Raw genomic sequence first — 72,089 nt, 5'->3', positions numbered from 1 at the left:
AAAGGAAAATACCCCAGACGTCTAACAAGTTAGAGGGTTTGATGGCCTGGCCATAAGCATGTCTCCAGGAGAAATTCCCATTGGGTTTTACACTTTTCCCCTCCAGGGAACAAGTCACAATACCTTTTCCCAAGTCTCATGCCCTTATCTTTCTATTCTGACTGCAACGGTTTTTCACTAATAGATAGATATCACATTTAAAGCAAATATTTAAAGCATGGATTTAAACAAAAGATATTTTGTCACTGTTAGGAGGATCCACATTATGAATCTTCTCAGGGCAAGTTTTCTTCCCCTCCTGCCAATCCAGTATCATGTCTCCCTCCCCATCCTCAAACAAATCAATTTTCAGAAATAAATTTAGGCATAAATCAAAGTATGCCTGTAGCTTGTCATTTCAACCAATAAAGTAACAAGCATTTGTTAAATGTTTCCTATGTTCTAAGTGTTTGGAGGCACAAAAGAAGCACAAGGAATCTCTCTGGATCCATTTAAAACCTATTCTGTCACACTGAAAATGTCTCAAAGGTGCCAAAGGAAAAAGAGAGACAGAACTTCAGGAACGCTTTTTCCTTTATGAGCCTTTGAAGTTCATGTTTAATATTACAGAAGAGTTTTTGAAACCTAGATTCTTAAAGGGGGAAAAAACAGATTGGCCTGAGGTTTGAAAGAGAGGTTGTAACAGCCACTATGGGGCATTCTTCAGGAAAAACAGTGCTTCTGGTGTTTATGAGTTATTCATGAGAAAGGCAGCATCTAGCTGGCTGCCACCGTGGGTGTTCAGGCTAAACTTTCATCCTGGCTGGAAGGCAAGAGCTATAAAGCCAAGTGAGGGCTGCCATGTGTTTCTAGGGGGCAGTTCTAAATTGCAAGAATGCAGAGAAACAGACAGAGGACAGCAGACATCAGAGACAGAGAAGGCTTTGCTGTCTTGTCCACAGAAGAAAATGACATATGTCAGAGGCAGAGCTGCTCAAGTCCTCATTAGTGGAGGTAGGAGGCCAGGGGAGCCCTCATTTTGAGAAGATAATCACAGGAATCGTCTTCTCTACTATAATTTTTGTTGTTTGTTTTTTTGTTGTTTGTTTTGTTTTTTTGCGGTATGCGGGCCTCTCACTGCCATGGCCTGTCCCGCTGCGCGGCACAGGCTCCAGACGTACAGGCTCAGCGGCCATGGCTCACGGGCCCAGCCGCCCCGCGGCATGTGGGATCCTCCAGGACCGGGGCACGAACCCGCGTTGCCTAGCATCGGCAGGTGGACTCTCAACCACTGCGCCACCAGGGAAGCCCTCTACTATAATTTTTAAATCCAAAGGTCAGAATGGTACCACCTCAAGGCTCTGACACAAATAAAACATTCAGAGTTAGTTCGAGACCCAAGAGTATTAAGTAGATGAGGTTTAAAGGTAAGTGGTGCACTGAAATAGAACACAGGCATCCCTTGCTTTGCACAGTCCCAAGATGTACAAATTTCAGCTACTACAGTTTAGTTAAATAACACCAGTCGTTCAATAAAACAATTCAAATTTCAGTTACCACCGTATATTAACCTGAGTAATCACATAAGATACATTGCTAACCTTCAGTCTACAAATCATGACATAAGTAACAGATGGGCATCACGATCAGTGACTGCTCACATCACTTCTTTCCAAGGCCGTCAGCAACTGGCCACTGCGCATTTGTTATTTCTTACACAGAGAGTAAAGGGTACAGTTGTGTTAGCTCCTTGTCTCCCGGAGATGAACTCATGATATATTTAACAAAAAAGGTTAAAGTGCAGCAAAGAAACAAAAAGTGGTAACGCTGGAAGTGAAACTGGATGCAACTAGAGGATCTGAAAAATGGCAAAAGAAAAGCAAAGTAGGATGAGATCTAGGCTTTCATGAAACTATGGTCTAAACTGTGTTGACAAAATTCAATGAATATAAAAACAAGGTAAAGTTGCTTCTAAATATTGTAGCAGCAACAGAAAACCAATTACGGCTGAAATGGAGCACTTACTTCTACTATGGATTGAAGGCTGCAATAAAAAAATAATCTAAATCAGGTCAGCTAGCATTCAGGCCAAAGTGTTAAAGTTAGCTGCCATATTGAAAGAAAACATTAATTACAGGAAGACCAAAAAAGAACCTTTTACTGCCAGTAAAAGTTTCCATCATTTCAGATGTTGGCATGAATTGATTAATGTTAACCTATCTGATGAAGTGGTTAGCACAAATAAGGGTGCTGCTGTGAAATTTGAACCCAGGTTGTAAGGATTAGTTAAAGCAGGTAGTTATGATGCTCTTCAATATGAAAGTGACTGTGACAAAAGCATGAAGATGTCCCAGAGGAAGTGACACTGGCAAAAAAAACTCAGGTTAAGAGAACTCTCAGATATTTCATGACATTGAAAGTGCAAAGGATAAAGTGTTGAAAGCTGATTCAGGCTTAGAAAGGATTACAACAGTTTGCCAAGGCATAAAGAACCGACACATGCTACAACACGGATGAAACTTGAAATAAGTGAAAGAAGCCAGTCACAGAAGACTACTCAATACATATTATATAATTCCATTAACATGAACTCTCCAGAACAGGTAACTCTATAAGTACACAAAGTAGATTAATGTTTGCTTAGGGATGGGGGGAAGGTGGAGTGGGAGGGTGACAGCTACAGGTTATGCGGTTTTAGCCATCTGTTTAAAGATATCAGAGAGCTGTCAAAATAAACCAGGATTTTAAGGGGGCCAAGATTCCAAAGAAAAGGGAAGCTTGCTAAAGTGAGTCCAATATTCTGTTTACCTCTTGTTTTCCTCAGGGAAATGACGGTTCTTAGGGTGGTAGACGCTGTAGGGGGTGAGGGTGGGAGGGCAGGAGGGAGGGTGAGAGTGGTGAGAAGCCAGGCAGAGAATGGATGCTAGAGGCAGAGATGCCAGTAATCTCATGGACATGGGGAGGGAAAATAAAATAGGGGCCTGCCAACACAGCCAGGACTTAAATTGCCAAGATTCCTGAAGAAGTGAGGCCTAGGGAAGACAGCCTCGTCTTCACTGATTTCCCCTCAAGGCTAATAAAACTGGCCATCCTTTTAAGCAAGACCAAACAAGAAAAAAGAGGAAAGGTACAGCTTACCAATAACAGAAATAAAAATGGAAACCTCACTACAGAGTTTGCAAACATCAGAGATGCCAATGGAATTATAGAACAACTTTAGGCCAATAAATTTGACAGTTTAGATAAAATGGACAAACTCCTAGAAAAATAAAACTTATCAAAACTGATATAGGAAAAAACATAAAATCTGAATAATGTTTTAACCATTAAAGAGACTGAATCTATCATTTAAAAATCTTTCCGCAGAGGAATCTCCATATCTAGTTGGTTTCACTGATGAATTCTTCCATTTAAGGAAGAAGAAACAGCAATACTAAGAAAACCTCTCTCAGAGAAGACAATCTACAAATTAATGAATTTATCAAATTTACCAGTAAACAAGGTCAATATATAACAAAAATAAAATACCAAGAATAAACCATAAGAAAATGAGATTTGAAAAATGATATAATAGTAACTCTCATCTCCCCCCTCCCCAATATAGCTCAGATTTAATTTCTTTAAATAATTATCTGATGATAAATTTAACACCTTGGAGGAAGTCACAAAGCCTATATTTAAATAACTGGACTCCTGTTTATCCAACAAACATGAATACATGCATGTCTTCCTTTTAGACAGGCCTTCAAGGAAACCCAACATTCCAGGTGCCACAATAGTTCCAGGTATATCTGCCTGAGTTCTGGGAGAGAAGAAAGGAAGGTAAATCATACAGCTGGTACAATCCACAAGCTCACCTTCAGTTTATTTTCAAGGAGAACTCTTGTTTCCAAGGGACACTGATTCTATAAGGAGACTTCTTGGGCCTGGTTGGAGAACCTCTAAGAAATGTAGACAAAAGGGTAAGGGCCAGAGGTCAAGAAGCCTGGCTGGTGAGCCTCTGAATTTGATGGAGAGCCTGCTCTCAAGACTGTTAACAGTCCCCTCCCACCACTGCATCAGTGACTGTTTGGAAAAATGATTATAACAAGTATAACAAAGTGTTATTAATGCTCTTAATAGGTAATGAGCATACAAATATCAATCCAAAAGACCTTTAAGACCCAAAATACAAGTGGGCAACAATCCTGAACAGAGTTTACAGAAAAAAATATTAATACAAATGTTCAATAACCATCTGAAAAGTGTTTGCCTGGGGTAGAAATCAAAATTAAAATGAGTTATCTGTCTTGCCAAACATATTAGCAGAGATTTTTTTAAATAATAATTTTTACACACAAAAAGAGAGATGGGCACCCTCGTATCTACTGGTTGGTATGTTAATATGTCTTCAAAACTGTGGAAGCCTAACAGTAAAAAAAAGAAATCCAAACAACACTATTCTAGTCTAAATGCTATAAAGCAACAAATGCTGTGGGGATGGGGGTTGATATGTCCTAGCCCACCCCATGTCTAAGTAAGTTGAAATAGCTCTTACTTGAAATAAGTATTGCCCTCCAGCTATAGCAAATAGGAAGACTACTATCTTCCTTTATGCTGTTGACCTGGCTGTTCAATCATGAATCAAGGAATGACCTTAAAAGAGAGCAAATCTACTGGAAAACTATGTTAGAAAACAGAGTTTGGTAGAACATATTTCAGCATTCAGATTGACAATGTACTCTCAGTATACTTCTACCTCTCTAACACACACACACACACACACACACACACACACACACACACACAAATATTTACCCACCCACCCCCACTCACACATTCACACTCACACACACATTCACTCATACTCACATATTACATGCACACATAGTTTCTGAAACTGTTTCTTCCCTTTATTTTCTAAACTTTTCAAAACATACCTCCTCTCAATCCTCTAACTTCTTTTTTTTTGTGGGATCTTCGTTCCTCCACCAGGGATTAAACCCGGGCCACCACAGTGAAAGCGCCAAGAGTCCTAACCACTGGACCACCTGGGAATTCCCTCAATCCTCTAACTTCTTTTCGGCCACTTTCCCCTCTCTGCCAGCTAGTCTTCCTCTGTCTGCCCCTTAAATACCCGCAAAGGTTTGTATCCTTGCCTTTCTTCTCGTTAAGGTTTACACCTTCTTGCTGAGTGGTCTCAAGATTCTACTATTGCTTCAAGAACTATCTCTATCCCAACAACTTCCAAATCCATATCTCCAAACCTGCATGAACTTTCTTCACAAACTACTAGGTCTATATAGTTCTTGTATTGCCTTCAAATGTACACATCTAGAATGGAATTTTCCTTTCTTATTCCACCTCGTCTACTTTTTATCCTATATTTATTCATTCATTCATTGATCCAACAAATAGTTACCAAGTGTCAGCGATTATTGACCACTCTTTTTTCCAAGCTAGACACTTGAGAATCCACCTTCATTATTCTCAGCCCTCTCCTGCTCAGGTCAACCATGTATTCTAACTCAAGATAGGTCTCTTAGATTTAGCCCTTTTCTTCATCTCCACCAACACTTTAGCCCCAGTCCTCCTCATCTCTTACCAGGATGCCTGCAGCAACCTCCTATATGTTTTCCCTGCTGGTGAAGTCAGTCCATTTTCCACACAGTTGGCAGAATTATATTCCTAAAAAACAAAAAAATCAGGTCATGCCACTCCCTGTTCTTAAAAGGCTTCATAGCCCATAGCAATGGGGTCTGTGGACCAGATGCATGGGAATCAGCTGGGGAGCTCATTAAGCTATTGCTTTCTGAGCCCCAGAGTGACTGCATCCATCTCCTTGGAGAGGAGGCCTAAGGATCCCCATTTTTAACAAGCTCCCCAGGTGATTCTTGTGCCCGCTAAAGGTAGAGACAAGTTCCTTAGGCAGCAATACAAGGTCCTCCACCCTCTGGGCCCGGCTGATCTGAGTTCCTCCCTCTCTATACTGTGCACTCTACATATCAGTCACACTGAACTTGTTGCTCTTGCCTAGACACTTCAGGCTCTCCCAGACGTCCACACCTTTCTCTATATGCCACTCCTCTGCCTCCTTCACCTAGAAAAGCCTGGTTTATCTTTCTCTGTGACTCCTTCCCTGGCCACCACTCTCTGTTCCATCAGAATTATCTCTTCCTCATTTGTTCTTCCTAGCCTTTTCCTCACACCTTCATCGTGGCCAGGCACTAGTCCTGCTGAATCATAATTTATCTGTTTATGTGGTGGTCTCCAAAATAGCCTATGACCTAATGGTATTATCTGGCAAATTTAAAAATCTTTATAAATGCCTAATGGACTGATTGATTAATTAATTAACTTCATGCACTAGGTCCATTAGTTTATTTTGCCTGGTATTCATTATGTCAGGCTCATGGGATTCAGCTCTGCCTACAATCTACAGTACTATTAGAAAAAAACTAAAGTTTTTTCATGATCGGGAAAAACCACCATTACCATGTAAACCAGGCATGCCTCTGGAATTCAAAGGTTCTAACCCTATAACAAGTTAGATCACCAGAAAACTCCCTATTTTAGCCACCCACATTCCTCATAGAATTATAATTTGATGTAATGCTGTACTGTCACTGGGATGGTTAATTTTCTGGGTCAACTTGACTGGGCCTTGGGGGTGCCCAGACATTTGGACAAACATTATTCTGGGTGTGTCTGTGAGGGTGTTTCTGGATGAGATTAACATCTGAATTGGAAGACTGAGTAAAGCAGATTGCCCTCCTCAATGTGGGTGGGTCTCATCCAATCAATTGAAGAACTTAGAACAAGAAGACTGAGTAAGAGGGAATCCCTCCTGCCTGAGTATTTAAGTTGGGACACTTGCCTTTTCCTGCCTTTGGACTCAGACTGAAACATCAGCTCTTCTTGGGTCTAGAGCCTGCCTGCTTTCAGACTGGAATTTATACCATCAGCTTTCTTGATTCTCAGGCCTTTGTACTCAGGCTGAAACTACACGTTGGCTTTCCTGGGTCTCCAGCTTGCCACATGCAGATCTTGAGACCTCTCAGCCTCCATAATCACATGAACAAATTCCTTATACTAAATGTTTGTTTGTTTATATACACATCCTATTGGTTCTGTTTTTCTGGAAAGCCCTAATACAGTCACCAAGTGGTCATTTTGAAAAATGTTTCTATATTCTCCCCCGTTGAAAACCTTGTCTATTATGTTAAGTGCTCCACTGAAACGGTTAAACACAACGTGAGTGTGCTGCTGATGCCCAAATGTATGTCACTTCCCTGAGCTCCACACTCATGTATCCCATTGTCCACTTCACATCTTAACTGAGTTGTCTCATAAATAACTCAAATTGAACATGTCCAAAACAGAACTCCTATTTTTGCTCCCCAAACCAGCTTATGCCCAGTCTTCATTATCTCAAAAGATGGACCCTCATTGATCCATGTGCTCAGGCCAAAAACTTAAAGCAATCTCAATCCTCTCTTTCATTTCCTTCGTGCAGCTAATCAGCAAGTCTTGTTGATTCTACTTGAATCTGAATATTTAATACCACTTCCACCAGCTTCCTCCTGGACCAGCCACCATCATCTCTCATCCAGACTTTTCCCACAGCCTCCCAATTGGTCTCTGCTTCCAATCTTGCCTCCTGCAATGTTCTATTCTCCATACAGTAGCCAGTGGGAACTAGAATTAGACACTTTAAAAGATGGCATAACTCCCTGTTCAAAACTTCCTAACAGTTCCCCAATCACACTTGAGGAAAAAATCCAAATCTCTACCAAGCCATACATGACTACTTTCTCTAGCTTCATCTCCTACCAGTCCCCTGCCACTTGCCCCACCACTGCTATTTCCCCCACCCCACTATGTGCAAGTCTTCTCCAGTATCACTGGTCGTTTCTCAAATATATCAAGTTTTTTTTCCTACCTATGGGACTTGGAGCCTGCTGTTCCCTCTCCTGAAATGTTCTTTGCAGAGCTCACTCCCTCTCCTCATTCAGGTATCTGTTCAGATGTCACCTTCTCAGACGGACCTTTCTTCCCCTGCCTTCCTAGCACGATCTACCACATTAATTCACTTTATTTGCCTTCGGAGCATTCACCCACTACCTGATGGTACTTTATTTACTAACTTGTTTGTTGACTCTCTCTCTTCAATAAACTATAAACCTCATAAGGTCAGAGAATTTGTTTTTCTTGTATATCTTCATATCCATGGTGTCTAGAACACATATGTACACAATAAATAAAAAAATAAATGGGTGGATTCTTCTTAGTATGTAGTACCAAAAAACATTCAGTATTTGCAAACTGATATGTATCCTCTTATGAGACACAGAAATCATATGATTCATCATGTTTCCCTTTTTCTTAACTTCCAGGAAGCCCAATTCTTAATTTTGTACTCAAACCCAACAACTTATCTTAAATTGGGTTTCCTTTTTAATGATCTCTCCATTACATGAATCTTGATCTTTTATCATTATTGCAACGTTTTATAGAGCTATCTTTTATTATAAACCATCTCGATTCCTTTGTGTAGGCAGACTATAAAAATCAATATGTACTTGTCCTCTGTTGTTTTTTTGATTCATGTGTGTTAATACTATCTCTCTAACATGACTAAGTTTCTTGAAAGCCGACCTATATATAACTGCCCTTCATATGCCCTCAAGCACCTATCAAGGGGTAGAACTTATATTTGATCAATAACATTCTTTTTTTTAATTTTTATTGGAGTATAGTTGATTTGTGTACAACAAAGTGAATCTGTTTCAATAACATTCATAAGGTACTGACTTCTTCACTCATTGATTGATCAACAGCAAAACAACACTTTGGTTACAAGTGAATAAGCTAGGGTCTAGAGAAAACTGCCATTTCCCTTTCAGAAAGTGGACAAAAATTTGTTAGAAGTGAGAGAGCAGGAGTTATGTTATATAAAAGAGAACTTGACTTGGTAAGCTGGACTGGGAGGATATTACAGGCGCAGCTAAGCCTGACACAAAGTTTAGTGGCAGAAAACCTAGAAGAGGTGAAACGTTTTCCAAGAAAATGCCCTGGTAAACCTGGTGGAGGGGAAGTGAAGTAAGGGAAGGAAAGAAATTTGAGGATGCCTGTAGGTGGGTCTTGACGAAAGGTGAAGGTATTGATCCAAATCTTGCTAGAGAAATAATGAAGACCCCTGGGCAGAATGGATGGGGTTGAGGGGAGGCGGGATAAATTTGGGATTAAAGGGATGGGAACAGTGAAGGCTTTGTCATTAGCACTGCTTGAGAACTACCTGGAGATGGGAACCCTAGAGACATCCCTGTGGGATGTCTGATGTCTAGACTGAGGTTAGAGAGACAAGACAGGAAAAAGAGAGAGAGGGAGATGTAAAGTTCTGATAGAAATCTGGCAGGACTGCCCCTTCACCATTAATTCTTGATGTTCAGCAAAAAGCCCAGCGCTAAACATGAAGGCCAGCGGGCAGGAGTAGATGCTGGCATGGTGAATGCAGCAACTGTCCCCACTGGCATCTTTCCAGCCGCCGGGCACTCCACATCTTCACAAAACTCTTTGGGAGCAGCTGCAGTGCTAGACAAGGTTTTAAGTTTCTAGGTATTTCTGTGTAGGTATTTCCCCACCCCCCACAACATGCCTCCAGAATCTACAACTTGCATTCCTCACACCAGGAGAGGGCCCAAGACCCTCCCCATTAAATAGGACAGAAAAAAAAAAAAAAAGAAAAGCAGACATCCCACATCCACAGCCTCTGTTTCAGCACCCAGAGCCTTCTACTGGATACTCTGCTCAAACTTTAATGTCTACATCGAGGCCCAGAAATAGCAGGGACAAAATGTGAAGTTTCATCTGAAAATTGTGCCAAATAACTGCATGTTAATCAGAGTAACTTATATAATATGCCAGAGTTTTGTGGGGGTTTTAATGCTCTCAAGATACAGTTATCCGATGCTGAGACACTTACCTATTCCAGAGCAGGAAACAGATGGTAGCTAGTTTCAACATGTGAGGGAGAGCACTTTTGCTCAGAGGACTTTTTGCCCTAACATTGGACCAGACCTAGAACCACTGGCATATTCAAAATCCCTTGTGAGTATTCATTAAATGATGCATTATTAACCCCACCAAGAAATCAGGCTACCCTGATGCAAAAGCTGAGAGGTCACTCATAAATCTAATTGGTATATACAGGCCAAATGGAATAAATTCACAATAACTCTTAGGAGAAATGGTCCACTAGCAGCTTCCACTCCTCCCGTATCTACAGCGGCACAGCCAGACCCATACAAGATCCACTCCATCATCAATGCGTGTGTTCACTTAACACTTACTATCTTCCAAGCACTATGTTTACATCATCATCTCATGTAAGCCTTCCAAGAACCCTGCAAGGTAAGTACCACTATCACCCCATTTCACAGATGAGGAAACTCATCAAGAGTAAGCCCTCAACCAGTTGGTGGAGCTGGTATTTGGACCCATGTGTTCTTACTCAAGAGCTCCCATTCTTAGCATTTAAAGCTACACTGTCTCCCAAGTGATGGCACAGGGTCAATAAGGAGAGATGCCAAAATGAGGTACATCGTCCCTCACAACTGCCTCTAAAGAGAAAGAAACGGCTGCAGCTGAATAGGGGAAGTGGAGTTCACGTCAGACGCAGAGGAGATGGGACCTCTTAAAGCTCTGAATACAAGTGGATTTGTTTGTTAAATTAAACTACAGTATCAGCTGATAAAGTTTTGCATCAATCGTTTTCACTTAAAGCAGTTTATAACATTTGAAGTTTCCTCCTAAAAAACAAATATTGGAGCTTAAGAAAACACCTTCCAAATGATTTCTGGGGAAATGAAACATTTGAAACATTTACCAATTGATCTCAATGCAGAGATACTTTTAAAAACAAAAACTCTAAGCTCTGGGTCTCAGCTCCCTACAGAACACACAAACACACACACACAAACACACACACACACAACCATATTCCTCACACACACCTACTACACAAACAATGCACTTAACACCACAAGCAAACATACACACACACGACACACACTTATCACCAATAAATACACCATAAATACACACACATATATATAATACATATATACCCAACACACAAACCACACATCCACCACATATATGCACATATACTACAAGGCACCCATGCCACAGAAATCACACACACACACTCCACACACTAGCAGTAAAGTGGCATGTGCTACTTGTGTTTGTGATCTCCTTTCTGCATCCATTTATGGTGTAACTGCACCTTTCATTTTCAATTTGAAGTGTACAGCTCTGTAGGGACAATTGTTTTAAATTTGAGAATACCTGAATTAAATAACAATTTTAATTAATTTTATAGTCAAAAATGCAGTTCAGGGACTTACCTGGCAGTCCAGTGGTTAAGACTCCATGCTTCCACTGCAGGGGGCACGGGTTGGATCCCTGGTCTGGGAACTAAGATCCTGCATGCTGCGTGGTGCAACCGGAAAAAAAAAAAATGCAGTTTACACTAGCAGAAAAAAAAAGTATGGGGCTTCAATTATGCTCTTAAGCCTACTGAGTCACTGTAATTTTAAAATTTTGAATCTGCCATTAGTGGGAGAAAGGAAATCTATTTTGTAATCTGGCACATTCTTATGATGAGTCTCTTACTGTGACTCATGCCATAGGTGCCCTGTGCAAATGTAAAAGAAAATAACCAGATTAATATGTGAGAAGAATTTCAATGATGGGAGAGAGGCTGTTGGGGTGAATCAAGCCTTTCCCACCCTTCACTGACTCGGAGCTCCTCAGAGTGCACACATCAGACTAAAACAATCTCACAGAGTTGAGAACTTCATAGCACACCAGCAGAACAAAAGAGAGGATTTTTCAACTTGCCCTGACCTATACTACTCCCTTTGTCCACTGAAGAACACTCTCTTAAATCTAACAGACTATCCTCTATTTCTTTTATTCTCCTAATTAAAAACCTGATGGCTAAATGCAAGTGGCCTCAACTGCCTTCAAGCATAGCCCTGGGGTGAGGGGCAGGGGTGTGAACGGTGGAGAGAGAAAAGAAGGAAGTCAAGCCATGTACGCACTGTTATATTTAAAGTAGATAACTAACAAGGACCTACTGTATAGCACAGGGAACTCTGCTCATTATTCTGTAATAACTTAAATGGGAAAAGAATTTGAAAAAGAATAGATACCTATACATGTATAACTGAATCACTTTGCCATACACCTGAAACTAACACACTATTGTTAATCAACTATACTCCAGGTACTTCCCTGGTGGTCCAGTGGTAGAGAACCCGCCTTCCAGGGAACCCTGGTTCCCTGACCAGGGTTCGATCCCTGGTCAGGGAACTAAGATCCCACATGTCGCAGGGCAACTAAGCCCACAGGCCACAACTACTGAGCTCGTGTGCCTCAACTAGAGAAAGAAAACCCGCACACCACAACTAGAGAGAAGGTCGCGCGCCGCAATGAGAGATCCCACATGCCTCAGTGAAGAGCCCACGTGCCGCAACTAACACACAGAGCACAGCCAAAAAATAAAATAAAATAAATAAAATGGTTTTTTTAATTCTTTAAAAAAAAACGCCTTTAAAAAAAACCCTATACTCCAATATAAAATAAAACTTAGAAGAAAGAGTCAAGGAAGTGAATTAATGGGAGATGAGGCTCAGTGGGTTCTTCTATGAGTGGGTTTCTCAGAGGAGGGGTGGGAGTGAAGGAAGTGGGAAGAGCATAGGGCTGAGGAAAGTGGGTGATGCACATAACTTAGAAGTGTGTGCCTAATTCTCAATGTTAACATGTGCCAAATAAGCTTACACTAAATACATTTTGTACATTGACTTAATGAGTTTGGTTTACTTTGCAATTTGGGGTTATCTATGATCATGTAATTATCTCACCCTATTATTTATTGCATTGTGTTTAAGTTTCAGGTTTCAGGGGGCAAAACCGTTGAGAACTTTTTTTTTTTGGCCGCACCGAGCGGCATGTGGAATCTTAGTTCCCTACCAGGGATAGAACCATGTCCCTTGCAGTGGAAGCACAGTCTTAAATAACCACTGTATCGCCAGGGAAGTCCCAGAGAACTTTTTCTTTAATTTACTATTGCAGAAGAAATGAGGAATACGTTTTTATATAACTGTTGGTTACAATTCGCCTCTAAGGAAGGTCTTGGAAGTTTACTGTGAATCATTACGACACTGAACAATTCATTGTTTCTCTTCCTAAAAACCACTTTAAAATAATATAATTTATATAAACAATATAATTTATCTAAACAATAGTTCATAAGTGCCAGAGACAATAATTAAACAAAGGGTTTATTGTGTGCTACAGAAAAGGAACTAACAGGATTTTTTTAGGACTAAAAAAGTTCTTATTTTCTCCCTGGGTGTCAGGAGCTGGAGGATAGTTCTTGATTCAAGGCAAATGCATCTGTCTTGGAGACTTTTCATGAACCTTCAAAATCTAGCTAACAAGCACTTTACTGCTAAGTTGACTTCTGTTATTAAGTGGGAAAAGTGTATTTCTGTTATCATAATTTTCTTTCTTTCTGAAGATTTATGTGTTTTTCTAACAACCCAGTTGACATAATTTGAAAATAACACATTTTCAAGGTACAGATAATTTCCATGCTCTGTAATCCATTACAGAGCATTAAACTTGGAGAACAATTTCCTTCATTTAAAAAAATTCACATATCCTGAATAGAAAAACAGAAAATGAGAAATCAATCCTCTTACAAATATAGAAATGTTTTAGGATGAAGTCAGGAATATCCAATATTACAACTATTATTTAATATTGCCTTGAATATTCTGGCAAATGGGAGTGGGAAGGAGGCAATAAAAAGCAACAAGTATAACTATCAGAAAGAAGAAAGAATTATCACATGATACTCTATCTAGAAACTTTGGGAAATCAATCAGAACTAATCAGACTATTCACTAAGGGGCTAGTTATGAAACAAATTACTAACTTTCCTTTATATTAGCAATAGACCAAAAATGTGATGAAAAATATAAATCGCACTCCAAGTGCAACAGGATCTCATTATACATAAAGAATAACCACTAGGAATAAACTTCAGAAGAAATGTGGAGGATATAGATTGAAAGAAAGTTACAAAACTATGCTGTAAGTCATAAAGGAAGATTTGAATCAAATTGTTTCCAGGGAAGTGCAAGGGCTGTAAGAGCGAAGTCAACCCAGGCCCACTGAGACCCCATTCAAGACCAAAACCAGTGACTTAGTGACACCCAAACCTAGAAAACTAGGCTTCCTGCAGGATTCTAGTCATCAGTCATTGGATAATGGGGAAGACACTATGTCAAAGGCATCACCAGGTTCATCTGTCACCATGATTTAGTGGTAATGAGATTTCACACACACACAAATACAATCAAGTGGAGTTGGACTATCTCCACGGATTGCCAGGTTTCCTGGGGGTAGGACTGTGTTACTCTATATTAGCAAAAGTAATGCTTGCCACTGTAAAGAAAAATAAGCCCATTTTCTCAATAGCCAAACAAAGTGAAAACTACTTTCTTGCTTATTTAGAAGTCCAATCAGCCTGGGATAAGGAAAAAGGAGAGACGCCAAGTTGATGAAGGCCCTTGCCATCTTCAATACATGGCTTTTTGGGTTGCCCTGAACATCAAAGTCCCACTAGCAGATGGGAGAAAATGGAGAATATCATTTATGAGCCAGCTCTGAATGAGGTGCCCTTCACTTCTGCTCACATTCCGTAGCTACAACTCAGTCTCATGGCCAACCTAACTGCAAGGGAGCCCAGGAAGGGGGCTCACACTGCTCCCCTACCCCAACTAAAAGAACAGACAATTGGGTTTATTCAATAGGCAAAGAAAGAGCTGCCCAATTGCTGATATCTTCTTCATATAACTGGAGCTTCTCCTTTAAACAGTTAATTTTTAAATTTTACACATATTGATGCATAACAATTTTTGTTTCAACAGAGGAGGCAATAATGAAACTTTTCCTATGGCTCAGGAGCTTGATGATGTATATCAGCTCTCTTCCTGGGACTGCGGTCAGGAACTCTTGAGGAATTACTGATACTTTCCCTCTATACTAAAATGCTCTAGATCACTATCTTTTTTTTTTAAACTCTTGGGTCTTTTGAAGTGTCTTTTCTGAATCCTTCCTCCGAACAGCATGGCACCTGTCACTTCTTGCTGCTGTCATCACACAGGTTTCAGTTCATTTCCCCTCTAATGTCCTACTTCTACTAAGGATTTATAATAAGGTAAAAAAATTGAGTGTGAAGTAAAAGCAAAAAGTTGGCTCAGATTGAGGTCCACTCCTGAGTAAAGATTGTGAATTTCTATCACCCGGACCTGCTAGCCTTGACTTTTGTTATCCAGTATCTTTTCGAAATTTTTTCTTCCAAGTTTTTACTGCTTTTAGCAGTTACAAAAAACCAAGTATGCTGGTTTAGGATATGATCCTAGAAAAGAAAACAAAATTATGCCTCAAAGAGAATCACTTTACAAATAGTTCTAACTGTGAAAAATATTAAATAATAAAAAATAACAAAACTAGAATAACTAACAAGGAAAGAGGTCTGCAATATATTGTTAGGTAGAAAAAAAAAAACCAAGCTACAAAACAGCATTTATAGTGTAACCCCATTTTTGTAAAAAAAAAAAAAAAAAAGGGCATATTTTTGTACATGCATAGAAAAACCTTAAGGAATGGGGAGTCATTTTCTCTAAGGTGTGGGATTGGTGACAAATTTTACTTACAATGCCATTCATTTATGTGTTTGACTATTTTATAAGAAGCAGATTTTTTGTAAGCATAAAAAACAGTAAAGATGTTAAAATAAAATTCACTCTGTCTTCTCAGAGTATAAGCTCCTGGAAGACATAGATGACAGATGAGCACTCCTCTATATACTGCCTACTGCCACAAATAAGGGGATTCTTAATAAACACTAATATAAACACTGATCTTTATAGACTAAAAATACAAACTAGAGTCTTGAGCTCAGAGTTGATCTCATAGACCAGGCAGGTTCCAGGAAAGTGCTGATGACTTTCCCCTTGGGATACTTCTGCCTGGAAACCTGCTGGAGACCATATTAAGCAGAGTTTCAAGAGCCCATCAAAGGAGCTTATGCTAACCAGAGCCACACTCTAACCTATACTAGAATCATGATGAAAATGTACTTAGCTGGGGAAAAAACTCTGGATAACTATACTGTGTTATAAAGGTTTTCCAGACTCTACTTCACAAAACATTGATCATTTAGTGTGTGAAACCAACATGCACATAGCAGACTTTTGCCTCTTGGTGTATACTGAGGGGATCCCACAAGACACCTTCTGCCCAGCATTTTCTCTCTACCCTGCATGAAACTCTATAAGACATGCACAAGAATTAAGGCATGAACTCCAGAATACTCCAGTTTAAATGAAAATACATTTGCTAGGAAAGTAATGTATCAGTAAGCTATTACCCCAAAAATGCTGCTTAATAGATTGACCCCAAACCAAGGAGCATGCACCAAGAAGCATTTATTCTCGTGTTCATAAATCTTCAGGTGTGATGGGACAGCTCAGCCTCATGCTGTGGGTGTGTGTGTTGGTTGGGGCAGCTATGCTCCACATGCCATGATTCTTCTGGGAATAGTTTTCATACTTAGCCAGTCTTAAAAAGGAGGACACTAAGGAAATAGGACAGGAGGAAGGGGGGAAATGGGGTCTAAAAATACATAGCACTCTGGACATTGCCTATGAGGGAGGAAAGGCTGAGGGAGGTGCCACAGGAGAGGTTTCTGGAAGAGAACATAATAAAACAGAACACCCTCATGAATGAAATTCACTGATGAAAATTCAGAAATGAAGAAAAACAAGACAGCAGGAAGACATAGATACATGAGTGTAAAAGAAAATCACAGAGAAAGACAAGTTTTAAGAAACCTGTACATAGAAGTAAAACTGTTCAAGCACAATGTGTTTCTCCATTTGAAACTAGCATTTCTTGTATGGCCATCCCTGATTCATAATCTGAAAGAGGCTGCAAACCGCTATGAGAATCTCTCTGTAAGAATCCTTTCTACAAGAAAAACAAGTGTGCAAGTGTGTGTGTATGTGTACAGGTTTTTTTAATATAATTTTATTATTTTTTATACAGCAGGTTCTCATTAGTTATCTGTTCTATACATATTAGTGTATACATGTCAATCCCAATCTCCCAATTCATCCCACCACAACCACCACACCCCCGCTTACCATATCAGTGTCCATATGTTTGTTCTCTACATCTGTGTCTCTATTTCTGCCTTGCAAATGGATTCATCTGTACCATTTTTCTAGATTCCACATATATGCGTTAATATACGATATTCGTTTTTCTCTTTCTGACTTACTTCACTCTGTATGACAGTCCCTACAACCATCCACGTCTCTACAAATGACCCAATTTCATTCCTTTTTATGGCTGAGTAATATTCCATTGTATATACGTAACACATCTTTATCCACTCGTCTATTGATGGGCATTTAAGTTGCTTCCATGACCTGTCTATTGTAAATAGTGCTGCAATGAACATTGGGGTGCATGTGTCTTTTTGAATTATGGTTTTCTCTGGGTATATACCTAGTAGTGGGATTGCTGGGTCATATGGTAGTTCTATTTTTAGTTTTTTAAGGAACCTCCACACTGTTCTCCATAGTGGCTGTATCAATTTACATTCCCACCAACAGTGCAAGAGGGTTCCCTTTTCTCCACACTCTCTAAAGCATTTGTTGTTTGTAATTTTCTGATGATGCCCATTCTAACTGGTGTGAGTTTTGATTGTAGCTTTGATTTGCATTTCTCTAATAATTAGTGATGTTGAGCAGCTTTTCATGTGCCTCTTGGCCATCTGTATGTCTTCTTTGCAGAAGTATCTATTCAGGTATTCTGCCCATTTTTTCATTGAGTTGTTTATTTTTTTGATATTGAGCTGTTTAAGTATTTTGGAGATTAATCTGTTTTTAACATCTTTATTGGAATATAATTGCTTTACAATGGTGTGTTAGTTTCTGCTTCATAATAAAGTGAATCAGCTATACATATACATATATCCCCATATCTCCTCCGTCTTGCATCTCCCTCCCTCTCTCCCTCCTTCCCTATCCCACCCCTCTAGGTGGTCACAAAGCACGGAGCTGATATCCCTGTGCTATGCGGCTGCTTCCCACTAGCTACCTATTTTACATTGGTAGTACATATAAGGCCATGCCACTCTCTCACTTCGTCCCAGCTTACCCTTCCCGCTCCCCGTGTCCTCAAGTCCATTCTCTATGTCTGTGTCTTTATTCTTAACCTGCCCATAGGTTCTTCAGAACCAATTTTTTTACACATGTGTTAGCATACAGTGTTCATTTTTCTCTTTCTAACTTACTTCACTCTGTATGACTGACTCTAAGTCCATCCACCTCACTACAAATAACTCAATTTCGTTTCTTTTTATGGCTGAGTAATATTCCATTGTATATATATGCCACATCTTTATTCATTCATCTGTCGATGGACACTTAGGTTGCTTCCATGTCTTGCCTATTGTAAATAGAGCTACAATGAACATTGTGGTACATGACTCTTTTTGAATTATGGTTTTCTCAGGGTATATGCCCAGTAGTGGGATTGCTGGGTCATATGGTAGTTTGAATTTTAGTTTTCTAAGGAACCTCCATAATGTTCTCCATAGTGGCTCTCTCAGTTTACATTCCCATCAACAGTGCAAGAGGGTTCCCTTTTCTCCACACCCTCTCCAGCATTTATTGTTTGTAGATTTTTTGTTGATGGCCATTCTGACTGGTGTGAGGTGATACCTCATTGTACTTTTGATTTGCATTTCTCTAATGATTAGTGATGTTAAGCATCCTTTCATGTGTTTGTTGGCAATCTGTATATCTTCTTTAGAGAAATGTCTATTTTATGTCTTCTGCTCATTTTTGGATTGGGTCGTTTTCTTGATATTGAGCTGCATGAGCTGCTTGTAAATTCTGGAGATCAATCCTTTATCAGTTGCTTCATTTGCAAATATTTTCTCCCATTCTGAGGGTTGTCTTTTTGTCTTGTTTATGGTTTCCTTTGCTGTGCAAAAGCTTTTAAGTTTCATTAGGTCCCATTTGTTTATTTTTGTTTTTATTTCCATTTCTCTAGGAGGTGGGTCAAAAAGGATCTTGCTGTGATTTATGTCTTAGAGTGTTCTGCCTATGTTTTCCTCTAAGAGTTTTATAGTGTCTGGCCTTACATGTAGGTCTTTAACCCATTTTGAGTTTATTTTTGTGTGTGGTGTTAGGGAGTGTTCTAATTTCATTCTTTTACATGTAGCTGTCCAGTTTTCCCAGCACCACTTATTGAAGAGACTCTCTTTTCTCCACTGTATATCCTTGCCTCCTTTGTCATAGATTAGTTGATTATAGGTGTGTGGATTTATCTCTGGGCTTTCGATCCTGTTCCATTGATCTATATTTCTGTTTTTGCGCCAGTACCATATTGTCTTGATTACTGTAGCTTTGTAGTATAGTCTGAAGTCAGGAAGTCTGATTCCTCCAGCTCCGTTTTTTTCCCTCAAGATTACTTTGGCTATTTGGGGTCTTTTGTGTCTCCATACAAATTTTAAGATTTTTTGTTCTAGTTCTATAAAAAATGTCATTGGTAATTTGATAGGGATTGCATCATTGAAACTGTAGATTGCTTTGTGTAGTATAGTCATTATCACAATATTGATTCTTCCAATCCAAGAACATGGTATATCTCTCCATGTGTTTGTGTCATCTTTGATTTCTTTCATCAGTGTCTTACAGTTTTCTGAGTACAGGTCTTTTACCTCCTTAGGTAGGTTTATTCCTAGGTATTTTATTCTTTTTGTTGCAATGGTGAATGGGAGTGTTGCCTTAACTTCACTTTCTGATCTTTTGTTGTTAGTGTATTGGAATGCAAGAGATTTCTGTGTGTTAATTTTGTCTCCTGCAACTTTACCAAATGCATTGATGAGCTCTGGTAGTTTTCTGGTGGCATCTTTAGGATTATCTATGTATAGAACTATGTCATCTGCAAACAGTGACTTATTTTACTTCTTTTCCAATTTGTACTCCTTTTATTTCTTTTTCTTCTCTGATTGCCATGGCTAGGACTTCCAAATCTATGTTGAATAATAGTGGCAAGGGTGGACATCCTTGTCTTGTTTCTGAGTTTAGAGGAAATGCTTCCAGTTTTTCACCATTGAGAGTGATGTTTGCTGTGGGTTTGTCGAATACGGCCTTTATTATGTTGAGGTAGGATCCCTCTATGCCCACTTTCCAGAGAGTTTTTATCATAAATCCGTGTTGAATTTTGTCAAAAGATTTTTCTGCATCTATCGAGATGATCATATGGTTTTTATTCTTCAGTTTGTTAATATGGTGTATCACATTGATTGATTTGCATATACTGAAGAATCTTTGCATCCCTTGGATAAATCCCACTTGATCATGGTGTATGATCCTTTTAATGTGTTGTTGGATTATGTTTGCTAGTACTTTGTTGAGGATTTTTGCATCTATATTCATCAATGATATTGGTCTGTAATTTTATTTTTTTGTAGTATGTTTGTCTGGATTTTGTATCAGGGTGATGGTTGCCTCATAGAATGAGATTGGAAGCGATCCTTCCTCTGCAATTTTTTGGAAGAGTTTGAGAAGGATGGTTATTAGCTCTTCTCTAAATGTTTGACAGAATTCCCCTGTGAAGCCATCTGGTCCTGGACTTTTGTCTGTTGGAAGATTTTTAATCAGCATTTCAATTTCATTACTTGTGACTGGTCTGTTCATATTTTCTATTTCTTCCTGGTTCAGTCTTGGAAGGTTATACCATTCTAAGAATTTGTCCATTTCTTCCAGGTTGTCCATTTTATTGGCATAGTGTTGCTTGTAGTAGTCTCTTATGATGCTTTGTATTTCTGTGGTGCCCATTGTAACTTCTTTTTCATTTCTAATTTTATTGAATTGAGTCCTCTCCCTCTTCTTCTTGATGAGTCTGGCTAAAGGTTTATCAATTTGGTTTATCTTCTCAAAGAACCAGCTTTTCACTGTATTGATCTTTGCTATTGTTTTCTTTGTTTCTATTTCATTTATTTCTGCTCTGATCTTTAGGATTTCTTTCCTTCTACTAACTTCAGGTTTTCTTTGTTCTTCTTTCTGTAGTTCCTTTAAATGTAAAGTTAGATTGTTTATTTGAGATTTTTCTTGTTTCTTGAGGTAGAATTGTATTGCTATAAATTTCCATCTTGAACTGTTTTTGCTGTATCCCATACGTTTTGGATCATAGTGCTTTTGTTGTCATTTGTCTCTAGGTATTTTTTAATTTCCTCTTTGGTTTCTTCAGTGATCTCTTGGTTGTTTAGCAACGTATTGTTTAGCCGCCATGTGTTTGTGTTTTTTACATTTTTTCCCTGTAATTGATTTCTAATCCTATAGCATTGTTGTCGGAAAAGATTTTTGATATGATTTCAATTTTCTTAAATTTATGGAGGCTTCATATGTGACCCAAGATGTGATCTATCCTGTAGAATGTTCCATGTGCACTTGAGAAGAAAGTGTAATCTGCTCTTTTCAGATGGAATGTCCTATAAATATCAATTAAATCTATCTGGTCTATTGTGTCATTTAAAGCTTGTGTTTCCTTATTAATTTTCTGTCTGATCTGTCCATTGGTGTAAGAGAAGTGTTAAAGCCCCCCACTATTATTGTGTCATTGTCAATTTCCTCTTTTATAGCTGTTAGCATTTGCCTTATGTATTGAAGTGCTCCTATGTTGGGTGCATATATATTTACAATTGTTATATCTTCTTCATGATCATTATGTAGTATCCCTCCTTGTCTCTTTTAACATTCTTTATTTTAAAGTCTATTTTATCTGATATGAGTATTGCTACTCCAGCTTACTTTTGATTTCCATTTGCGTGGAGTATATTTTTCCATCCCCTCACTTTCAGTCTGTATGTGTCCCTAGGTCTGAAGTGGATCTCTGGTAGACAGCATATATATGGGTCTTGTTTTTGTATCCATTCAGTGAGCCTGTGTCTTTCAGCTGGAGCATTTAATCCATTCACATTTAAGGTAATTATTGATATGTATGTTCTTATTACCATTTTCTTAACTGTTTTGGGTTTGTTTTTGTAGGTCCTTTTCTTCTCTTGTGTTTCCCACTTCGAGAAGTTCCTTTAGCATTTGTTGTAGAGCTGGTTTGGTGGTGTTGAATTCTTTTAGCTTTTGCTTGTTTGTAAAGCTTTTGATTTCTCCATTGAATCTGAATGAGATCCTTGCCAGATAGAGTATCTTGGTTGCAGTTTCTTCCCTTTCATCACTTTAAATATATCATGCCACTCCCTTCTGGCTTGTAGAGTTTCTGCTGAGAAATCAAATGTTAACATTATGGGAGTTCCCTTGTATGTTATTTGTCATTTTTCCCTTGTTGCTCTTAAAAATTTTTGCCTTTAATTTTTGTTAATTTGATTACTATGTGTCTCAGCATGTTTCTCCTTGGGTTTATCCTGCCTGGGACTCTCTGCACTTCCTAGATTTGGGTGGCTATTTCCTTTCCCATGTCAGGGAAATTTTCGACTATAATCTCTTCAAATATTTTCTTGGGTCCTTTCTCTCTCTCTTCTCCTTCTGGGACCCCTATATTGTGAATGACGGTGCATTTAATGTTGTCCCAGAGGTCTCTTAGGCTGTCTTCATTTCTTTTCATTCTTTTTTCTTTATTCTGTTCCACAGCAGTGAATTCCACCATTCTGTCTTCCAGGTCACTTATCCGTTCTTCTGCCTCAGTTATTCTGCTACTGATTCCTTCTAATGTATTTTTCATTTCAATTATTGTACTGTTCATCTCTGTTCTTTAATTCTTCTAGATCTTTGTTAAACATTTCTTGCATCTTCTTGATCTTTGCCTCCATTCTTTTTCCAAGGTCATGGATCATCTTCACTCTCATTATTCGGAATTCTTTTTCTGGAAGGTTGCCTATCTCCAATTCATTTAATTGTTTCTCTGGGGTTTATCTTGTTCCTTGACCTGGTACATAGTCTTTTGCCTTTTCATTTTGTCTATCTTTCTGTGAATGTGGTTTTTGTTCCACAGGCTGCAGGACTGTAGTTATTCTTGCTTCTGCTTTCTGCCCTCTAGTGGATGAGACTATCTAAGAGGCCTGTGCAAGCTTCCTGATGGGAGGGACTGGTGGTGGATAGAGCTGGGTGTTGCTCTGTTTGGCAGCGATCAGTAAAACTTTAATCTGCTTGTCTGCTGATGGGTGGGGCTGAGTTTATTCCCTGTTGGTTGTTTGGCCTGAGGCAACCCCCCACCCCCCCACCCCACCCCGTACTGGAGGCTACAGGCTCTTTAGTGGGGCTAATGGCGGACTCCAGGAGGGCCCACGCCAAGGAGTGCTTCCCATAACTTCTGCTGCTGGTGTCCTTGTCCCCATGGTGAGCTACAGCCAGGCCCCGCCTCTGCAAGAGACCCTCCAACACTAGCAGGTAGGTCTAGTTCAGTCTCCTATGGGAGACTGAACATACTACTTTGTATGCACCCCCCCAAGAGTGGAGTCTCTATTTCCCCCAGTCCTGTCGAAGTCCTGCAATCAAATCCCACTAGCTTTCAAAGTCTGATTCCCTGGGAATTCCTCCTCCCATTGCCAGACCCCCAGGTTGTGAAGCCTGATGTGGGGCTCAGAACCTTCATTCCAGAGGGTAGATTTCTGTGGTATAATTGTTCTCCGGTTTGTGACTCACCCACCCAGTGGTTACGGGATTTGATTTTATTGTGATTGTGCCCCCTCTTACCATCTCATTGTGGCTTCTCCTTTGTCTTTGGACGTGGGGTATCTTTTGGTGAGTTCCAGTGTCTTCCTGTTGATGACTGTTCAGCAGTTAGCTGTGATTCCAGTGCTCTCACAAGGGGGAGTGAGCGCATGTGCTTCTACTGTGCCATCTTGAACCAACCTCTAAGTGGCAAGATGTGCAGGTTTTTTTAAACAAAGCAGATCAGAAACTTCCTAGAATTTGATCCTTGAATATAAGGATACAAGACTGAAAACAGTACAAGCTCACTCATCATTCTGGTTGCCCTGAGGAGGCTATGTCATGACTACTGCTTCCCAGGTTCTTAAGAGTTGCTCCATGTTCCTGACCCCTCTGAAGGTCCCCTCTTCCACATTTCCTTCAGCTCTGTGAACCATCCTTTAATCCTATCAATAAATATATATTTTGCTTAGATGAGTATTAAATCGATTTCAAATTTTAAATCAAATAATTGAAATCAAAGAATTGTAACAGGTACTGGTCCCTTTCCTATGTTTATCCTCCAAGGAGACAAGATAGAGAAGGAGAGCTAAAGATGTCTTGAAGCAAATAACAAGGAATGCCATCACTCAAGAATCTAGTATCCAAAATCATTACATGAAAATCACTATGACTATGGCAACTCTTCAATGTGCATTCATTGACTTTATAATATATTAGCACTTTGATGTAAATCAAACTGTATTGGCTTATTCGGCCTTGACTCCTTTTTACATATAGATTGTGTTATCTCATAAAATTCATCAGAGCTGACTAACAGAGTAAATTTACTTTTTCCTCTAAAATTCCTATTGAAATCATACTATAAAAGAAAGCCTTCCATGTTTTATCTCCCACCACCACCATCATTCTATAAACATACACACACACTCATAGTATCCACTAGAGCCCCAGCTCCTGTCATCAGAATCTGTTCTGATGATCCAATATGGTTAACACGGTTAATATGCCTCCCATTAAATGATAAATTAAAAACCATCAAAGTCAAAAGCCTAATGAGATTTTTAAATAAAATCTGACTAGTTGGAGAGAAAGTTCATCTGGAAGAGTAACTGTATAAGAGCCAATAAAATGTTGGGTATTTTTGGCTGTGCCACCCGGCACGTGGGATCTTAGTTCCCCAACCAGGGATTGAACTTGCGCCCCCTACATTGGAAGCCCGGAGTCTTAACAACTGGACCGCCAGGGGAGTCCCTTTTGTTTTGGGGGTTTGTTTTGTTTTGGGTTTTTTTTTAAGAGTCAATAAAATGTTGAAGAAGAACACTGGTCAAACAAGCCATGACCATAGAGAAAGTCAAGGTAGGTGGCAGCAAAATAGTGCATAGAGCTCCAAGAGGGAGAGCCCTAGGGAGAGGCATGCCTATTTCTCATCACTCTGAGACAAACACCAGCACTTCCATATTATCTGCACCCAGAACACGTTCAGACAAACTCTGAGCACCAAACTGTTTCCAAGGCCATATGACCATATGGGATCACTGAGCATCACGTAACTCATTTATGTGCTACATGACTGAGATTCAACGTCTCAGTAATTCAGAGAAGAGCTTCAGTCAAAAAAAATAAATAAAAGAGGAAATAAAGGAAGAGGTGAATCCACATATACTGGGGTCAGTGATGTTTTCACATCTGCAGAGAACTTAGAGAAACTTTTTAAATCCAGCAGTAAAGAGAAGTAGATTCTACACAGACACTAGGTCCAAAGGATCAGAAAGAGGAAGTGTAAAGAACAAGCCTTAACTACAAGCCACAATCCTTCCAACCTCAGCAAGATCTAGGAGGGGTAATGATGGGCAACAAAGAATGGAGGTGTGATGAGTAGGGAAGGGACAAAGATTCCATGGTTAAGGAAATAAAGCTGGATACTGTGTCAGTTTGCCTCAGCTTCACAGAAGCCTCATACAAGCTTAGCTACATGAAATGGTAGTAGGGAAGAGAACGGAGGAGAAGTGGGGAGGAAAAGGAGAAGAAAAAGATGGAAGAATAAAGAAATTCTACAAAATAATATTAATGAAAATTGTGGTATGAGTTTAGTAACAAACAGCTCAATAGTAGTGGAACAGGGAGTCCATAATAGACTCACGTATGTATTAAAATTTAGCTCACCATAAATGTGGCATTTCAAGTGAATAAGAAATGAAGGCTTGGGCTTCCCTGGTGGCGCAGTGGTTGAGAGTCCGCCTGCCGATGCAGGGGACACGGGTTCGTGCCCCGGTCCGGGAAGATCCCACATGCCACAGAGCGGCTGGGCCCGTGGGCCATGGCTGCTGAGCCTGCGTGTCTGGAGCCTGTGCTACTCAACGGGAGAGGCCACAACAGTGAGAGGCCCACATACCACACACACAAAAAAGCCATTTGCCTATTTATGCAGCCAAAATTTATTGAGTACCTAATATATGCCAAACATTGTTCTAGACATTAGAAATAGACCAAACACATTTTTTAAATTTTTTTTTCATTTTGGTGGTTTTTTGCATTATAAATGTAATACACGATTGTTGCAAAAAATGAAACAACACAAAGATGTATCAAAATTTTCTTTGTTGTCAAATATGGGATCAACTATTTTAAATGTTCCATGAACATATGGGGGGAGTATATCTTCTCTATTCAAAGGATGTGAGTCTTTCTCCTCTATACATGAGTGCACACCTGGGTGCTCACGAGTACACGCACGTGCACAAACACACACGTTTACTTACTGTAGCATTCAATTCCTTTATGTCCTTACTTATTCTTTGCCTCCTGGAGATGTCCAATTTTGATATATACATACTAAAATCTCTCACTATAATTATTTTATATATCTCACCAGTCAATGAAAATTAAGATTAAACATCCATACAACAGGCAAGAGCTAAAGTCCTTTGTTAAGCACCAAATGAAATCAGAAAAACATTAAACGAATTCTGTCAATAGAACTGTCTATAGCTAAGTACACTGTGAATTAAGTTACAAGAGTTTTTCTTCAGAAAAATGCTCTTTCTGTTGATGTCAAATTGAATTCCTCAAGCACAAGAACTACATATCAGATCAATTTACCTCTTCCCAGTCTGCAAGTCAAAATTATTTCCCTTGGCTCACTGTTAATGTGGGCTTTTGTACAGTTGAAAATGACTGTGCAATTAGGTAATTCTGTTAAGAAGACAAAAATTAGGTTTTTCTCTCAAGAAACAGAAACCATATGAATACAGTGATGAGAAACTAAAAAGCAATTCAGAAACAATTTTAATTATGGTACAAAGTCCAAAGTATCTGCCTGCATCATTCATCTTCAAAGGTCTTTTGCTTTTCACTTTGATAACTCCTCCTCAGATTTTAAAGGAGTAGATAAGGTGAAAAACACAATTATATTATGTGTATAGAGTAGCCCCATCCAGGAAAAAATGAGCCACAGAAGGAGAAAAGATGCCCTGTTGACTGTCCTTGCTATTAGTCACATTGGTTTAAAACCTCACAGGTTTTGTAGGGATAGAATACACGGAAAACAGGAGGAAAGGACCTAGAAGGTGGATACCATGCTAATGATAGGTGTTTACAATTATACAAAATGTTTACTTTCCTTAGTCACCACAAATGAGTTGGAGTGTTAATCTGTACCTGGCCAAGTGACTGAAAGTTTAATCTTGAAGTTGACTGTTGCTCCAAACAATTGTGAAGTGAACTCACCTAAAATTGTCACGTATCAGATTATTTTTCCACTTTAAAAACATAATAGTTTATTAATTAATATAGAAACTACCCTGCTAGCTCCTATCTTTGGAGGAGGGGCTAAATTATTTCCTTTCTCAAAATTCTTTTGAATTAAAAGTGACTTCTTTTGTCAAGAATGTTTTACTTGGTCCTAAGATATATTTGGCATCTACCAAAATGAATCTTTTCTTAACCTGCTCACCTAAGCCGGCTGCCACTGAGCAAGGGAGGTGGAAAGGGCAGGAGAGCAGAGAGAACCTGCATGTTGTATAGTTCCTTACATCAGAAAAGAAACCAAGAATTCCAATGAATAGATTAGACCAAATCTATAAGAAAGTTTCCTTAGAAGACAACTATTTGCCATAATCATCACAGTTATTTAGTGATCATATACCAAGTGTTTAACTGTCATTATTTTACAGCAATTCTACAAGGTAGGCCTATTGTGTCTCTGTTTTACAGGTGAGAAATCTGAGGGTCAGAGAAGTTAAACAACTTGCCAGTGTCACAGAGCTGCTAAGTGGTAGATCTGGTATCTGAACCCAGAGACTAGGATGTGGGTTGTTTTGGTTAACATGAGAGACTAAGAAAAATCAGTACTGGTCATTGAGGATAGAAAAGGCACAGGTATTTTGCCAAGAGGTGATGTTAAAATCACTTTCAGACTGGCAGCCCTGGAGCACCGAGGATATTATGGGGCCCCTTCCTCACTGTCCAGCATCTGATCATCCAAGTCCAGCCCTAGTGGGTTGCCCAGCAAGCTGCACTCACACCCCGTAGTCCAGCATGATGCCCTGGTCCATCCAGGTGGAGCAGCAGCCAGCAGGTGTAGTCTTCGTTGTCCAGATCTTGCAAAGCCCGGGTCCCTGTGATGAGCAAGCAGCTCCTGCTCTCTGAGAAGGCCTCTCTGAGCCCTCCATGACTCCAAACCCCAGGGAGGTCCCCACACCACCACCACCACCCCGGCAACTCCTGCCCCAGGTAGTCCCCAACACCAAACCCTGGCGAGGGGGAGAGTGGGCCTCAAAGTCTCCAGCAGGAGCCTGGGGGGAGGGCTTGGGGCTTACCCTCCACTAACCCCAGCCATCTGGGACCCAGGACTCCCTCCTGGTCACGGTCTCCTCTGTTCCCCACCTCCTCTGGCTTGAGCCCCTATGGGCAGCCTCTGGCCTACACCAACAAGCCAAGGATGCCTCAGAGCCCCAGGGGCATCCTCATGGTGAGAATCCTGGCTCGGCTCCTTCCCCAACTCAGTGCAGAGACGTGGCTCTGCTATCTCAGACCATCTCCATGGGAGGAGAGCGGAGGGAGGAAGTGGGCAAGAGCTTCACATGGGCTGAGGCACAGCCCGGGGCCCCTACCCCACCCACTCTCCTCTGCCCCCTCCTGAGGGGCTTGGTCCACATCTGCCTGGTACCTACTTCCCAGCAGGCCTGTCCATTCCACCTCATCACTGGGGGGAAGAAAAGGAAATTTAAATCCAGGGGGCCAGGCCCTGTACTGGACACTTTAGATACTTTACTTCACTTACTTCTCACTGTTTTAACACCTGATTTTACCAAAGGAAACTTAGACTCCAAAAAGCCAGCCAGAGCAGGGAGGATCCAAACAGCCAAACATGCTGGGTCTCTCTACTCTGCCCTTTCCACCTCCCCTTGCTCAGTAGCAGCAGAGGTTTTACTGGAGTAAGTCATTTTTCAGCTATACTTTCACCTTTCTCTGTTCACATGGTTAGAAGGCAAGGATGGAGATGGGAAGCACATGCTTTTATGAGGGGGACTGAGGGTAGAAGTCAGGTTGTTCAAATGAGATGCCCCAGCCTTCAGACTCATTGCCTTCAGCTCAGCCAGGCTTGGTCATTCTCAACTTGCCTTCTAACATACTTTGACTGAAAGTTAAGGCTCAGTAACCGGTTTAAGGGAGATGTTCTGTGTGAATACGCAAGGAGGCACCTGGATATAAGGGAAGAGTTCTAGCTTCTAATTCCCTATTCTCCACCCACTACCTTGGTCTGGGACAGAATCACTCTGAGTTTTTTTTTTTTGTTTTGTCTTGTTTTGTTTCATGGCTGCGCTGCAAGGCTTGCAAGATCTTAGTTCCTCCCGACCAGAGATTAAACCCAGGCCACGGCGGTGAAAGCACAGAGTCCTAACCACTGGACTGCCAGGGAATTCCCAGAACCACTCAAGCAAATTGAAACTAAATTCCTCAAGCAAAGTGAAACTGAACCTACCTACCTTATGGCACTGCTGCCAAGGTTGGTGACTGTCACAGAGGGAGCCTCAGTGCTATTTATTTAGTGCCTCCCTCTATACCCAGCAGACCTTATTTCCAGGCCCCAGAGGAGGGGGAAAAATCTTATCTTGAAGAGACCAGTTTCTATTTCTCAGGGCAAACCCAGCTTGAGAATTCCTTTTGTCCCCAAAGACATGCCTGTCCTCAATGCTCTCCCACACGCCTGGGCAGCCTAACGCGCCCTATGCCTGTCTCCCTTTCACCAATGAGCTGTCATCTCTTTCTCAAAAAGTAGACTCCACTCTGGTATTCCCCCCACCACCAGTAACTGGAAAACAAGCTCTGCCTTTACAGAACAGTATGCTCAGCAGGTCAGCCTGGCAAACTGGAGTTTCAAAAAGATGAAAGGATTCCTGGAGGATTTTTCGGTGTTTTGGAGAGTGCCTCTGGGCAGATCACACACTGTGATAAGTTCTTTCCAAATTGTGACAATTCAATCATGCCTTCTGCAAAGGACTGACTTTTTACACTTAACGTGGGTGGTAGCTGCCCTCACTCATTTCCCCAAAAATTTTGAAGTGAGGTTGGGACAGCGATACAGAGGCAAATGCATGGTTTTCTGAACACTGCTTCCATTCTGTGGCACCTGTGAACTGGCAGACAGGCACAGGCAAGAGGTGAGGGGCCTCTGCTGACGGTTATGCTGGAGTTAGAAATGTTTGTGCACATTGAGCCCAGGAAGGCAGCGGCTTCCAAACCCCACCCCCACCAACTGTCAGAGGAAGAAAAACAAACAGCTGGAGGGGGAGTGGAGGTCTCTCACTCTAGTCTCCCTAATTTACATGGCTTGCTGCCAGCAGTTGTATTCTTTTCCCTTGAAATTTCTTCTCTCTAATCATAGATTCTCATTATCAGAGAAGTGGGACATTGGGAGGGGAGGAAAGAGATGCTTACTTCATATTTTAAAATTTCCCCATCAGATAATGCTTTAAACCTTGTAACAGGGGCTTCCCTGGTGGCGCAGTGGTTAAGAATGTGCCTGGCAATGCAGGGGACACGGGTTCGAGCCCTGGTCCAGGAAGATCCCACATGCTGCGGAGCAACTAAGCCCGTGCACCACAACTACTGAGCCCACGTGCCACAACTACTGAGCCTGCATGCCACAACTACTGAAGCCCACACACCTAGAGCCCGAGATCCACAACAAGAGAAGCCATCACAATGAGAAGCTCACGCACCTCAACGAAGAGTAGCCCCTGCTCACCGCAACTAGAGAAAGCCGCATGCAGCAACAAAGACCCAATGCAGCCAAAAAGTAAATAATAAGTAAATTAATTAATTATTTTTAAAAAATCTTCTAACGGGACATTCACCAAAAAAAAAAAAAAAAATGAATCTAGACACAAACCTTACACCTGTCACAAAAATTAAATCAAACTGGATCATAGACCTAAATATAAGATACAAAACTAAAACTCCAGGAAGATAACTTGGGAGAAAATCTAGGTGACAATGGGTTTGGTGATGACTTTACAACATGAGTTGGGGCAGAGGGAGTGGGAGGGAGGGAATGAATAATAAGTTGCACTTCATTAAAATTAAAAATCCTTTAACTGGGGACAAAATATTTTGTTGTACAAATAGAATTGAAATGCAAATTCCTATCTGAAGGAGAGAATACTGAGGTTTAAAATCACAGTAAAGTATAAAAGACTAACGGCAGATCCTTGCCTAGGTCATATTGTTTCGTTGCTTTCATACAGGTAAGGAGAAAGGAGATGAGAGCACCCGAATACAACTACTCATTTATAAGAAAATACAAAGAAAAACTACATGTGACATGTACAAGGAACAAAGTCTTATTCTAGGGATAAACATGCCACTTCCACTTTAGCATCTTGAACATATGCCTTCTCAATGGACACAAGGAAATCTGATGGCTGTCTTAAAATTAGATTAAATATTTCCTTGTTATCAACAGCCAAGGCAGTCTCCATAAGTCTCAGATCCAATCCAGCAATCAATTCATAGCAGTAAACATTTTCATTATTTAAAAAGTTCAATCATGAAAGTAACTAACAAATGCAAGAACTACTTTTCTGAAAAATATCACTTTATAATATAAGCAAACATTCAGCAAATGCAATCAAGAAAAAAGGAAGAAACACAAAATGCAAGATATGGGAAATGGAAAGAAAACAATAGAAATCAAAATCTCCCCCCCAAAAAAGATGACGTATATAATCTTTGCTTTCAACTCTCAAAAATTACTAAGGGGATCCAGGTGGCATCAGGGAGAGTAACCCTTCTCCAAAATCTCCTCCTCCCTTCCCTAGTTCTCCCGACCACTCAAAAAAGCTCCCACTTTGGGGCTTCCCTGGTGGTGCAGTGGTTGGGAGTCCGCCTGCCGATGTAGGTGACACGGGTTCGTGACCCGGTCCGGAAGGATCCCACATGCCACGGAGCGGCTGGGCCCGTGAGCCATGGCCACTGAGTCTGCACGTCCAGAGCCCATGCTCCGCAACAAGAGAGGCCACAACAGTGAGAGGTCCGCGTACCGCAAAAAAAAAAAAAAAAAGGCTCCCACTTTCCAAATGACTCAAGGTCTTCTCCAAATGTTCACCTCCTGTATCTTCTTTCTCGTCCTCCCTTTTCACTATGTAGTTTGGTTTAGCTCCTCTGACTTCTTTTTGTTGCCTCTCCACTTCTTTCATTACTTGAATTCTCTACCACAAAGGATATCTGAAGCCAAAGTCCTGACCATTCTCCTCCTCATTTTTAGGTCCTATTTGCTCCTCCACTTCTCCTGATCTTTGTCTGAAGTCTGGCTTCCAGGCCACAAAGCACTCACACATGAACTAACCTATAAACACGTTATCTCCCATTCCCACCCCATCAAAAATGTTTCCTGGAGTCCAAGTCAACACTGAAAAAGTAGCCCTCAGGAACCAAGAGGGTTCATCCCCAGAACTCAAGGATGGTTCAATATTTGGAAACCTAATATAACATGCCACATCAACGTAACACAAGGGAAATCATGGGACTTCAATGGCTGCTAAAAGACATTTGTAAATACAAATAGGAAGTTGCTGTGTACAACAATTTTGAACAAAATGTAGTTGATATCTCTGTGAAAGAAACAGAGAATGAGGTTGTAGGCAAACAGAGAAAATCTAGTCTTCTAAATCTAGTGATAGGGAAATCATCCAGAACATGAATTACCTTCATCTGTGTCATTCTCAGGCCCAACTGAACCTGTTAAAGGCTTGGAATTTGGCCTTGCAGGATGTCTTTCCATCTATCGAGGACTGGAGAAGTGATATGACTTGTTAAAATTACTAGCCATTTTTGGCTTTACCAGTTATTAATATAAATTAACTGAATGTTGATTGCATTCCCTTGTGACCTATTACTTTTTTAAAGTAAAGCTTGGTTTTTCTCACATTCCCAAAAACATATTCACTGTAGCTAATTAGAAATATTCACAACATAATGAAATTTATGTTACCCACATTCTCACCATCCAGAAAAAAACACTAATTAACATTTTAGTATATATTCTCCCACCATGAGTTTGGGAATATAAGCATCCTTGGTGTTTAATAAAGACTTAACTTTGTCACTGGTGTTAAAACAATCACTTCTGTGTCCCAAATGACTCAATGGGATATCAGAGGCTACTAGACTAAAGAATTTTAATAGACTCTTGAGGTAAGAGTTTAAACATTTGTCTGCCCGCAAAACACAGTATTATTAGATGTTCTCGCATTTATAGCAGAGTGAATTTCTGTATGTGGTTTGGAAAAATGCCCTAGCAGATGGTTCAAAATAATCAGGGTCAAAGGGATATACATACACATACACACATACATACACACACACACACACACACACACACACACACACACACACACACACACACACACACACACACACACACACACCAGCTGAGAACCTCAGGGTCAAAGGGATATACATACACATACACACATACATACACACACACACACACACACACACACACACACACACACACACACACACACACACACACCAGCTGAGAACCTCTGCCCTAAGAAATCGATAGATAATTGATTTGTATGAAAATGTACGTATGGTGAGACTCCATAGCTTTCACCTCTCAGAACCTGTGACTCCTTCAAAATGTCAGGAGCCCTGGTTTGTAAAGTTCTTTCCAACTCTAATATTCTGGTACTATCTGAGGTTGGGGCACTTATTCTGCCTGTTTAGAAGAGAGAAGCATTGAAAGAGCTGGAGGACAGAGGTGAAGCTAGGTTCTTTTATCAGAAAGAGATTTTGGGGGAACCTGGCCCATGAAAAATGCACACACAGCCCTTCACTTTCTCTGTGGATCACCATCTCGCTTTGACAGTGCTTCCTCTAATATCGAACCATCAGAGAATTAACAATTAAGTCAATGTAAAAACGATGTCACTTTTCAAAGATATGCCCAGCAGAAATGTCTGTTCCCAGTGCTGCTTCCAGGTATACTTGTGATGGGAACAAGAGTTACTAACCTTGGGGTCAACTTAAGAAATGGGAGGAAACGAGATAGCATATTTTTCAATGCCTACCATGCACTTGACATGTCCAAGACCCTCCACTGTTAAGTGCCAGAATCAGACCTCACCCATGGCTCTAGCCAATTTTAGAGTCTCTTTAATCTCCAAGCCAAATGACCTCCTCTATCAATCATGTATGTTTCATATTCTTACCTACACCCTGGTTTTCTGTCAAACTTCTATCTTAATTAGGAGATCAGTTAAATACACATAAACCTTATTTTAAAAACCCCTCTATATTTTATTTTAAAACACTGATTCTAAAATATAAAAGAGTTACATAAAACTTCTTCCCCCCCACACACAAAAAAGGACAAATTAAGACTTTATTGTGCAAATGCTGCCATCTGGTGGCCAAAGATAATAATCCCCCTAAAAATAGATCATAGAAAAGGTATAGAAAACCCCAATAGCCTTTATCACCTTGTTTGTTAGCAAAGATTGATAATCTGGAACGTTATGTGGGAAAATAAGAACATTTTTATGTTCCACTAATTCTGATCCATAACAGATACTATGCTCACAGAAATGCAAATCAAAACTACAATGAGGTATCACCTCACACCAGTCAGAATGGCCATCATCAAAAAATCTACAAACAATAAATGCTGGAGAGGGTGTGGAGAAAAGTAACCCTCTTGCACTGTTGGTGGGAATGTAAACTGATACAGCCACTATGGAGAACATTATGGAGGTTCCTTTAAACACTACAAATAGAACTACCATATGACCCAGCAATCCTACTACTGGGCATATACCCTGAGAAACCTATAATTCAAAAAGAGTCATGTACCAAAATGTTCATTGTAGCTCTATTTACAATAGCCAGGACATGGAAGCAACCTAAGTATCCATCAACAGATGAATGGATAAAGAAGATGTGGCACATATATACAATGGAATATTACTCAGCCATAAAAAGAAATGAAATTGAGTTATTTGTAGTGAGGTGGATGGACCTAGATTCTGTCATACAGAGTGAAGTAAGTCAGAAAGAGAAAAACAAATACCGTATGCTAACACATATATATGGAATCTAAGAAAAAAAAAAGGTCATGAAGAACCTAGGGGTAAGATGGGAATAAAGACACAGACCTACTAGAGCATGGACTTGAGGATATGGGTAGGGGGACAAAGTGACAAAGTGAGAGAGTGGCATGGACATATATACACTACCAAACGTAAAATAGATAGCTAGTGGGAAGCAGCCACATAGCACAGGGAGATCAGCTAGGTGGTTTGTGACCACCTAGAGGGGTGGGATAGGGAGGGTGGGAGGGAGGGAGACGCAAGAGGGAAGAGATATGGGAACATATGTATATGTATAACCGCTTCACTTTGTTATAAAGCGGAAACTAACACACCATTGTAAAGCAATTATACGCCAACAAAGATAGTTTTTTAAAAAAGAAATTAGAAACTAAAAAGTAAAACTAACAAAAAACATTTGTTATTATAAATAACAATGGAATTTAGTATGCTATTATACCCTCAGACCTACTGCAGGACATGCTGTTCTTTGCTGTTCCACTTGTGGCATGATTCATAGTTTTTCTAACAGGTACAGATCCCTATGCCTGATACTGTGAGGAAATGTTATACTTGAGCTCCACTCTTATCTCTCTCTCAAGCATTTTTTGGAATTGTCTAAAATGTAAATACATACTGTCAACCTCCAGCATGATACCAGGCACATAATAGAAACCCAATGAATGTTTCACTGTGAGTGGAGAAAAAAAAATTTTTTATTGGGATCCTATTATGTTCCAGGTACACTGAATTTTATTGGGTACATGTCAGAGAACCAAAGAAATAGCATCTGTTCTAGAGAACCTCATGGTCTGGTGAGAAACAGGGTCCCCACCCTGTAAGGTTGCACATTTGTGACCTACATGAGCCCCAGACTCAGGGGTGAGTGTGGGCTAAAAGCTTCCACCTGCAGAGGGTGCCTTTTACTCATTCACATGAAACATACACTAATAGCTTCTCAGGTGGGATATTCAGATAGGGATGCCTATTGGGGCCTTTCTCCAAAATCTTGGGTCTCTTCCCTAATGCCTGACAAGCTGGAGGGATCATGTTTTAGTATTTTATCTATTTCCTCCCCTTGCTCTGTCATGAACATTTTATAGCTGATTCACTGTGTTATACAGCAGAAACTAACACAACACTGTAAAGCAATTATACTCCAATAAAGATGTGGAAGGAAGGAAGGAAGGGAGGGAGGGAGGGTGGGAGGAAGGAAAAGAAGGAAGGAATCAACACACACACAAAAAAGAATCCATCTGCTCAACTGGCTTTTAAGGCAACTCCCAAAGACCCTTCCTCTGCCCTGGCCCTGGCCTTCTACCCCCGAAAGAGCAGCCAATGAAAGAGCAGCAGAGCTGGTGGTCTACTAGTGAGCCAGGACATGGAGGTGCCTCAGGACCCTGGCAACTCTAGCCAGTGTTGTAAGAGTGCATCCTACAGCTTCTGGATAAGTTTCTGCAAAAGGTCCTTAGCGAGAAACTATTCAATTTGAATATGATAGTTTTTCCTGCAATCAAGGCAAACAGTACAGGCTGGGGGTCGGGGCAGTGGGTTGCGTCAACTTTCAACCTGTAGCTACCAGAAGCCCAGGATTGTCTGCCTCCGTTTTAGTCTTAGATCCCATGTCAATGACATAGGGCTAAGGGAGCTACCAGCATTTTGGAATGATGTGTGCAGTCCATGTGGTGGTAAATATCTTGTTTTGCAAATTGCTCTTCCCTGTTCTGTGTAATTCTAGCGGGGCCATCAGTCCTGTGTCCCTCCACCCATCTCACCTCTAGATGGTCCTGTTCCTCAAAATGGCTGGAGTACGACTCCTCCTAAAAGATACAGTGATTAGTCCAGAGATGAGTATGTGACCTAAGCAGAAGACTCAGGGTCCTTTCTATACCTGGGCAGGAATGTCAAGGAAAAGGACTGTCCTCTCTCTCTCTGAGGCCCATGGCTATTTTTGTTGCCCCCTGGAGAGAGTCAACACAGGAAAGCAGAACTATGAGATGGAAAGGGAAAGTTCTAATAAAGTCACTTAAACCCCTAGATTCAGCTATGCCCTTTGCTCCCCACCATGGGTCCAGAATCAGCATAAACTGGGGCAGATGAAGACTTCTTTTAAAACTTACTTAACAGTTAAGGGCATGGATGTAAAGAATCTCTGTATTTTAGAAAGCTCATCTGCCAATTTTGATCTTAGAAAAAAAGGAGACCTTAGGGACACAGCAATAGAAGCTAACCAGCTGGAGCCTGAAGCAAGTTATAAGTCCGTCTTACTACTGGGAGGGACTTTAAGTATTATCTAGTCCAAAGCCCTGGTTTTAAATATGAGAAACCAAGACTGGAAGGGAAAATGAACTTGCTGGAGAGAATACTCACTAAGGCCTCACAGGTCAGATGGGGTTAGTTTAGCAGAGAAGACTAGGATTGATGAGTGCTGTACCTGGGCCTTTCACATTCATACTTGTTTAATCCTCACAGTCAATCGGGGATTACACATTTTAGCTCAATTTCACAGATGATAAAATTGAGGCCAGAGGTTAAATGACTACTCCAGTGTCACACAGCTAACACGTGACAGAGCTGAGCTTCAAATACAAACCTAAGCCTTTTTTAAAAAATTTATTTATTTATTTTTGGCTGCATTGGGTCTTCATTGCTGTGAGCGGGCTTTCTCTAGTTGCCACAAGCGGGAGCTTCGCTTCGCTGCAGTGCATGGGCTTCTCATTGTGGTGGCTTCTCTTGTTGCGGAGCACGGGCTCTAGGCACATGGGCTTCATCAGTTGTGGCTTGCAGGCTCTAGAGCGCAAGGCCTAAGTCCTTTTATTCCTACTCTACCTTTAGATTAAAAAAATATTCAAGACAAGAAACAAGTGGGATTTGGCACTGACGCCATTCCTTATTCTTAAATTAGATGTCAGTACCCTGAGCGCATCTGGGAAGAGTCAAGAAGACTTCCAATACAGGCCAAGATCTGGTTTAAATTGCTAAACGAACCCTTTAAACCTCCAAGTCCCAGTAGCCTTCTAAAAAATGACAAAGTTGAAATAGATGGTCTCAAAATAAATTGCAAAATGGAACAGGCAAAAGGAATTGAGTAGTGAGTGGCCCAGAATCCTAAAACTCCTTTCCCACTGCTCCATGCCCAGCCTGTTTCCTTCCCTGAGATCTGGGTAGAGAGCACTGCCAAGAGAGGAGCTCTCAGGAATTTGAGGATGTCACTGATTTGATGAGTCATTTGACAATTGCTTACATATTGCTCACCTACCAGCCCCTCCCTGAGTCAGAAGCATCAGAACCCTACTCATTAGGAGACTCTAAGACCCAAAGCTCATTCCTTGGTGGTAGCTTGTTTGTTGGAAAAAAAAAAAAAAGTTAACAGATTAAGATATAAATAATAGATTACTCCATTTCAGAGAGGCTAATGGACTTTGAGGGCCCTTTCCTCTAGCTCCAACTTATGATTTGTTCAAAGCCTATTCTTCATGCTACCATGTAAGACATTCACTAGATCAGTTTCAGGTTCCAGTTCAGCTCTGATTGTCACATCTTACCTACCTTCTCTTTCAGCAAGAGAAGAACTCAATTGTAAATGTACCTTCTTGACTAGAGTTTAAAGTATCCATCCATATTCAACTGCTTTATTTTAATAAAACTGCTGTCTTGCTTGGCTATGATAGGGCCAAGATAAAAGAGGATAGCCCTAATGGAGAAAACACTATGACCTGGCATCACAAATGTGATTTACAAGCTTTTGGTCTATTTTTTCATGCCAGTATGCCCTGTACCTTGAGAAGACTTCACCCAATTGCAATGCAGTGATAAATCTGGGTTAAACAGGCATAGAAAGGTAATTTTTTCTAGTGATAATGTCAACAATAGTCCACCTGGGGGAGGGGATGACATGGGGCCTATATACCTCAATATTTTGCATCCTTTTTCTGGCCCCTCCAAGTCATTATTTATGTTTGTTCTTCTAAAAGAGCTATTATTCAAGCTCACTGAGTAGCCTGGCTGAACAAAGAATTTAGAGGTGGCCACCTCACTTCCAAATTTTCCTTCATTATCTCTCACATATTATACTGTCTGTGATACAGTCTCTCCTTGGTTGCAGTTTATCAAATATTCTCATCTTGATTTTAATATTGATATGCTAAACTATAAAACATTATTGATTAGGTGGAAAATTAAATTGAATCCTTCTGCAATATCTATTTCTTAAAAGTCACTGGGCACTTTATCTGAAATTTAGTTAAATGTTCTGTAATTCTCAAGTGCACTGGCTGGGGCCTCAGTAAAACCTCTGCCTTAGTTTAACAGTACAAGCTGCTACAAGCTGTACTGGGTCTTCAGTCTTGAGATACAATCATGGTGCAGCTGATCTATTTGTGCAGATGATCAGTACAGTTTTCCCCTAGACATTCATTTTGGTAAAGTAGATTCAATGCCATTTATTCATTCATTCATTCATTTAGCCGTGTGGCATGTGGGATCTTAGTTCCCCAACCAGGGATCGAACCCGCACCCCCTGCATTGGAAGTGTGCAGTCTTAACCACTGGACCACCAGGGAAGTCCCAATTCAATGCCTTTTAGATAGCTTATGATGACTGTCAGCCAAGGTTCCCAAAGCCCTCAGACCTACTGAGGATTTCCCTGTTTCCCAAGACTCCTGCCTGAGTGTGGTGGCTAAACTGCAGTCAGCAGTTCCTGGGTCCGGATTCCAACTCCAGCCAGAGGCCCCCAGGATGTGTATGTACTAAAGGGCTGAGAAAGGAGCACTGAGACCAAAGGAGAGCATCCCAGAAACATCCTGGAGATGGGATCTGGCCCCTTGTCTTCCACAGTGATCGCAGACACCTCCTGAAATCCCAGACACGTGATGAACCTTTTCACCAGAGCAGAGGTTTGTAAGTTAAGGTCCACAGACCACTAGGGAGTCTACGGAAGCACTTCAGGGACTTTATAAACTCCCTATTAATGTATATAAAATGTGTATATATACATTATCCTGGGGAGAAGGCTTGATGGCTTTCATCATTTCTTTTTTTCAGCCGTGCCGCGCAGCTTGCAAGATCTTAGTTCCCTAACCAGGGATTGAACCCGGGCCACCACAGTGAAAGCACCAAGTCCTAACCACTGGACCACCAGGGACTTCCCTATCATATATATTTTTTTAATCTAGTCTATGGAAGAGCTCTGTGGAAGTCTCCAAGTTGGCATTACTGGGACAGAGAGAGGCAGTTAGGCCAATTCTGTCACAGATGAGCCCTGAATCTCTGATATCTAGCCATATCCAATGTATGTGATGAAACTCCAGGAAATGTCAATGAACCTGCAGAGACTCTTAATGACCATCCCAAGTATGGCCTGGTCCCTGAAGGGACTATTCATCCCTGGATATCAAAGAGACAAACCCAGGAGAGGAAAAAACATATATGCTCTGAGTCTATGGCTAGCTACATTCATCAGGATCCCAAGCCAAGCCTCTGAAACTGACCCCGGGGCAGGAAGAGGGGAATGGGAGACATTGAAAAGGAGCAGAGGGAAGGAAGACCCATAACTGGCCCAGAAAGCCAACCAGAAAATACAGTATGTGCCCTGGCAGGACACAGCCTACTCTGGAAGCTTCAGAAATGCAAGGTGTTTTAAGCCAAGGGCTGATTTATACTCTGGTTCTCAAAATTTAGTATGAATAAAGATCATCCTGAATGTTTGTTATATAGTGCTGATTCCTAGACCCATGGAATTGTGATTCAATAGTTCTGGGGTAGAACCCAGGTATTTATATTTTTTAAAAGGAAACTAGTAATTCTGGTCTCAGGAGTCCATGGAGTATACCTTTAGAAAGAGAGTTTCTCTGGGTTCTAAGGCATCAGATGTGGAGAACAGGATAGATCAAGTGAACCCTCTTTCCCAATCCCTAACATTCCCCCCACCAAAATAAAAGCAGAGGCTTCCAGTTACCATTTATCGAGCCCTTCTCTGTGCCAGACACTATGCTAAATCTTTTACATGGATTATTCTATTTAATGCTTATAACCCTGAAGTTCAGGGAAAATAAGTAACTTGCCTAAGATCCCTCAGCTCTGAGTACCTGAGCCAGGACTGGAACCCAGATCTGAATCCAGAGTCTGTTCTTAACCAACAAGCCCATGATTCTAGAAAGAGTCATAGTAATGACACCAAAGGAAAACCTATGAAGCCACATCCCCTCCACAGGGTCGAGGGAGAAGGCCATGGGCCACAGGGTAAGGAGGCAACCACTGCAGGAAAGGAAGCAGACAATTGGGCAGGCTCAAAGGTCCAGAGTTGAGCCAGTCAGAAGGAACTATTTATTGGATAAGGAACTATTTATGGATCAGCTGGGCTGATAAGATAAGGACTACATTCCTGGAATGCAGAAGGAACAGAGGACAGAGACGAAAAATATTGGACAAAAGGGCTTTAAAGGAAATGACCAGCCTCAGAGAAATCAACGAAAGCCATGGAAACTTGGTCAGCACAGGCCCAAGGCCCCTGCAGGTCTATGACCTCTGCTGGTTAGTACTGCATTTTACTGTTCAGCTGAGGGCGAAAATAATGAGTTCAATGCACCAGAACCAAGACCAACTTTGGAGCCCAGGATCTTTTACAGATTCTTAGATCTTCATCCTTTAAAGGGGCATAACAATAGTAGCTACCCCAGAGTTACATACAGTAAGACGTAAATGAGATCTTTTGGATAGAGTACTTAACATAATACCAGAAACAAAGGAGCTGGATAAGTGTTAGCTGCTATAATCACTAATTACTACTAATTATGACTATACCCATGCTCACCAAAAAAACCACTGTGGCATCTTGTTTATTTGTGAACGACACAGGTCAAATGTGGTCTCTGTGGATTAAGGTTTTTCTCTCTTCAGAGAGAAGTTATTGTTAAGATGTTCTTTTTTTTTTTTTTTTTTACAAACAAGAGCAAAAAATGTCACACCACCAAACAGATCAACAACTGATCAAAAATAATGTTTTAGACTTCCTTTCACCTTTAGTTTTGATGTTATCCAAAAAGTAACTTAATCCAACTGTTCCATCCAAATTTGTTCTGAGGGAAAAGTGAAGCAATGGGGTTCTGTGCAACTTTTCATTCAACAACTATCTTTTTGTGCATCAGAGCTGACTTTGCGACTATTAGCTGAACTCCTGATAGTTTTCAATTACCTAAGAGAGATACCCCAAACAAATGAACTTTATCTTCAGACAACAGATTTAAGCAAGACACCAAGAAGACTTGACAGCTGAACTGTGATGAACATATGGCTGAGTATTTCCATACCATCCAGGAACTCCTGATATTAGAAGAAAACTCTATCCTTCTACCCCCTCACCTAGCCTGTTTGCTCAGAGTGAAGGAGAACTGATGAGACAGACTTCCTGGGGAAAGGAGCAATTGGGTGGTTTGGGACAGAAAGCAATGAAGGGGACAGAAGAAACTAGGTCTCCCTATGAATGAGGGAAAGAGAGAGAATATTACAGACCAGATTAATATCAGAGAACAAGACCAATCAATGCCTTTGGGATAAATAAGAGACCATTCTGGCTGCTCTGATGAAAGGGTACCACCTGCCTCTGAGGAGGGAGGATAATGTAAGAAACAGAAATATATAAGCAGCCCTCTGCCTCTATATCCTGTGTTTGATCAGTTTGAACATGGCTTTGCTCCCATTAGTCAGACCTGATGTGGCTCCTGGAGATGGTGGGCCAGGCCTATCCCAGCCACCCTCACCAGAGAACATATCCATGACAAACCCTAATTGCTAATGCCTGAACTATTCAAGTCACCCTATATTGTGGCCACTCAGGAATAGAACAAGCTTTGGGGAAAAAAAAAAAAATTGCATGTTTTAATTCAAGAAATAAACATTCACACACAATCCAGAACAGGTGTCAGGAATTTGCTCTAAACAATCAGCCACACCTGCTGCAGAAGTTCAGGCTCCACAGAATCACTTTGGCCAGTGCTTCCTGAGATGCGCTTTCAGCTGAGGAATGGAAGGCAGCAGCTGCTGGCACTCATGACAACAGAGGGGCAGCTTCAAGAGCTCACACATCCCATCTTGGACAGTCACTCTGCCAGCCTCTTGTACCATCTCAATCACAGCTGCAAGCAAGGAAATAGAGTTTAGAGCCCAGATAAAAAAAGAAAGAAAGAAAAGGAAGGAAGGAAGGAAGAGGAAGGAGGAGGGGGAGGGCGGGGGGGGGGAGGGAGGGAGGGCGGGAGGGAGGGAGGGAGGAAGGAAGGAAGGAAGGAAGGAAGGAAGGAAGGAAGGAAGGAAGGAAGGAAGGAAGGAAGAAAATCTGACTCCCAAATATGTCAGGTATCCTTAAAGCTAGTAAACTTGAGGTTACATTCACTATTGGGAAAATGGGCTCAGTCAGGTTCTAAATCTGAGCAACTTATTTCTGAGATGATTACATTCCTTCAGGATACACTCTAAGCAACCCATGTTACTAAGTCAAAGGCTTATTATCACAGGGCTTTACCCCTAGTTAGCCCTTGGTCAATGGGAGCTGTCATCATTAACATCCCAGCATGATGAAGTTCCACAGTATACACACTGGGAAATGCTTCCTGCTGTATACACAGCCTTCCCCTGTTAAGTAACCACTCTTGACGGAAGGCAGCCCCCAAGTTCCTCCTAGCTGCTGGCAGAAGGAAGAAATAACTGTCTAGAGCCTTCAGACCCATGAACTCCAATAATTCTCAGGAAAACCTCTGAACTCCCCCATTGTTAAAATAAACAATCTTTTTTAGACCCTGACATAACAGCATTCTAAGTCCCCCAAGAAGGCTGCTCACAGCAAAGTGGCAATCCTACTACAATCCAAATAACCCAGTTTCTTTTAATGGGGCTCTCTGTACAGGCAACACAAAGTTGTACATGGGTTTTTGAAGCCAAATTATTCCAGAAAACAAATGAATCAAGTATAAGAACAACTGAGAAGGGCCCTGGTGGAGCAGTGGTTAAGAATCCGCCTGCCAATGCAGGGGTCATGGGTTCAATCCCTGATCTGGGAAGATCCCACATGCTGCCGAGCAACTAAGCCCATGCGCCACAACTACTGAGCCCGCGTGCCACAACTACTGAAGCCTGCGCGCCTAGAGCCCATGCTCTGCAACAAGAGAAGCCACCGCAATGAGAAGGCTGCGCACTGCAATGAAGTGTAGTCCCCTCTCGTCCCAACTAGAGAAAGCCCGTGCACAGCAACAAAGACCCAACACAGCCAAAAATTAATTAATTAATTAATTTTAAAAAAGAACAACTGAGAAAATGAAACAAATGTAAAAACCAAAGAACACTGTTTACCTTGTGATTCAAGGAAGTATTCCGTATTGAAAGAATTCCAGTGTTTTTTGTTTTTAAGGCAAGGAGAATCAAAATCCTGGCTGATCACATGAAGGTGTACATGGCTAGTTGAGAGGAAACAAAGATTGACCATTAAAACCAGCTTAATCAAAATGACAAAAAGTATGGGTATGTAGATTATTGATAGTGTTTCCATTTAACTCCACTCATTCATTCACTTAAGACTATTTAAAGCAACCTAAATGTCCACTGACAGATGAATGGATAAAGAAGATGTGGTACATATACACAATGGAATATTACTCAGCCATTAAAAGGAACGAAATGAGGTCATTTGTAGAGACATGGATGGACCTAGAGACTATCATACGGAGTGAAGTAAGTCAGAAGGAGAAGAACCAATATATATTAATGTATATTTGAGGAATCTAAAAAAATGGTATAGATGATCTTATTTGCAAAGCAGAAATAGAGACACAGATGTAGAGAACAAATGCATGGACACCAAGAGTGGAAAGGGGATGGGATGAATTGGGAGACTGGGACTGACATGTAGACACTACTATGTATGGAATAGATAAACCAGTGAGAGCCTGCTGTATAGTGCAGGGAACTCTACTCAATGCTCTGAGGTAACCTAGAGGGGAGGGAAAACCAGAAGGGAGGGGATATGTGTATACATATGGCTGATTCATTTCACTGTACAGCAGAAACTAGCACAACATTGTGAAGCAACTATACCCTAAATAAAAAAAATTTTTTTAAAGACTATTTACTTCTCATTAAGTACCTACCCGGGCCAAGCACTGTACTAGCACTAGGAATTTGGCAGTGAACAAAATGGGAAAGGCCTATGCCCTTACAGAAATTATATTCTAATGAGGGGAGAGAAATAATAAATAAGTAAACAGATAAACAAGTAAAATTCAAAATGTTAACATTGTTAAGAAAAAAATAAAACAGGGAAATGGGATAGAGAGTGCCTGAGGGTACAGGCTGCCTCTTTAAGTAGCTAGGGTGTCCAGGGAAGGCCTCTCCCAGGCAGTGATTTGAGCTGAGAAAGCAGTCATGAAAGCAAAGATCTGAATGAGTGTTTCAAGGAGTGGGGAGACCAAGTTTGAAGGCCCTGAAAAAGGGCTTGGTGCAACCAAGGAGCAGAAAGGAAATATGGCTGGAATGGCTAGAATGGCTGGAAACAGGAGCAGGGACTTAGGTAGGAGCCAGATCATAAAGGGTCTTATAGATTGGCAGAGGGTTTGCATTTTATTCTGAGTACACTGGGGAACCACTGAAGGATTTTAAGCAGGGGTGTCCTGTTATCTGATTGACACTTTAAAAGATCACTCTGGCTACTGTGTGGAGAAAGGACTGTAGAAAGGGTAAAGATGGATACAGAGAGACCAGTTAGGAGGCTGCTGCAGCAGTCCAGGCCAGAAATAATCATGTTTTAGACAGGAGCTATAGCAGTCAAGATGACAAGAAGCAATCCAATTTTGAATATATTCTGGAATAGAACCAATGGGACCAACTAATGGATTGGATGTGGGTTTGGGGAGGTGCCACTTGCTGAGATGAAGAAGCTTCAGGAAAAGCAGGTTTGAGGAAGAAAACCAAGAGTTTGCTTTTGGACTTGTTAAACCAAGTAGGATGACTTTTTGTATAGCTTTGACTCTTAGAATCAGTAATATTTCACATTCTCCCAATAAATCATCAAAACCAACCAGTGCCGTGTGGGAATTTAAAATGGAAAATAAGCAGTAACAAATAAACCTAACTGTATTACAGATGAAAAGGGAACCACACTGAAGGGGGTCAGGAAGAAAATAACTACCTAATTAAGTTTGGAAAACAGTATTTTGACTGGATTCTGTAAAGATAAAAAGAATGTTATTCAAAGACTGTACTCTAGTGAGTAAAATGTCTTTCTCACCTGGGTGCGGACTAGCAATTCTGCAACTATTTTATGTGTATACTAGGACTGAACAAATAAGTGAACTAATTGTAGATAAAGAGAGCCAAATTTCTCACTGTTGGAGAAAAAAGTCACAAAAAAGGAAACGGGGGGGCTTCCCTGGTGGCACAGTGGTTGAGAGTCCGCCTGCCGATGCAGGGGACACGGGTTCGTGCCCCGGTCCGGGAGGATCCCACATGCCGCGGAGCAGCTGGGCCCGTGAGCCATGGCCGCTGAGCCTGCATGTCCGGAGCCTGTGCTCCACAATGTGAGAAGACAAGGATGAACCTGTGGAGTTGGACCGGAATCAGAAGTATCAGAAGTATCAGCATGAGCTCATGGCTTTCCATACACATGTACAGGTAGGTAAACAGAGAAATAAACAGAGAGGTGCATGTACCTGTGTGGGTTAGGATTCATGCATGTATTTCCTGGCTCCATCTGCTAAGAAGACCTAGAAGCAAAGACACTCTGGAACCAACCACTTCTCTCTACAGAAACCTCATGCCCTAGTCTTGGCTTAGGAATGTCATTATACACTAAAAGGAACTAGGGCTCTTTGGAAAAGTGGTTCATTCCAGGGCTAGAACAGGAAAAATATAAGATAAGCCTTGAACATCTTGGTGCAGAAAATAAGGAAGAGCTCAAAAAATGTTTGGGGCATATCAAAGTGATACAGGAGCCAATCTAAAGGAATTTCCAATGACCAAAGCTGGAACAATTTGAGCAATAAACAGAGATAGATTAAATTAAATCCTATAGACTAAAATAAATATACATGAGTCCATACGTGTATTGAATAAATACATAATGGGGGAGAAGGGACAGCTCTTCCACACAGAGGAATTCCAATTAATAAATTAGAAGGAATGAGGGAAACATAAAATTACCATTAGGCAAACACCATAATAATAACTGTTGCAGGCAAGATCCACCAATAGATGCTAAAATCACTGGGCAAAAGTTTGAGGAGAAAATATATAGCAGCATATAGTCTTAAACATCTCCCCCAAAGATATTCATCAATTACAAGGGAAAAACAGTAACTTTGAGTAGAGAAACCTGGCAGACACCACCTCAACAAAGTGATCAAGGTGAGTATCATGAGCAACAAACCATCTCGACATCATGCACTCCTTGATATGATGCACTAAGAAGGACACATATCATTTCTGTAGTATATTGGCAAAAAAAAAAAAAGTCATAACCTCAATCTAGTCATGAAAAAAACATCAGACAAACTCAAATTGAGAGACATCCTGTAAAACAACTAGCCGGTACTCAACAAAAGTGTCAAGGTCATGAAAACCAGAAAAGGAGGAGGAACTGTCACACATCAGGGAGACTAAGGAGAGACAACAAATAAATGCAATGTGGGATCCTGGAACAGAAAAAAATGGAAAGAAAAGTGGCTGAAATTCAAATAAGGCCTAGAGTTTAATTAGTGGTGATATTATGGAAGATCTTTGTACTACTTCAAATTTCCAGTTTTATATTTTCTAAATTGAAAATATATTACATTTACAATAGAAAAAATATTTAATTTATTACCTTTTCCTTCCTATGTTTAATTTATTCAAAATGATACCATAAAGAGTGATCATAAAAGGATATGTAACTGGAAACTTTACTTACTGGCCATTTTGCTTCCCACCCACACCAGCCACGGCTCTTGCCTTTAGCATTCTTCCTTAGCACAACAGCAGATGCAGAAAATGGACATGTGGACACAGGGTGGGAAGCAGGGGGTGGGATGAATTGGGAGATTAGGATTGACATAAATACACTACCATGCGTAAAATACATAACTAGTGGGAACCTGCTGTATAGCACAGGGAGCTCAGCTCGGTGCTCTGTGGTGACCTCAATGGGTGGGATGGGGTGGGGGAGGGAGGTCCAAGAGGGAGGGGATATGTGTTTACATATAATCGATTCACTTCGTTGTACAGCAGAAACTGACACAGCATTGTAAAGCAACTATACCCCAATATACCAATTTAAAAAAAATTTTTTAAAGGTATAGGGCTTCCCTGGTGGCGCAGTGGTTGAGAATCTGCCTGCCAATGCAGGGGACACGGGTTCGAGCCCTGGTATGGGAGGATCCCACATGCCGCGGAGCAACTAGGCCCGTGAGCCACAACTACTGAGCCTGCGCGTCTGGAGCCTGTGCTCCGCAACAAGAGAGGCCGTGATAGTGAGAGGCCCGCGCTCCGGGATGAAGAGTGGCCCCCGTTTGCCACAACAAGAGGAAGCCCTCGCACAGAAACGAAGACCCAACACAGCAAAAATAAAGACATTAATTAATAAACTCCTACCCCCAACATCTTCTTTAAAAAAAAAAAAAAGGTATGGACACCATGATTACTATGTGAAAAGGGCTTTGTGATCAAGGGCTATTAGTCATGAGCTCTGCAGCATTAGGGAAACAGGATTATGGGTGACTTTTTGCCCTAAATTTTTGAATAAGGTTTTAACAATTAAAAAATATTTTTTTAATGAGATACAACATAACTTCCACCCTGTGACCTAGCAATTCCACTTCTGGGTATTTATACAAGAGAAAAAAAATGAAGTATATCCATGATATACACAACAACATGCATGAATCTCAAAATCCATTATGCTGACCAAAAAAAGACAAAAAATACATTTTATGATTCCATTTATATGAAGTTCTAGAACAGACAAAACTAATCTATGCTGAAAGAAAGGAGAACACTTGGGGATTAAGGGGAGGATTGCAAGAAAGGAGCACAAGGGAACTTCCTGGGAGATGATAGAAACATTCTGTATCTTGATCACAGTGATAGTTACATGGCATATACATCAAGACTGATCAAACTATAGATCTTATTGTGCATTTTATTGTATGTAAGTTATATCTCAATTTAAAATAAAGAGTATTGATGGGGAAAAAATGTGGCACAAAAATTTCACTTGTTAAAGTGACCAGTAATCTAAGCCATAATTACCCACCTAATAAAATGTGAAGACTGTTAGGTGGTTAAATAAAATAACCAAAAGAAATTCTGACACATGCTACAATATGGATGAACCTTGAAGACATTATCCTAAGTGAAATAATCCAGCCACAAAACAACAGATACTGCATAATTCCACCTATACAAGGTACCTAGGTAAGTCAAATTCATAGAAACAGAAAGTAAAATCGTGGTTGCCAAGGGCTAGGGGGAGGAAGGAATGAGAGGTAGTTCAGGAAGATGAAAAAAGTTCTTGAAATAGATGGTGGTGATAGTTGCACAACAATGTGAATGTACTTAATGCCATTGAACTGTACACTTAAAAATAGTTAAAATAGTAAATTTTATGTTATGTATATTTTACCACCAAAAAAAAAAAAAACAGCATAAGATAAAGACTCAGAAACCCAATCACTCTGCTTATCTTGTTGCTCAGCTCAAAAGAAATGGAGATCTGCCTTGCTTTCATTCCTTGAAAAGAATCAATCATTCCTTTCTGAATCCTTCTGGGTATGAGCCAGAGGAAAACAGGCTCTACACTTTTTTCTCATTTTATTTTCAATCTTAGATCTACTAGGCTGTCATGAAAGAATTCAGTGATGCTTGCCTCCTTCAAAGCAATGGTCCCTAATCATTTAGGGGTTATAGATGCTTCTGAAAAATCTGATAAAAGCCACTAACCACCATTCTTCACCCGAAGGCAATGAAGCCGCTTCATCTAGTTCATAAGTTAGGCTCTCAGAGTTTACACTTTGAGAAGAACAAAGAACTGTATGTTATCGAATTATAAGCAGAAGTAGGAACTCAAGGCTTACAAGCAAGTCAGGCAGGAGGGTTGAAGTTTCAGCCCACCTGCCTTGGAAACACCCCACCCTACTCCCCTGGACCTCAGGGCTATGAGCACAGTCAGCAGACCCAGGCTGAATCCATCTGTCCACCTAGATAGAACCAGGACACACCAGCACTCCCCACAAGGCTTACCTCATGCTGGGAATGGCATGGTAGCCCAATCGGAAGCGGAGTTTACTAGACCCAGCAAAGTCTGCAATCACTTTTTCCCCCACAGTGTGCATGTGTCTGAGGAGCTCAAGGTGTTCTCCGGTCACAGCCTTCAGACTGGAAATGGAGGCCCATGGTAAGACCAGCCAGTGGTGACGAGCCTTGGGGTATTTATCCTTAATCACCACCACCTGCTCATCTTTGTAAACCTAGCAGAGGGGCACAAGAAAAGGAAATGGACATCTACAGTGCATCTTGTGTGTGCCAGATACAGTCACATTCATTAACTCACTTAGTTCCCACCACAATCTTGTGCAGAAGGTCTTAGTATCCCAATTTTGACCGATGAAAGCACAGAGACTCAGATAAGTTGAGTGTCTTGCGCCAGGTCACATAGTTATCAGTACTAAGTGGGAAGTCTAGAATTCCAACACAGATCTAGTTGACTCCAGTCTGAGTTTTCAGTCACCACACTACACAGAACACACAGAAGAGGCACAGTACAAAATAGTTCCTGAGGATCTGATGTAAAACCCCTGCAGGCAGGAATTCAAATGCACCCTTCTCACTCTAACACAGCAGACCACATGATACATACAAGTGTGCTCCAAGAAGCCCTATCAGATTACCCCTTGTCACCCCAGGATGTAATTTAAGAACTCAGACTCCTCCCAGGATGACGCCTGACTATTAATCCCAGGGCAGCCCAGTAACTACAGTCACTATATATTATCTGACACTCTGTTGAAAGAGACCACACTAAGGTTAACACAACTTCCCTTATAATAGTACCCAGAAGTTTAGAAAGAACAAGGCAGAAGGGATATTCATTTGAAAAACTTGGCTTCTCTCCAAAGAACTCCAGTTGCTAACTTACTGACAATGAGAAAAGCCACTTGATCTCACAAAAGAGCGAAATAAAATGAATCTCACTCAGAAGGACTAATCTCCTTTGATTTCATTTGTAGTTATGAACTCTGTGGAGTGATCATTTAAAACGTGAAATGTATTTCAATGCCAAAATTTTATTGACCTGCATTTTGGGGTCCTCCATTGAAATCTTCAAGCCTTGACTCCAGTGGCCCACTGATTCCTAGAGCAAAAAGAGGCAATGTAAATTGCAAATGCGATAGTTAAATTTGTCAGTAGTTAATACTGGAAGTCAGCGAAGTCCAACCAAACTTGGAAATAAGGTCAGTCTTTAAGAATTAAACTATATCTCTTTACCTCAATCTTTTCCTTTATGAACCATAAGCCATTCCCATTTTCTTCCCATATTCAGAGTTGCATGTCTAGACAGAAGTTGGAAACACCAGAGTGTGAATTGCATCTTCTCTGCCCTCTCCCACTCCATCTACAGCCTAAGTTTCCACTTTGACATCAGGATGTGAATCACATGATCTATGAAGAATGTTCCAATCTTAACCTTCTGTAGATATACACTGACCCATTTTAGCAGCTCAGTGTTAAGCACACTGCCATTTATCACCCTACCTTCAAGGGGCTTACCTCAGGAATTCAAGAGAAAAGTACATAAAGGGATATTCACCCAACTGACTGGTGACACAAACAAGTGACTCTTTCATCATGGTTAATAACCCCTTAGGCATGTCTGGGCTTTACTGCATACAAAACAATTAAGTAGTCATTACACCTCATTTAATCTCCACATCATCTATCAAGCACATTACCCTCACCTTTTTGGTGGATGCATCTTTCTCCTTCTTTGGGGGCACAGAGCACTGGCTAGGGTTGTTCCCAGGTTCTAGTCTTGTACTGGGCTCAGCTTCCGGGGCAGCATCCCTTTCTACAGAATCACTGTTGCCTGACCTCTTTCTCTTCCTGTGTGTTTCCAGGCCAGGGTTCTTTGTCTCTTCCTCAAACTCTATGATATATGGATAAAGTTCATTCACCAGGTGGAGGACCTGGCCAGGCTGCAGCTTCACCTCTTTGTCTTTCCCAATTATGAGTGAGTCAACGCTGGTGGGATTGACCCCTACCTATGGAATAATCAGAAAATAATTATAATAATAGCAATAACACCATTAGCAATATAGCTACTCCTATGTTCACTACTTACTATGTGCCAGGCACTGTGCTTAATATTCACTTCTGTTACTCTGCCATTTCCACATGTGACAGAGAAGCCTTTATTGGCTGGCACAGACATTCTAAAGTCAACAGTGTAAGAAAATCATCAAGTATAACATGGAAATCCAAGTTACAAATAGACATACCTGCTTTACCTTGACATATCCTTTGTTACACTCTGCTTTCAACTGTACTGAAAGAGATTGAAAAAAGTTAAACCCAAATGCCATGAAAAACCAGGCACTTGCTCCTGTTCTCCCTACAAGACAATGAAGCCTCACTCCAGGAGGCAATGTGACAAGGGTTTTCTCAAAGGCCTAAGAGCAAAATCATCCATTATTCAGGTGGCTAGGGCTCCAGGACCTTCCATAAAATGCCCAACAGTGTACATACTCCCTTAGCTATTGCTAATATCTTTATAAGGCAGCTTCACTGAATCCCCACAAGTCTCCCTATTCCAGAGCCCTTGGCCCACTCAGGATCACAGATTCTGCAGTCAGGAAAGGGGACCCATTTCTCTCACAAGCTCTTATATCTCAGGATTAAATCAAGACTTCCACTATTGTATGAAACCATCAGATTCCTTCAACAGAGAAAAAGGTAAAAGATACGTTCCTGGAAAACTGAAGTTTAGCTGGCCTTGGGTAGGAGGAGTAGAAAGAATATTCTAGAAAAAGGATTGCAGGGACAGAACAGTCTGAGCATGTGTGGGAAGAAGTAACACTAAACACTTGTGTTCAGATACGTGAACAAAAAGCTTCTGGACATGCTGACATACACATCCCTACAGCTGCTGCTGTGACAAGGCAGACAGAGAGCAAGAAGCAGTGTCTGCTTCTGTACGTTTGGCTTAGCCAGCTCAAGCATGGATTTTTTTCTTTTTCCCATTTAGATTACCTCATGTGGGAAAAACCATAATCAGTGCTGCAGACTCCAAGCCTTAGGAACCCCTACTATGGCAAACACACTGCAGGGGGAGGCCTGGTAGCAGTGAGCATGTCTGGAGTTTACAGGTAAAAAATGAGGTACATGGTTAAGATTTTTCCTAAGGACTTTCATTTCATTAAATCCCACAAAAGACATTTCAAGAGCTAGATGTCATAGTCTTTTAAAGATACCACCCTGTGTGTGTGGCGAAATGTAAAGGATGAAACCATCCCATCACTTCTCAGACACGGTTCCAACCTGGAAATCCCAGAATTCAATTGTCTCACTGCCCAAAGAGGAATCTCCCTGGGCAAAGCAGAGAGCAGAACTCAGTTCCACCACCCCACAGTACAGGATAGAACCTGCCTGCTCCCAACACTGAATATTAACCTATTTCAGAGGGTGGAGTCAGGAGTGCATGGGGCCCTAGCACTGGCTAAAAGAGCTCAGTTCCTGAGTTTTGTTTATGGCACACAAAAGGTTTTCTATCAGTAGCATCCAGGAAATGTATATCTTTGATTATCACTATCTGAGGGAACCAAACATGGTAATCTCCACAATCCTATGACCAGTTACCTTGCTGCCGAGAACATTTCTTGTCAGTGATCTTGGTCTCGGGGCCGCGCCCAACCATGACTGCTTCCAAATGTGGAAGTTTGATTCGCTGGTGCCGATTGTCCTGTCTCACCAACCAGCACACCCACATCATTACTCTGAGAGACAAAACACAAGAGAATTGCTGTAAAAACTAGCACAGGTCCTCCAGGGCCACACCCCAGCACCACCATACATGCCATTTACCAGCTGTTCATCTTGAGGCAAGTGACTTCACCTCCCTAGTCTCAATTTCCTCACCTGTAAAATGTGATAATGACAGGCCTCATAAAGGTGTTGTGAGGATTAAATAAAACAATATGGGTAAAATATTTACTTCTGTGCCTCAGTCATGCTATGTAATCAAATATTAGTTATGTTTATTGATATACTCTATGTGCTGGACATTAAGCTACCTGCTGAGGATCAAAGAATGATGAAACATTGTCCCTGGCGTTCAGGGGCCTGGAGTACAACGGGGCAGACTCATATACCAATTATTACAACATAATGTAATATCTACTATAAGAAGGGAGTAGCCAAATATGGCCTTAGCCTAGGGAAAGGAAAGACTAACTCTTGTAGGGAGCATCAAAAAAGGCTTCATGAGGAAGGGATATTCACGCTCAGTTTTAAAGGATGAGAAGCTTGCCTGGCAGAGAACTAAGGACATAAGAACAGAGGATGTTCTCCATAGGCATCAAGGTTTCCATTCCTTAACTGTCAAAACATACTGATGTTAGAACAACACATTTTACTGCCATCTGCCAGAAGATAGTCATAATAAATATACAAACCTACAATTTCTAAAGTGTGACTGCAGCACCTTTGTGCAATACACACCTGCACAACACTACTGGAGGGTCTGATATTCTTTTGTAAAACAACTTTTATGGTCATGTAGGATATCAGTAGAAGAGAAAGAGAAGAAATTCGGGAGAGGGATGAGGCCTGAACAAAGAAGATGGAGAGGAAAAAGAGCCAGGAGAAATTGTGATGGTAGACTTATTGCTGACTGCATATGGGGAATGACAAGGGAGTGAAGAGAGACACCAACCAAGATTTCTAATTTGGAAATACTCATTACCCAAAATGAGGAATACATTGGAGACATAATTTAGGGATAAACGATAAGTGAAGAAGGGATGATTTCAGATTGAAACACAATTAGATTAAGTTGCCTGCGGAAGATCCTAGAGTCACACTAGGATATAAAACTGAAAGTGTTTCAGGGAACAGAAAGAATCAGGGTCTTATAAAGGTAAATGCCACAAGGTTGTTAAAGTTGTAAGAATTATGACCAGCTCTGACACAAAAAGGAAGTATTTGTCCTTAATTGAATGTATATATATGAGCGGCATCAACATGTCACAGAAGTTAGGGTAAAAAGAGAGGATGAGATCACCTAGGGCAGAACAGGGAACTGTGGGAGGGACAGACTAGATCTTTGGGACACCTCCCTAGACTCTAGAAGCCTACTAATGCTCAAGCCTCTAATACCCTCTCTTTGTGAAACGCCCCTTGCAGGCAAGGCAACACTCAATCAGCTGCTCTGCACAAGCTTTGTATCCAAAGCGGAGAGAAAAGAAACCAGATTTTTCAAAATCAGTTTCATTAGCATCTGCAAAGACAGAATAATGCAAAGCAGAGTGAGCAAATGAGTGCTGAAGACACGCAGTCACAGAAATAGGATCAGTCAGGAAAGGCTTTGGAAACTGCCCAGTAGAAAAAGCCAAGAGCCAAGGGGACTGATAAGAAAGAAAAGGAGTGGGAGTGGACATTCCACTTCAAAAAGCACAAGTGACGGTACAGATTTCAGCAATGACAAGCCATGGGTGAGAGGTGAGAAGCAGACCTTAGTTGGCCAACCCAGAGGAGCTGCCCCAGAGAGTCACCCAAAGAAGGCAAAAGTGTTGAAAGAACACTAGGCCAAAATGTTGAGATTTAACAATCCATAGGAGACAACTGCCAGGGTCTGAGCTGCAGAGTGAGGTGAAATGATGCTGTGTATAGGCAGGCTGGAGTGGAGAAATCTAGAGTCAGAGATGAGTCATTTAATAAATTAAATGTGGGCCAGAGTTAGGTCTAAAAGGCAACTCCTTTGTGAGGGAGCTGATGCAAGAGCATGAAGAGTCAGCTGTAAATCTAAAATCCTAAACCCAGAGCCTCAAATGATGATGGTGCTACAGCCAAGTCCCACTTCTAAATGCTATGTGTTCAGAGGGGCACCTGTTTGCTCTTGCTGGAAACTGATGAATGAGCAGGTAATGGACTGAGAAATGAAGTATGTCTTCATTAAGCATTGGGAAATAAGTCATCTGGTGACTGACTACTCACAGTAATGAAGAAGCCTGAAGAGAGAACAGTTGGATAGCACGGACAGGAGGAAATCCAGTGGACAGCTGAGAGCATGGCTGACTTTTGCAGGATAACAGGACCTACACCTCCTGCCCCACACAAACATACATTCACATGCTCATTCCCTCTAAAGTTCTGAAGTTATAATGTTTCTATTTAGTACACCTTGAGAAACTGAAGCAGTGACTATATGATGCTTATGTACCTTAAGCAATATCTTCACCTATTTTAGCCTCCAATTCCAACTTCTAGGAATGAAGCATCTTAGAATATGGGGAGCACATAAGGATGGATGTTCCTGAATCTTCAATATAACTCATCCAGTAAAACTCCATAAACTGCAAGCTCTATGACAGCAGAAGTCAAGGTCATTTTTCCTTCCACTATACCCCTAGCACTTATTACCTAGCATACAGCAAGAATATAATAAATATTTGCAGGTGAATGACCAGATAATAATCCTATCCAGGTTCTCCTCCCTTCCTTCTCTCACTCCTCCTCTAGCTCCTCTTATGTGGGGTGCTTTGCTACTCTCTCTGAGCAACCCCATCTCCACATCTATGTGGGTAAATCCTAATTCTCTATTTTTCAGCCCCACACTTTTCACTCCAGATTTGTAGGGACTGGTCAGAAAGAAATTCTGATTATTTCTTAAGGGACCCAAGTGATCTGATGGGCCACACAAGGCCAGAAATCTGGTAACCTGGAACACACTGTCCAGAAGAATGTTCTGCAATAATAGAAGTGTTCTAAACACTATAGCCACCATGTGACAATCAAGCAACTGAAATGTAGCTGGTGCAACAGAGGAACTAAATTTTTTACTTAGTTTTTTAAAAATTTAACTTAAAGTTATGATAGCTACACGTGGCTGAGGGCTACCATAATGTCCAGCACAGCCCTGATCAATCCCAAATCCCTCAAGCTTGAAGTTGAGACTCTCATACTTTAACCCCAGAGAGGTTATTTCACCTCCCACTTCTTTTCATAAAATAGTCCCATTTACCCATCCCTCTCTCTCCTCCCTTCCCCTCACATACATCCTTCAGGTATAATGTACTGCATCAGGTCTCCCAAATAAGTCATTATGAATATGCTCTCCTGGTACTGAATTATACTCTTCCCTTCCTCCTAAAAAAAAAAAAATTCTTCTCAACCTCCAAGTCCCACCTCCTCCCTGAGGCCTTCACAGAGCCTTCTCTCCTCTACATCTCTTCTTCTCTTCTCTACATCTTGTTATTGGGTGTGGTCGAATTTACCTTCTCTGAAAATGAAATATGGATATAATCCCACTGGCCAAATGAGATTATAATCTCCTTGTAAACAGACTGTATCCATTCAGGAAACTCGGAGGAAGGGTCTCTGGAGGTCACTGGCCTAGGCTAGGTCTGGTCTTGTACTTCTGGATCCACTGGTCTTCAGCATACTTTTATCAAATGCATTTCATGTGCTAGGCACTTGCTAAATGTCTTACTTACATCATGTCATTTAATCTTCACAACTCTCATTCTAAGGAAAATTTAAGTCTTAGAGAAGAAAAGTAACACATTCAAGTCACACAGCCAATGTGTGCCAGAGATAGGATTTGAATTATTCCAGAGAACAGGTTATTTTGTTGCTGCTGTTGTCTTGTTTGGGGTTTTGATTTGTTTTTTTTTTTTTTTGGCCATGCTGCATGGCTTGCAGGATCTCAGTTCCCCGACCAGGGACTGAACCCGGGCCACCGCAGTGAAAGGCCAGAATCCTAATCACTAGACCACCAGGGAACTCCTGAGAATGGGTTCGTAATCACTATATCATATACTTCTTGTCTTCAGTCATTTGATCATTCAGTCAAAATTACTGCATGCCTACCATGTGCCTTATGCCACCCTGGTGCTGGGAATAAAGAGGTAACACATCTCACTTGTATTGTATGATGCAGGTATTATACATCATACCTGCCTTCAAAAGGCTGAGTCTTGTGGAGGAGAGACTCAAAAACAATTGTTAACAAATGTGGAAAGTATAATGATTGGTCTATGCAAAGGGTGCTGTGGGAGCACAAAGCTGGAGTATCCAACCTTGACTTGGAGAAAGGAGGTATCAAGGAAGGTTTTCGATAAGAGGTGGGCCTAAAATGAGAACTATATATTAACTGGGTTAATTAAGTGAAAGTGGGCAGCCTAATTAGGTGAGGAGCAGGAAGTAGAGAAAGGAATCAGAGAGAAGATTCCAGTCAAAGGGAACAGCAAGTTGGAGTTGGAGACAGAATTTAGAATACTCTTTTAAAAGTTTGGGAGCGGGGCTTCCCTGGTGGCGCAGTGGTTGAGAATCCGCCTGCCGATGCAGGGGACACGGGTTCGTGCCCCGGTCCGGGAAGATCCCACGTGCCGCGGAGCGGCTGGGCCCGTGAGCCATGGCCGCTGAGCCTGCGCGTCCGGAGCCTGCGCTTCGCAACGGGAGAGGCCACAGCAGTGAGAGGCCCGCATATCACAAAAAAAAAAAAAAAAAAGTTTGGGGGCGGGGGTCACACATGGATATGAGAAACCTGACCTTGTTTATACATGACTGGGACATAGACAAGGGCAGAAGAGACAAATGAAAACAAGGTCTCATAGGTGAAAGTATAAAAGAAAGGTCAGAAGCAAAAATAAAGGAAATTGCTTTTATCAGGAGACAGCTCATCCTCTGATACTAAAGGAAAGGTAAAGACAGGTGTAAGTCTAGATGACTGTATGAAGGGAAGGCAGGGGCAGAAATCTGAGGGAGAGCACATCTGATGACCTCAATTTTCTCCCTAAAATAGTAGACAACAACAGAGTAAGGTGTTTGGGAGCTTGATAGACAGTTGAGGAAAATTAATATAAAATAGTGGATAACATCCAAGCCTCTGTAATCCAACTGCTCAAGTTCAAATCTTGCCTCCACCACCTACGGACTGTGCGACTTGTGGCCAGTTATTTAAGCTAAGTCTTTATTTCTTCAGCTGTAAAACGATATTAATTACTGCTCTACACCATAGTGTTGTCACAAGGGCTAAATTAAGAAGTAAAAAGTTCAGTATCTGGCAAAAAACAAGCATTCAACACTACTATCACTTTTGCTAATAGTGAAGGTAGGATGAAAGCAGGAGCTAAAGAAATGTTAAAAGATCATCCGACAGCACTGACTGTGCAACTAAGGTGAAAGGGCACAAATCTGTTGTGTGTCTTCCCACGTGAAGAGTCCTATCTCAAGTGTTCTAACGACGCCCAATATAAATCAAATTCTCAAAAGACTCCAAACCTGGACCAGCTTAATTCCACATGGATATTATATACTTGCTTTGTTGAACCGCTATCACTGGTCTGCATGAGAAAAGGCTTTCTTCTTCTGGCCTTCCTGTAAGGCCTGTTGAGGACGCTGTGAAGGGCCCTCAAGTTCCTCTCATGGCGCGTTTCTGGAGAAAACAATGTCCTTCCTGACAGGCTGCGCCGCCTCCTTGAGTTGGACAGTGCCCATTCTCTAATCTTTCCTCTGCTTGTGTTCCGACCAAGCTAGGTACAGGTGTCAGGGGCACAGGTGAACGAACGCGAAGTGGGACGGAGACCAACGTGAGCGCCGCCAAAACACGGCAGGCGGTTAATGGGAAGCCCTGAGCCCTAGAGCCCGAGGATGCTGCAACGCCTGCCGGGAAAGAAGCCGTGAGAGCGTTATTCAGGGCACATCACTCAGAAGCAGTAGCGGACCCGGCCTGAGGCCCACTCTCACGGCTCTGAACCCGGCAGGCAAAAGAGACAGGCACATAACCGCCTTACCTAGAAACGGCGGAGGCTGACAAGCTCACGTTACTCCTCCACTTCCGGCGCTGTGGGATGACGTCGCGAGACAGACTGGAGAGCAACCAGTGATTACCTGCTGACAGGATCTCGCCCGATGCCCGGATCGGGAAGTGCCCGCCCCACTTGGACCCGTATTGGGCCACGGTCCAAGTTTGTATCTTGGCAGTTATCCCAAAGAGGACGAGTTTTCTCAGCATCTCTCTATGCGAGAGCTGGTACCCCGTCACCACCTCTTAGTTTCTGAAATGGGAGAGACTTCAGGCAGCTCTCCTCTCGGTGGCCGTTTCTAGGCAGCCGTCCAGCCTCTGACATTCCCTTCATAAGGAAAAGCTCCTACTTTTAAGGCCAGCTTTTGCGCTGTAGACAGTAGCTGCTTGTGGCCGCCCCCTTTCAAAGCTACAATCTGCTTTCTCCTATTCTGGGCGAGAAAGGACTGGAGGGGAGAAACCTTAGCGGAGAAACCTGCTAAGATTTTTGAATGCTGTCTTCACTAAATCAACTGGCTGAGGGGCAGTCGGGGAGGAGAGAAGCAGGATGTTGGAATGAGATGTGTTTACCGACTTTTACGGCAACTCCAGGATGTTCCCTAAGAGTCATATATTGCAATTATTCGAAGGCATTCTAGCAGATGGGAAAACTCCTCTCATTTGGAATATTGTTTCCTTCCAAAGGAAAGCAGAGACTCAATGGTACGATGGCGATATCAGAACTATCAAAACAGTGGGAGGATCTTCCAGGAAACACGGAAGGGAGACTTGCAGTTGTCAGCAGAGAAGATGCAGGTTTATATTAGGGTCACACCAGTAAGTGGAGGAGCACAGGAAGCTTCTCAGCGGCCACACAGGCCTCATGGCAATGGAATGTGGTTCACATTGCTCGAGGTAAAGAGAGGCTATTCTGGTGACCTGACCAGTTATTTCCTCAGAATTAAGCTTCTCTTAGCCTCTACTTCAACCTGACCTGCCTATGTTGTGTCTTGCATTCAAAACTGGATTGGATTATTCTAATTGGATTATTCAACATATATTGTGCAAAATTGGGCAGCATATTAGTTCTAGTTGGATTATTCAACATATACTGTGCAAAAATGCCCAGCCTATTAGGTCTAGCCCTTTCTCTATAGCATACTACCGGCCCAAGAAGCAGGGTCACATGGCATAATGCACGGCTTCAGGGCATGGCAGGCACAAAATTTTCAAGGACTCCAAAACCAAAAATTTATCACAAACACATATATAGAGATTAATAGAGAATAAGCCTGTGGTATTATCTAATGCAGTAGCCCTCAAAGTATAATCCTTGGATCAGTAGCAGCAGCCTCAAAACACTTGGGAACTTGTTAGAATTGCAAATTCTCAGTCCTCACCCCAGGTTTACTGATTCAGAAACTCTGGGGGGCGGGGCCCAGCAATATGTTTAACAAGCCCTCCAGGTTATCCTAATATTGTACATGCTTAGATTTGAAATTCACTGACGGAAAGCAAAGGCTTCAAACCACACACTGTGGTAAATGTGTTTTGTTAGTATACTCAGAGTTTTGGGAGTTTTTTGTTTGGTTTGGTTTTTTCTTTTTTTTCAAATAAAATTTTTTTTCAATTTTTAATTGTGGCAAAATACAAATAACATAAAACTTACCCTCTTAACTGTTTTTAAGTGTACAGTTCAGTAGTGTTAAGAATATTCACATTGTAGTGAAATCTATCTCCAGAACTTTTTTTTTTTTTTTTTGTCTGCGTTGGGTCTTCGTTGCTGCACGCGGGCTTTCTCTAGTTGCCGCGAGTGGGGGCTACTCCTTGTTGCAGTGCACGTGCTTCTTATTGCGGTGCCTTCTCTTTTGGCAGAGCACGGGCTCTAGGCACGCGGGCTCAGCAGTTGTGGCGCACGGGCTTAGTTGCTTCGCGGCATGTGGGATCTTCCCGGACCAGGGCTCGAACCCGTTTCCCCTGCACTGGCAGGCGGATTCTTAACCACTGCACCACCAGGGACGCCTCCCAGAACTTTTAAATCTTGCAAAACCAAAACTCAAACAACCCCCCATTTCCTCCGCCCCCAACCCCTGGCAGCCACCATTCTACTTTAAGTTACAATGAGTTTGACCACTCCAGATACCTCATGTAAGTGAAATCATACAGCATGTGTCTTTTTGTGACTGGCTTATTTCACTTAGCATAATGTCCTCAAGGTTAATTCACTTGTAAATGTCAAAACCTCTCTCCTTTTCAAGGCTAAAAAACATTCCATTGCGTGTATACACCACACTATTCCGCTGCTTCCACCTTTTGGCTATTATGAATAATGCTGCTGTGAACATCGTTGTACAAGTATCTCTGAGATCCTGCCTTCAATTATTTTGTATATATATATATATATATATATATATATATATATATATATACCCAAATTAGGATTTCTGATTCATAATTCTGTTTTTAATATTTTAAGGGGGGCTTCCCTGGTGGCACAGTGGTTGAGAATCTGCCTGCTAATGCAGGGGACACGGGTTCGAGCCCTGGTCTGGGAAGATCCCACATGCCGCGGAGCAACAGGGCCCGTGAGCCACAACTACTGAGCCTGCGCGTCTCGGAGCCTGTGCTCTGCAACAAGAGAAGCCGTGATAGTGAGAGGGCCGCGCACTGCAATAATGAGTGGCCCTGCTCGCTGCAACTAGAGAAAGCCCTCACACAGAAACGAAGACCCAACACAGCCAAGAATAAATAAATAAATAAATAAATTTTTTTAAAAAGTATTTTAAGGGACCACCTACTGTTTTCCATAGCGGCTGCACCATTTTACATTCCTAGCAGCAGTGCACAAGGGTTCCAATTTCTCCACATTCTTGCCAACACTTGTTATTTTCTGATTTGGGTTTTCTTTTAATAGCAGTCATCCTAACGGGTGTGAGGTAAGGTGATATCTCATTGTGGCTTTGATGTGCATTTCTCTAACGATTAGCGATGTTGAGCATCTTTCCATATGTTTTTTGGCCATTTGTATATCTTAAGAGAAATATCTATTCACGTCCTTTACCCATTTTTAAATAATGTTATTTTATTGTTGTTGCATTGTAGTTCTTTTAATCTTCTGGATATTAACCCCTCATCAGATGTATGACTTGCAAATTTTTTTCCCATTTCATACGTTGCCTTTTCACTCTGTCAACTGTGCCCTGCAGTGTTTTTTTTGTTTGTTTGTCTGTTTTTTGGCTGCATTGGGCCTTTGTTGTTGCGCACAGGCTTTCTCTAGTTGAGATGAGCGGGAGCTACTCTTCGTTGCAGTGCGCAGGCTTCTCATTTCGGTGGCTTCTCTTGTTGTGCAGCACGGGCTCTAGAGGGCAGGCTCAATAGTGCTGGCGCACAGGCTTAGTTGCTCCGTGGCATGTGGGATCTTCCCGGACCAGGGCTCGAACCCATGTCCCCTGCATGGCAGGCAGATTCTTAACCACTGCACCACCAGAGAAACCCCAGAAGTTTTTAATTTTGATGTAGTCCAATTTATCTATTTTTACTCTTGCTGCCTATGCTTTTGGTATCATATCCAAGAAATCAAATGATGCTTTTCCCCTGTGTGTTACAGTTTTAGGTCTCACATTTAGATCTTTGATCCATTTTGGTTTCTTTCTTTTTTATATATGATATAAAGTAAGCATAGAACATCATCCTTTTGCATGTGGATATCCAGTTTTCCCAACACAATTTGTTGAAAACCCTGTCTTTTCTCCATTGAATGGTCTTGGAATACTTGTTGAAAATCATTTGACTACATATGCAAGGGTTTATTTCTGGGCTTTCTATTATATTCCATTGGTCCAGTACCACCTGTTTTGATTACTGTAGCTTTGTAATAACTTTTTAAATCAGGAGGTGTGAGACGTCCAACTTTGTTGGGTTTCTTTTTCCTTTTTCCAAGATTGTTTTGGCTATTTTGCTCAGGAGGGGTAATTTTTTTTAAATTGTAACAGTTAGAAATTAGAAAATCTTGCATGAAAATCAGGATTCTTGGTGTCTTGGGGAAAAAATCAAGAAATCCAGCAAATTCTGGCAACAAATATATGGAATTGGAGTGGCTGCCAAGTGCTCTCTAGTTGCCATTGTCTCCACCCACTCATTTATGTAACCTGTCCCGTCCCTTAAAGGCCCTTCTTTCTTTGATACTTTGAGACTCCTGGTCTAAGGGAAAGGCAGTTGGAGCCAGAGGACCAACCTGGGGAGGCTGCAGTGGTCTGGTTCAGAGATTTTCTCAAAAGGAAAAATACAGAGTTCTGAGAGAAAATATAGCTAGGAAATTTTGTTTGTTTCTTTGTTTGTTGCAGGAGAGAGGGTACAGTGGGAGGGGTTGGGGAGGGGTGTCAGGAAAGACCTATCTAAGGAAAGGACAATTAAACTGAGTCCAGAAAGATGAAAATGAAACAGACAAAACTTGGTAGAAGAATATTCTAGGTCTATAATCTAGACTGAGGAAAGGGCATGTACAAAAGCCCTACTGTAGGGCTTTTAGCATATTCTTTCAGGCATGACAGAAATCCAATGGAGCTCAACAGTAGATTGTAAGAGGAAAACGGTGATATATGAGCAAGGGTCAGATAGTAAACCACACAGGAACTGTATGTAACTCATCCTATAGTCAATGCAAAAACCCTAAAGAGTTAGCCAGGGAGTGACATTATTTGATTCTCATTTTATGAAGATCACTGGGGCTGCTGTGAAGAAGAACGGATTGGAGGGGAGGATGAGAACAGAAAGGCTGAGAGCAGTTAGGAGTTTACTGATGTAGCACAAAAGCTGTTGGCAGCCTGGACAAGAATACAGAAGTGGACTGATTTAAGAGCTACATTGGAGGCAGTAGCAACTGGATAAGACAAGACATATTCTTCTCTGTAGGCCAACCTAGGTCAGATGGCAAATAATAAAAGTCACTTAGTGGGGATGGGACCAAAACCTAGTGAGCTGTACATGTACTTGTATCTTTCACATATCCAAAAACTTCTCACTGCAAGTACCTACGACTCTGCCTGAAGGCTTCCTCTGGCCCCAAGAGCCTTCTCTGACTGCATACAGGCCAGAAGAGATGGGATTTACACTCCTGGGAGCAGTAGTGAAAATGATGTAAAGAAGTGAATGGGTAAACTTGTTTCCACACCCCTGGGGCGAAACAACTTCGAAGCATAAACTACTCTGTCTCCCAGAGGCTCTCCAGCCCCAGTTGTCTACAGGGGTAAACTGTGCATTAACCTACCGGTACTGCTTCCCTCCCATCCCTGTCTCACTTCTCCACTCCCCTACTGATGCTTCCTGCTATCATCTCCTAAACAAACTAACTAACTGCACTCAGATCCTTGTCTTGTGTATGCTTCTGGGGGAATACAACCTACACACTCCTGCTGAATATTTTCTTTTTTAAAACAATTTATTTATTTATTTTTGGCCACATTCGGACTTCATTGCTGCGTGCGGGCTTTTCTCTAGTTGCAGTGAGCAGGGGCTACTCTTTGTTGTGGTGCGTGGGCTTCTCATTGCAGTGGCTTCTCTTGTTGCCGAGCAAAGGCTCTAGGAGCACGGGCTTCAGTAGTTGTGGCACATGGGCCCAGTAGTTGTGGCTCACAGGCTCTAGAGCGCAGGCTCAGTAGTTGTGGTGCACGGGCTTAGTTGCTCCGCGGCATGTGGAATCTTCCCAGACCAGGGCTCGAACCTGTGTCCCCTGCATTGGCAGGTGGATTCATAACCACTGTGCCACCAGAGAAGTCCCTGAATATTTTCTAATGATATTTTATTTCTCTTTTTTAGGTAAGTTAGTAACTCCTACTGCTTCCCAACTTTTTGATGTCATGGCACAAAGATAAAATTATATATGCAGGTCATACTGGGGTCAGCTTAAGGTCTATGAGGAACTTGGTGAAAAAAAATCATTATATTTTCTTTATCATTATATGTGATAAAAATTTAAAATAGACCATTTGAGAAAATAACATTGATTCTGGCTAAATATCCAAATAAAATATTTTTAAATTTTTCATGAGAAACTTGACCATGTTTCTGTGAATATTACCTTTTCGACATTAGGTTTCATGGTGAAATAGCTATGTCATTTCTGATTAAGTTTTTAATGATAAACTTTTTAAATTCTTAGAGTCACACCTATAATTGGCACACCAGTAGAGAAGTTCTGTTCTATACATCACAGAGTAAACACGCTAATGTATCCATAAACTATACCCTGCAATTTACTTTAAAATTGTCCACCTATAATTTACACTTTATTGTTTTCAACTCCTACTTTCAATACTAGTTAACCTCTCCCACTATGCGTTGATTTCATAGCTTAACCCTCTCAAGAATCTAACTTTGCAAGAGTTTAGGGGATTGTCACTGTAATCCCAAGGACTAACATTCATACCATTGATGGTTCCTGTTAGAACTTTCATTTCAATTCATCAATTCTTATTTGTGTAAATTGCAGATGTTGTGGTGGTCTCTTCTGAAATTTCTTATAAACATACTAATTCTAACTTATCCTGCTTACCTTCTACCATCTCTTCATTGCCAGCCTTGTATAAGCAATGCTGAACTTCTTACCCTTCCACCCCCTCCTCCTCAGTACTCTAGAGAGATAGATGAGCTATCCCTGCTAAGCCCTGGCGCAGCTGTAATACTCTATTGCATTCCTTGATGTTCATGTTATTTCCTCTGGAATGTTCTTCCTTATTTTCTCCCTAATTCACTCCAGCCCTCTCCAATCCATTTACATGCAACTAGAGAAAATATTTCAAAACACAAATCTGACTAAACTCAGTAAATTTTAGTCTTACTTTTGAAGGAGATGTTATCTATCTCTCATAATCCTATCTACCACTTTTTCCTTGCCTATCCACATACCCAACACACAGGGGGTTTCTTTCAATTTTTTGAACACATTCAGTCAAGGTTCTCTGGCTGGAAGCTGGAAAAGTACTCTAGCTAACTTAAAGACTGATGCAGCTGCCCTTGGTACCATTCCCAAACCATATGAATCCTGTACTATCCCGGCCCTCAACCTCACAATTACACAGAGTTAACAGTAACTCCAGAACAGGAGGGCCTGGGCTCCTGGCATTGTCAAGATCAGTTCTTCCCTCTGGTCAAGTAGGAGGGACATGGATTTAGGAGCCCACATGGACTCTTGCATCCCACTAGAGGCCAAGATTCTCCAGGGTCTTGGCCTCTAGCCAGATGAAATCAGAGAAGCTCTAGCTTTCCATTGCTTGGTACATTTTCTCATTCATTCAACAAGTTATTTTTGAGCAGCTTCTACATGTCAGGCATTGTTTTAGGTGCCAGGGTCTATACCACAGTGAACAAAACAAAACTCCTGCTTTCAAGGAGCTTACAATCTAGTGGGGAGAGGCAGACCATAAAAAAGAAATATATGGATAGGGACTTCCCTTGTAGCGCAGTAGTTAAGAATCCGCCTGCCAATGCAGGGGACACGATTCAATCCCTGGTGCGGGAAGATCCCACATGCGCAGAGTAACTAAGCCCACGTGGCACAACTAGTGAGCCTGCCCTCTAGAACCCATAAGCCACAACTACTGAGCCCACATGCCACAACTACTGAAGCCCGTGCACCTAGAGCGTGTTCCACAACAAGAGAAGCCACTGCAATGAGAAGCCCGCACACCACAACAAAGAGTAGCCCCCACTTGCCACAACTAGAGAAAGGCCACATGCAGCAATGAAGACCCAACGCAGTCAAAAATAAATAAAAAGAAGAAATATACAGGTCATGTGGGGATAAATGCTGTAAAGAAAAAGCAGGATAGAAAGTGATGAGGATATTTTGTTTATTGTGGAAGGCCTTTTTTTGAGTACAGACCTAAAAGAAGGAAGGAAGCCATGTAGATATCTAGGTGGGAAAGGAAGCCATCAAAGGATTTTAATCAGAGGAGTGACTTTTTGAGCCCCGCCACCTCCAACCACCGCAGAGTGACATATTTTTTAAAGGGTACATATTTTTTAAAGAGTCATTCTAATTATTTTATGGCACCAGGATCTTAAAGAGAGGGAATGGTTTACAACCTGCAGTTTCTTCAAATCTCTATGTCTATATCCATTCAACAACTGCTTGGAGTGCCTCGTCTGTATTTGGCAGTGAGCTAGGTGTTGAGGACAGAGAAGGCAATAAGCCAGACCCAGCCCCTCCCTTTAAGGAACTTTCAGTGCTGGGAGCTCAGTTCCAGCACACACTCAGCTTTCACAGACTCACTTTTGAGCTCTTCTACTCTCCTGAACTTGTCAGTGTCCTTCAGATACTGACCTACCTGCGATTTCTCCCGTTTGTCTTTCTCACTATACTTCAGACTGGATGCCCAGTGGCATTTTCCTGACCGTGGTTTGGCTCCTCTTGACAACAAATTTGCATGTCTATACTTTTACACTATTCAGACAACCCTGGGACCTCCTACTTTGTCACTCTTTTCACTAATAAAGATCCAGCTCTGCATATCAAAATAACACAGTTTAATTAAATTTACTCTTTCTTTCTTCACCATACTTTCAATGAGAGTAAAACATCTACTTAACATAGAATAATATTGGCCTAAATTATACGGCCTGTAACAGGAGTTTTTAACCACTCTACAAAGGACTTTCGATACAGAAGAGACCTCACTTCACACATATGTGACTTCTCCCTGATGTCTCAGAGATAGGGGGTATGGCAGAGGTGATTAAGGAGAAAAAAGGACAAAAAAATTTTTTAGAAAATATAGATTTAGTCTTTCTCTCTATGGTAGCCTATTACTTTTCTAGACCCTATCGATTCTCCCCTCTCAGAATTCTTGCCCTTGTATAGTCCCCTCCCACACTGACTCTGGTCTTGGCCAAGGAACTGGCTTTGGCCAAAGGGACATTAAGAAGTAGGATGTGAGCAGAGCCTCGATAAGTGCTTGCCCATTGTGGCCTATCTTTTTGGGGTGTTCAGAACCCAGCTGCCAGGCTGTGAGAAGCCCAACTTAGCCACATGAAGAGATCCTATGAAGGACTACTGGGGTCCTGGTCAACAGCCCCAGATAAGCTCCCAGCCAACAGACAGTATGTGAGTGATCCAGCTTGGATGGACCCTCCAGCCATAGTTGAGCAATCTCAGTAGTCACCACACAGAACAAACATGAGCTATCTCTGATAAACCTTGCTCTAATTGCAGAATTTTGAGCAAATAAATTACTGTTGTTATTTTAAGCCACCAGTGTGGGGGGCATTTTGTCATACAGCATGAGATAACAAGAACACTCTTTTAAAAAAAAAAAAAAGAGGTGCTGTTTCTACTGTATGTTGGAATTCTTAAGACTAAAATGCCTGAACCCTGGGTCAAGGTTCAACTTCCCTAATAAGAGAGATGCCAGTGTACAATTATACTGGTGTAATTGTTAGTTTAACGTCTGTGGCCCCATTCATCTGTAAGCTCCATGAGCATTATGTCTATTATGGTCAACATTGTTTCAATGACCTAGAAAAGACCCTAACCCATAGTAGACACTCAATCAATATTTTAGTAAGTCAATATTATGTTGATTAACTAGCTATATTCATTCTTCTGTTCGAATAGGACAGTAATACTTGTTATTTTATTATTATTATGAGCAAACATTATTATATACTGTTTACTACATGTAGATACTGTTCTAAGCAATTTACATGTATCATCAAATTTAGTCCTCACAATAACTTTTTGGTACCATTATTAGCCTTTTTTACAGCTTGGTACCATTATTGGTACCATTATTATCCTTTTTTACAGATGAGGAAACTGAGGCACAGAAAGAATAAGTAACTTGTTTGCCATAGGGCCAGGATTCAAACCCAGAGAGTCAGCTTCCAGAGTCCATACTCTTTGCCACTGCACTGCCCCTCCCAGTTTCCTGTGCTAGGCCTGGCAGTGCCATTGCTGTTGAAGCAAGAACAAGGAAAGGTTTCACACCAGAAGTTGAAGAGTTCCCTCATCATGATGAAGACACCCCTGAGATTATGCAGGTGGAAAGCTGCACAGAGGGACTGCATTCCTGCTCTAAAACACCTTTACAATGTCAATGACAACAAAAAGATGACAGACAGGAATGAGAGATGGTGACATACACCAGGAAGAAAAACCCTTATACCAGGCCCTAACCCAAGCCTCTAACTCTGCCAGCTAAAGTGACTGAACTCCATCCCATGAGCTCAGCTCAACCCCAGTCACCCTACAGGACTATATGGAGCCCTGAGTCAGGAGCTGCTAGCTCAGCGCTGAGTCTCTTTTAATGCCAGTGCCCCTGTGACTTGTTACTGGGTCTTCCTTATGCTCAGCACACAGGCCAATGACAAAGGCCCAATGTGGCACCACCATCACCAACTCTGCCTCTGCTCTGAAGAACAGCCTGGATGTGGGAGTCTGGATCTAAGCCAGGAGCACTGTGAAGGTCACTAGCAAACTGACCTCCCAGTTTGATGAGTACTTTCTTGACCCAAAACTACCACTACCACCACCAGCAAGTGTGTACACCCACACACAAATGGCCTGGCCTCACTCCCATATTTGGAGAAGACATGATAAGTTTAATATTAAAATTGAAATGGCAATTTACCCCAACAGTAGAAGAAATATTTCATAACTGTATCACTTGATAGCTAAAAAGGGGTGCAGAGTTGGGGAGCAGGATGTTAGGTCTTGGTAATCAGAAGGGCCTTTTAGAGGGAGCCTTTGAACTATGTCTTCTCCATTTGACATTCACTCAACAAATACTTTCTGACACCTGCTATATGCCAATAACTGTACTAGGTGTGAGAAATAAAATGTTGTGAAGCCATGATCACTGAGAGTGCTCCACCTCAGAAACAGTGCTTTAACCCATGAATCCCTTTTTGGTGTGCTGCCATCAGGCTGTAAGAGGCATCCTTGTGAACTAGACACCCTGTCAGGGATGCTGTAAAGGACACTGCTCCTCATATAACACAATGTTCTCTTCATGAGCATCCCTGGGAGACAGTCCAATCTGATCTCAATTCTGGGAATAGTTTTACTTCTCCAGAGTAACAGGTTTGTTTTTTACCTATGGACACCACGAATTGTAAGACCAATGAGGCTGTCAGCTTAGAGACAAATTCATGGCCCAGCTGTAGCAAATGTGAAGGTCATTCCTATCTGCATTTTTAGCCTTGTCCCTGGCTCTATTTTGTCTCTAGCCATGTTTTTATTTCTTCATTCTCTGCACTTTTAATTTATGGCATCGTGTGTGTGTGTGTGTGTGTGTGTGTGTGATTTTTTTGTTTCAGAGATTTTTCTTGTTTCCTTGGAAATTTCTATGAACACTTTATAAAAGAAGACATTGGCATCAATGTTTATAATATATTATATACATTTACATAAATGCTATGATAGAAGTGTATCTACAGGGTGATGTTAGCACACAAGAGGGCTTTTAAATCAGTCAAAAGCATTAGAGAAGACCTTGCATAGAGGTCATTGCTTGAGTTGAATTCTTATTTTGTATTGTTCTTTGTTTTGTTGAGGATCTTGTAGAGTTTATTCACAATGCAACAACTGTTAAACAAAGTTAAGTTGTTACCTAGTGCAAGACGATAATAAAAATCTGGCAGAGTAAATGTTTTACATCATACCATGGGTTCATGGGACACCACAGAAATTTTTTACAA

General features: G+C 41.4%; 1 protein-coding gene across 2 annotated transcripts; it reads right to left on the bottom strand.

The window, feature by feature from the left end:
- Positions 1-41,198: 41,198 nt before the first annotated feature.
- On the bottom strand, positions 41,199-60,464 carry APTX (aprataxin). 2 transcript variants are annotated; one of them, XM_059072807.2, is made up of 8 exons: positions 60,406-60,464; positions 54,251-54,387; positions 52,894-52,940; positions 52,354-52,656; positions 51,690-51,749; positions 50,639-50,865; positions 44,726-44,829; positions 41,199-43,518 (listed from the first exon to the last, which is right to left on the bottom strand). In XM_059072807.2, the coding sequence occupies exons 2-8, from the start codon at positions 54,381-54,383 to the stop codon at positions 43,364-43,366; spliced, it is 1,029 nt and encodes a 342-aa protein (XP_058928790.1). In that variant the 5' UTR covers positions 54,384-54,387; positions 60,406-60,464; the 3' UTR covers positions 41,199-43,363. The 2 variants fall into 2 exon arrangements, with proteins under 2 accessions (XP_058928790.1, XP_058928783.1); XM_059072800.2 differs by having other exon boundaries at positions 59,894-60,459.
- Positions 60,465-72,089: the final 11,625 nt, after the last annotated feature.

The sequence above is a fragment of the Kogia breviceps genome, chromosome 8 (genome assembly GCF_026419965.1).
Source record: "Kogia breviceps isolate mKogBre1 chromosome 8, mKogBre1 haplotype 1, whole genome shotgun sequence".
NCBI lineage: Eukaryota > Metazoa > Chordata > Mammalia > Artiodactyla > Physeteridae > Kogia > Kogia breviceps.
This window is presented reverse-complemented; position numbering and strand designations above follow the sequence as displayed.

What these genes read in the sequence shown, in the direction of transcription:
- APTX (XM_059072800.2), bottom strand. Translation starts at nt 59,961, where the DNA reads ATGCAGACCAGTGATAGCGGTTCAACAAAGCAAGTATATAATATCCAT. An exon ending in GAAATGTTCTCGGCAGCAAG is followed by an intron (nt 52,941 to 54,250) that starts GTAACTGGTCAT and finishes AATCTCTTTCAG; the next exon opens with TACAGTTGAAAGCAGAGTGT. An exon ending in GATATGTCAAGGTAAAGCAG is followed by an intron (nt 52,657 to 52,893) that starts GTATGTCTATTT and finishes ATTATTCCATAG; the next exon opens with GTAGGGGTCAATCCCACCAG.